At 36.3% G+C, this 72089-nt stretch overlaps 3 protein-coding genes across 8 annotated transcripts in view; 1 reads left to right on the top strand and 2 right to left on the bottom strand.

Moving 5' to 3' along the window:
* The window catches only part of LOC129275881 (segment polarity protein dishevelled homolog DVL-3-like), a 22646-nt gene extending 1750 nt beyond the window's left edge, over positions 1-20896 (bottom strand). Inside the window, exons 1-5 of one of the 3 annotated variants that reach the window (XM_064109467.1) lie at positions 20533-20896; positions 17085-17154; positions 11953-12105; positions 9868-11836; positions 7082-9302 (exon numbers count right to left, since the gene is read on the bottom strand). In XM_064109467.1, coding sequence (XP_063965537.1) covers positions 11974-12105; positions 17085-17154; positions 20533-20693 — 363 coding nt within the window. In that variant the 5' untranslated portion in view covers positions 20694-20896 and the 3' untranslated portion in view covers positions 7082-9302; positions 9868-11836; positions 11953-11973. Of the gene's footprint in view, positions 4344-7081; positions 9303-9867; positions 12106-17084; positions 17155-20532 lie in introns of those variants that run through there. The other 2 variants (XM_054912350.2, XM_064109466.1) reach the window with 2 other exon arrangements.
* A 6537-nt stretch (positions 20897-27433) lies between these two features.
* LOC129276640 (E3 ubiquitin-protein ligase MIB2-like) lies at positions 27434-53983 on the top strand. Of its 2 annotated transcripts, none has more exons than XM_064109408.1 (18): positions 27434-27918; positions 30042-30342; positions 30983-31154; positions 31908-32014; positions 32520-32714; positions 34807-34934; positions 35334-35444; positions 36205-36340; positions 38486-38649; positions 39712-39860; positions 42200-42356; positions 43307-43461; positions 45493-45619; positions 48539-48748; positions 49277-49452; positions 49894-50860; positions 51541-51634; positions 53403-53983. In XM_064109408.1, the coding sequence occupies exons 2-18, from the start codon at positions 30123-30125 to the stop codon at positions 53660-53662; spliced, it is 3528 nt and encodes a 1175-aa protein (XP_063965478.1). In that variant the 5' UTR covers positions 27434-27918; positions 30042-30122; the 3' UTR covers positions 53663-53983. The 2 variants fall into 2 exon arrangements, with proteins under 2 accessions (XP_063965478.1, XP_063965477.1); XM_064109407.1 differs by having other exon boundaries at positions 53400-53759.
* Positions 53984-61418: 7435 nt separating this feature from the next.
* LOC129276254 (cationic amino acid transporter 3-like) lies at positions 61419-71484 on the bottom strand. Of its 3 annotated transcripts, XR_010295683.1 has the most exons (6): positions 71207-71484; positions 66933-67127; positions 64733-66259; positions 63856-63964; positions 62455-63205; positions 62064-62282 (listed from the first exon to the last, which is right to left on the bottom strand). XR_010295683.1 is itself a non-coding variant. In XM_064109409.1 (5 exons), the coding sequence occupies exons 2-5, from the start codon at positions 67101-67103 to the stop codon at positions 62967-62969; spliced, it is 2046 nt and encodes a 681-aa protein (XP_063965479.1). In that variant the 5' UTR covers positions 67104-67127; positions 71207-71484; the 3' UTR covers positions 61419-62966. The 3 variants fall into 3 exon arrangements, 2 of the variants coding, with proteins under 2 accessions (XP_063965479.1, XP_063965480.1); XM_064109409.1 differs by having other exon boundaries at positions 61419-63205; XM_064109410.1 differs by having other exon boundaries at positions 61419-63205; positions 71219-71300.
* Between the last annotated feature and the right edge of the window lie 605 nt (positions 71485-72089).

The following is a 72089-nucleotide window of genomic DNA, read 5'->3' as shown; positions in this document are numbered from 1 at the left end:
ATTGCAGGAGAGTACTGCATGGAAAATTTCAACAGTGATTTTCACAGACAAATTTTCCCTCAGCCAATCGGATGCAAGGATTTGCAGTAGCTTATAACATCAGTCAATGAAAATAATTGGTAAATCTTTTCAAGAAACACTCCCCAAGTTTATCATTCAAGTGTGAACGGGGTCTGATCGCGTCACCTTTTCCACAATCTGTATTCTTCAAGAAATGGATGGGATCTATTCTTTAGCTTCATTACAATGATGAAACACACCTGAGCAACGGAGCTTTTCAATCATCAAATTGAAGCCCACTCCCCTTTCTATACCATATTTTTTTCCTCTGCGGTATTTCTTCATTTGATTTTGAACGCAGCTCTGGTTCAAGGAAGATGCCATATTTGACATTCAATGACCTTTCCAAAATTAAACGGGACTGAAAAACAAAAGCAGCGTTCAAGCTAGTGACCGATGTAAATCCTCCCTGGTAATCAAGAAGTCCTATATGAATTTTAATAAAGGAAAGTTCACCCTACAGAAAAGTTTGTTGTAAAAATAGCAGAAAAAATAATAAAAAATATTGGTGAAGGTTTGAGGATAATCCATTGAAGATTGAGTTATTAGAATTTCAAGTTTTTGATTTGTGACATCATAAACAAGCAGCTGCCCCATATGTAATGTAATATATAAAATGCATAAATTTCAAGTTTTTAATCGTTTGTGATGACTTATTTTACTTTTCTTTTTAGGAACGGGTGTGAAATGATTTGTCTATTGATATACTGAAGGTACAGTAAAAATACCATTTTCAATTTTCTGAGAAAATGACATTTCATTGATTTTTTTACCATCCGATATGTAGAAAAGCTGCTCACAATTGACATCACAAATCGAATAATAAAAATTCTAAAAAGAATTATTCTTTGATGGATTTTTCTCAAACCTTCTGCAATATTTTTTTTTTTTTCTGCAATTTTTTACATAAACTTTTTGTCAGGGTAAACTTCCCCTTTAAGTTGTCCAGCATAAAACAATATCACCCTATCTAAAACAGTCTTTTCTACAAACCTAAAGCATATCACAAGGTTCATTCCAATAATTTCCCCCAGGAAAAAAAAGGAAGAGATATGTTTATTTTGGTGAAATTCATATTCTTAATACATCATAACATTGATAATCTGCATCGTTGTTTTCAAATAGACTTAAAAGTAACATTACAGTAGCTTTCGCAACTGCATTTCTTTCTTCAATTTCTGTATTTGGACTAATGAATGTACATCATACTTTCAAATCTAATAACTTTTAAATAAACATTTTTTACTCCGCACTTAGATTCTCCATTTGCATTGCAACCACATCCTTATCTAACATCTTCAATATATCGCAAAATGGATAAAAGGCAGATTCATCAAATGATAATCCAGCTACTCTCAAGTAAAAAACCAATTTCAGGATAATGACTAAATCAGCAATATTGCGCATATTATTAGGAAACACAGGGATAGACTCGCCTTCTATGCACACACACACAAACTCATGACTAAAGCATACATCGTATAGTCTTTGACTGGGCAGACAAGTAGAGGTGAGATCCTTATTTTATGCCATTAAAAACCCAAATATGGGTATTATCAAAAACAAATTTCATACTTCTATTCTATGTTAACTATGTTTACTCATTATTATACAACATCAAACCCTAGTCAATATTTAATATAATTTTATCAAATAATACAGGTTGGAGTCTTGAACTAAAGACTAAATCCTGATGAGTCACTATTGTCGGAAGTCTTCTGGATAAAAGCATACTGCATCTCTCTCTCTCTATCTCTCCTCACATCACCGCCTTGCATGGCGCAAAACCGTTTAAATACCAATACCCCATCTGCAACCTGTACAAATGCATTACCGTTATCCCAGCTTTTCTTCTCCCCTCTCCTACATGCAAACATGCACGTGGGGACTTATGCCCCGACAACAAACGACCGCATTACAAAACACCGCCGGGTTGAATTTCGACCATTTCTTATTCATTTGGGCAAAAATTGCTACAGACGTGGCGACCTGGGGCAAGATTTCTGAACTGGCGGTGGAAGAGCGAGGTAGGGAGGCAAATGGGCTCTTAATGTAGAGATGGAGGAGAAAGAAAATAACTTGAGATGGAGTGTATGGGGAAGGATGTAAGGGAAAGGGGGCAAAAAGAAAGGAAGGAGAAAGGAACGGTGGAGAAAGGAGAGAGGGGAGAAAGAGAGCTGGAGAGGGAATAACACTGGAAGAAATAGAGAAGATCATGACCTGGAAAAGCATTTCAAGAAAGTCAAGGATGACATTAACACAGAAGGAATTGTGACAACTAAAAATTGTCACATTTGGGTTATTAAGAGATAAATGTGAAGAATTATAAAACAGAGAGAGGAGAGCGGATGAGAAGAGAAGGTCGAGAAAGAGAACAATATCGAGAGTCCAAGAGCAAGAGAGAGAGAGAGATCGAGAAGAAACAAAAAGAGAAAAGACAGAGACCTGCCAAGAAACATAGAAATAGAAAATGGCAATAGATGCTCTGGTTCCGGTAACACAAAGTTTAGAGATTGATTACACTCTGGATATTTACAATTGATTTTACACAATGACCAATGCCATCAATCACAGAAATCAACCTTAAGATCAATCACTAGGCTTTCTATCACAGGGTCCTGAAGAAAGATAGAGAAAAAAAGAATAGGGGAAATAAAAAAGAGTGGCGGAAAAAAGAGAGGAAGAAGAAAGAACAAACGAAAGACAGACAGATAGAGAAAAGAAAGGAAATATGGAAGGAAAATAGAAAAAATCAAGCACCAAAAAAGACAGTGAAAAGGATCTGAATGACGTTAAAAATATAAAAAAAAACATAGAATACAAATTCAAGGGAAATGATAGAAAAGATGGATGGACATCAAATGACTGAGTCAGTGCTCAGAGAATAGGCCCTGTGAAGAAGTATCTGCTAGAATGAATATCACGGACAGAGCACTCCCCCGTTTCCGATAAGAAACCTCAATCCACTCCTATTAGGAATCTTGATTTTTAAGAACCAGGGCCAGGGATGTCGCAAATGGAAAGATAATTCTGGAGAATAAACCCGTCTCCAGGGTAGGCACACTCATATTGCACTTTTCTTATGCATTCTCCAGATATTTTCCTTTAGCCTTTTCTTTCAAGCATTGACTGCATATTTATTTCCTCCTTTCAGTTTGAAGATCTATGTACTTGTACTTGATAGCATTCATGCAAACTGATTTGTCCAAATGTCAAATGCCAAAGCTTTCAATATTCTCTGCATTTGATCATCTTGCTTTCTCAACCCACTTGAGAATAGTTTCTTTTGTATTGCAGAGTCTACAATGCTACAATGCAGGGGAAATGAGAGGGGTTTTTTAACAAGAGTACAATACATTTTGCCAAGGAATACCCAAGTTTTTATTCGTTAGTATTACAGGGTTGTGCTGTGGAAATACTACTGGGAATATTAGTTTTTGCATCAAATATTAAAGTGATACACCATGCAAATAAAATTGTGATACAAAAAAATATAATGCTTTTACACCGATGTATGTACACAATTAATTATTGCAACAAGCAGAAATCCCACATTTTTCTCCAAAAACGTGTGCTAAGAGCAAAACTGTATTGTTTGCATTTCCCAAAAAATATAAAATTTCTTATTTGGGAGGTGCTTTTTCAATCTCTTCACTGAACTGGACTAGAGTGGATTATCCCAATACATTTTAAATTCAAAAGACAATAAGTTCATTAAGATTACTATTATAGTCAAGAAATAAATCATACAATTCATGCCAAAGACATATGAAAGAGAGACAAGTTTAAGGGGCAAACAAATATTTAAAAAAAGGGGGGGCAAGCAAAAAAAGGTGTTCATCATTTGATTTAAATAAAGTGCTGATTTAGGGAGAGAAGGGAATGATTCCAAATGAATAAATTTGAATACATACCCTTTTGCCCATAGAAAATAAAAGAAAATGTAAACAAATATGTACTTTTTTCATCAAAAGTTTTGTTCAAACAATTACCATTCATCACTTTCAGTTTCATGGTTTGCCATACCATATCTGAACGACACCTGTCAGATGCCCCTATGGATAGCATGCACTGGAGCAGCTTAGTGGTTATATGTGAAATGGGCAAAGCAACAATCAACATGTATATATGACCAAAGTAATTTATTTCTCAAAAAATAAAATGTGGGTAAAATGAAAAAAAAGAAAGAGAAACATGCAAACCAACCTCTTCTTGAGCTTCTTTCTGATTCTGTACATGTGTCTGTGTCGTCAAATTTATCTTGAACACCTCCTCCACTTGAACTGTAGAAAAAAAATAGCATGAACACCGAATTGGTACGTTTCATTATAAAAGATGATACTTTGTGACATCTGCAGTACAAGTATGATTGAATTATTAATGTTAATAACAAGCTAAAACCATTAAAAAATTAGATGCGGAATATGACAATATTAGAAAGAGTCTTGACGTTTTGAAAGTGATTACAGAATGTAGGAAACTATTTTGTGGCTCAACATGACAACAAGACATAATCCCTTTAATAATCAAAATGGTCAACTCTACCCGAGTAAAATCAGCAAATACAACAAAAATAGACACACATTAAATAAATGTAACTTCACATTTTTATATCTTAATAGTTTACCTTATTAAAATATTTTGTATTTAATTATAAGTTTGTATCATGCACAATGCACATATATCCACAAATATTTCTCAATGGTGCTCCAGTAATAGTGCTCGCAGCATTCATAGTAGGAATGCATTCCTGCCAGTATTCATCTTCTCCTGGGTGGAGGGTGGTTTTCAAGCTTACATATCTCTCACACACAATCATCAACACCAAAGTAGTATTTCTGACCCCAACATATGAAATACATGAGGGCGATGGGCGATTTTGCCCTCACAAAAGCCCAAATCGCCCCTAAAATTCCCCCAAAATGCATGCTTTGGGGCAACCATTCTTTCTACAGTTGCCCGAAGATCTGTCACAAAAAATATTCAAGATTATGCTGACTATGGCATAAATAATTTTGATATTTGCTTCTAATACCTGTAATTGTTGATACCAAAAAAAAATTGCAATCACCCAAATATAGAAAAAAATAGCCCCTAAAGAATCAAAATTATTTCCTGCCCTGTCTGACCCCAACATGGAAGTACATCGAACCCGAAATTTTTATAAAGTCAAGTGGTGCCTGAGCACAGGCCTGTACATCAACTACAAATTAGAAAATTGAATTAAGAAAGAAAGTGGGTTAAGTGCAGCATCTTGCATTCTGAGTGCATGGATACCTCGCAGGTAATTGACAATGAGGGGTATGTCATAATGTAATTAACTTTCCACATGCATAACTCTTATTGTATACTTTGCCGTGTGTGTTGATGACATTAATAAGCCTTCTGGTATAAATATTGATCCATGCTGCATTTGTGTTGGGAAGAAAATACTCAAGTGTTATATCTGACATTCATAATGCAAAGTGATATGTGATGATGTTGTGTATAAATGTACTTATAAAGGTATGATATATTTTCCTTATTATTTCATAATTTTTGAGTAAATTTGTATTTGTTGTTTATGTTGATACTACATTTGCACAATTCTAATCGTTTCCACTTGGCCTACTTCAAGATATAAAGATATTTTTGAAAAGCACATTTCATATTAATAATATCATGAGCACAAAAATTGTTTTATAATTAATCATACAGTAATATTAATAATCAAAATCTACATGTATATTGTGCTAAAATATAAATGGTAAAATCAAATTAATCAGTCATTATTAAAATTGACATTGATTAGAATAATCAATATTCATTATACTTGTATGTATCTACTGTGTGTAGACTGTACATGTGACATATTTTCTGCATTAGAAGGACGTCAAGAAGTTTTATGCACTTCAGAATGCACGCCATATCTGTACAGTGCACATGTACATACACATTCGAGCTGTTAAATATGGATCTCAACCTGATGACAGAATAGCATTGTGGTTGATCTTATTCAAATGGATCATTAAATAGGGGCAGGTTTCACACCTCCTTTTCAGAGATATGTATTCAGTTCTTTGTTCAAGGAATAACAAAAGGTTCAAGGTCAGTTTGTGAATACTGTGTAGAAAATAGTCTTGATTTAAGACTTAAGGAAGATGCACATTTCATGTTCAGAAATTTTTAATTTGGATGGATGGATGGACGGACGAACGGACGGATGGATGGATGGATGGATGGATGGATGGACAGATAAATGGATGAATGAATGAATGGGTTACATGTAAATGATGAAAGGATGAAAGATTCAATGATTCAATCATATGAATTAATTAAAAGAGAGAGTATTCGTCCCACATCTCAAGCTACATGATTTGGTCTAACACAAGCTGTACATGTACATGTAGGTCATTGGGCCAACTGCATCAGCGCATTAGTTCTGTCACAATGTAAAGAATGCATACATATTTACACAAAGCCATCCACAAATGATAGCAGTCATAAAAGTATTACTACAGGGCCTCTCTGAGAACCTGATCAGACAAGTAATTTTGAATGCATATTATGGCATCATTATCCTATCACATGTATGTAATTTTCAAAATGTGTACATTGTAGGAGCCTACACGAGGAAATAAATAATAATAATAATATATGTTTCTAAAGCGCCAAATCCACATTGATTATGTGCTCAAGGCGCTGAAATATACTTGGTATATTATTACCCCGGCTGTAGCTGAGCGGCCATATAGGCGCTAAAGCATTCAAGGAATAAATCACACCGGGTACCCATTCACCTCACCTGGGTCGAGTGCAGCACAATGTGGATAAATTTCTTGCCGAAGGAAATTACGCCATGGCTGGGATTCAAACCCACGACCCTCTGTTTCAAAGTCCGAAGACTAATCCACTGGGCCACAACGCTCCACAAATAAGTGCAACACGCGTACACATGTAACTCGGTAGTACTACTAAACTTGTGATATTTAGATATACCTAAATTTAGGTAAATTATGACCAAACCACAGATAAATTTGCTAAAACGAATTCATTTCAATTACATACATGTACATTGTACACGAATCTGATCATAGTACTTAAATAAATATATTACCCACTATAACAATCACATTTTCAACCCAATCAAACCGCTTTGTTTCCTCTGGTGTAAACAGGCCCCAAGGGAGTGCAGCGTTACAGATGCTTCCCATGAATGTCATAAATACATCAAGACTTATTGCAAGATGCAACTAAATCTAAACAAGGGGCAATACTAAATAGGAACAACAAAATCCAGAGCTATCTCTCAAATTGAGACTCAATTGATAAGTGTTCAAATGCACAGTAAGTCATGAACACACTTCAAACACTCATCTTATTTTTTTAATCATCTGCAGCCTCTAATGGGGGTTTTCAATTATTTTGGTTATTTCCTTGGCTATCATAAAACCCCTCGAGCAATTCTATTTCTAAATACTCATAAATATTGCTGGTGAAAGATACTGAAATGATCAGACACAGGTCTGTGCGTTGAGGTCCAAAAAGGGGTCAGCATAAAAAAGTACTTAAAATCTATGGATTAAAGTATGCAAAGTAGTAATAGATATTGTATAATTGATCCTCAATGTCAGGGACCGAAAAACCGAGGGAAGGGTGGCTGGAGGGGACTTCAGCATTTCTGCGCTCTTTTCAATAAATGTGTAGAAAACCGTCTAAGTTCATAATTAGATACCATCTGATTTCTAAATTCCATTTCAAAGTTCTAGAAAAGATGGTGATGGTATTATGTCACAGCTTCTAATATCAGTCTGTTTTGACATTAACCTGCATTAACATGCTGATGCAATCAATCAATTAATTAGTGAGCAATATCAATTTGGCATCAGAATGAACACGTGAATTTACAATGTACAGTTAATAGGCCAGGCTACATAATAACATTCACATATGAACCAAATGTATCCAATACACTCTATTAAAAAGGCCATACATGTACATGTATACTGACTGGACAGGGATCAATGTTGGCATGTTTTGTTTACATGTTTATGTTTGGATCTCCTGATTTAATACAGATTACCATGTGATTGACGTTGAATATTTTTTTCACACACAACACTAGTGACAGCTGTTACAGGGTAAAGTCCATTGGCAAGAAAGCTTAAAAATCTATACAAAATCTATTTTTTTAATGAGTATAATAAAATATAGGACGTGACAAGTTAAATCCAAACGACACTTCTCGTTATTAGCAATGATGAATCTTCTGAAGATAATTAAATTTGAATACAACTGTACTATGAACAACAAATATTGTCTTATGCAAAAAAAAATTTATAGTACACGAGTGTCTTTTTTCTTAATACAAGAAGGGCTTGTCACTTGTAGTGAATTAAAGGGTATTCAATCATGTATTTATTCATTTCTTTGATTGTGCTTTATTTACTTTTCAGTATTCCTTGACCATTACCAATAAAAGTTTAATGTCATTATTTGGGGGCATTTCTTAAAAACCAATATTACATGTATCATGACAAAATACAGTGTTGTCCAAACACATTGAATCTTTATTAGAACCAATCTAATACATGTAGTAAATTAATGATCAACATCCTATCTCAAGATATTTAATTGGTAAACAAACTAAACATTATAATTTGGTTTGATTTGTTTAAAAAAATAATAATGTGGGGGGAATCAAATTTTCAATTCAATGCATACTGCATTTGATTTCTTTTAACTATGATTAGGGAATTGAATTGTGAAAAACTACATACACATGTACATTGTACATGTACGAAAATGAAATTCTTGCCTTCATCTATACTAGATGTATAAGTTTTTACAAACAGTTGGTATAAAGATGCATTTGAAACGACATGTACACCTTGTGGCCACGGTTGCATTCTGCTTTTAACCATTCTTTTTCCATTTAAGATTTGTGTTGTTTTTTTTTCTTTAATAGGTTGATATTAAGGTTGTTTATTCCCTTTAAACGGACAATCCATCTTATTTTCTACACCTGTGCACAGCTTGATGCATTCCAAGTGAAAGTGATGCTGCCTCATCTCAAAGTTCATAGCACTTCATGGGAAGGCAATTTCTCATGAAAAACAACATCACAGAAACCTTTCCCATCCCTCCTTTCTATTTCCCAAAAGAATTCAACTTGAAGATGACATCTGACATTTTCTTGAGATATGATTTGTAAGGGGGGAATAAAAGGCAATTGGCATCTACAAGACAGGTATCTTATACCCCTTTCATAAACCCAATTATGCGGCTAATAGCAGCATAATTTGGTTGTAAAATCGGAGGAGGACCAGAGTTATCCGCATTATTTTGATGCTGCAATTATCTGCATAATAGCGGCATCGGGACTAGATTTTGACTTTATGAACGCAATCCAAAGTAATGCAGATAATTGCCATGGTGCGGTCACAAGGTCACCCTTTTCCAACACAACCGCATCGGAGGGGGTGTGTGCGGTTGCCATGACGATTATCTGCCTTTTTCAGGACGGGCACTTGTAAAAATAGTGCGGATTATTTTCGGAGTTTGTGAACGCAATTTTTATTGAATTATTCGCGTTACTCTTAGGCGGCTAATTGGAGGATGGGTTTATAAAAGGGGTATTATTTGAAGGTCTGGAATTGAGTCTAATACATGTACCTCGGTCACATTTGCTCTAAGGCGGCCGTACAGCAAGTCGAAATAAGCCGTTTGAACATTTTTTTTAACCAGCTACACTACGGAGGCTTGAATTAAATTCAATAAAACAACTGTTTTCGACTCGCCGTACGGCCGCCGTAGAGCAAATGTGACCGAGGTATAAGGACTAACTCCCCAGAGTAATTTGTTCTCCAAAGTCTCTATATTTTTTTTCCTTAACAAGTTGTTTTGCTTTACATACATGTACGTTCTCTCTATCTTTTTTTGTTCTTTTGTTGCTTTTAAACATATTTTGAGTGAGTGAAGCTGACCTTGATGACATGGCTAAATTGCTTCAATTAACAATAGAAATGAATTACACATAGAAAATTACAATAAACTTTGCATACATTGTACATACACATTATACAAATAACAAAGATGCTATTACTCTGATTTAAAATGGAAAAGTGAAGGGTATCTTGGGATGGATGGGGGGGGGGGGATTCTGAGCAAGGGCATAATACATGTATGTACAGTATGTATTCCTATTATCATTCATCCTAATGACACTTTGAATTTAACCCACTAGCAATTAACAGGGGTTCTCTTAAAACTTGAAAAACAATTTTGGGGCGGTCATTTGGGGTGGATCTCATTTTGGCACTTAATAATTTTGTATAGCTGGAGGCTAAGGTCCATAATTTGAATTCAAACCCAACTTTTAATCACAAGCCTTGCAAGAAATCGCACCAACATGAGTTTAAAACATGAAGACTAATCCATGAAAAGCTCTTTGGCATTGTCAAGTCTATGACTGGGGCCGGACCTTCGTTCCCCCTTCATCAATACCCATCTGCGACCTCCACGACAACGTTGAGTTTGTCACATGTCACCATGAATTACGAATGTCATGCATTCCTTGGGGCTTCGTCTTCTTTCAAGTGCTGTCTGTGCTGTTGCATTTAGCCTTGCTGAAAGTTTGTTTGAGATATTCCCTCAACTCCACATACATGTATTAACTGCAGAGTGATAGGGGATGAGTTTACGGGGGCAGCACAAGTTCCAAAATTGTGTACAAAAACATAGAAATGACCACTTGATTGTGATTTTTTACATGGTCAGCCCCCTCCCCCGCTGCCCCCTTCAAAACCATTCTGCAGCCCGAGTCACATTTGCATTTCTGATCCTGGAGTTAATACTCCCGATGGCCCTGTACATGCAACATAAAGTTTTGTGATTAATTATGAGGCTCATTTTTATGATTGATCATACACAATGATAATCAATGCGATCAATCGCAGAAAACAGCCCTATGATCAATTCCCAAGCTCTATGTTACAGGCCCTTTTAGATGAAGCTTTAAACTTTAATAGGCATACCTAATATACCCTGTCATTGTGGAGTGTGGAATGAAACTTGTTACTGGAGAACTCTCATGCTCTTTTTTTCATACCCATTCATTTTTAAGTCAATGGCATTATTGTGCTATTCCTTCATTTTCAATTTTTACTCACATTCTTTATTTGGTAAAAATATTATATATTAAAAAACAGGCACCTACATGTACATGTAATCCTTGTAAACAATGTCAAAAATCATTACTGATTTGAAGTACATGGTTTATTATATTTACATGTAGTTGCAACCAATCTTATAACAATACCGAAATCTGGTATCATTCTGTCTTCATACTAACCCCAGGGGAGCGTTTCATCAACATTTTTGTCCAACAATTTGTCAGACCCGACAACTTTCCTTGATTGTGATTGGCTTAGAAGCACTGTTACTATGGTAACTGTCGGATACAGTGGGACTTGTCGGATAAAACGTCCAACAAGTCCTTTCATGAAACGGTCCCCAGAATTACTCAATATGACAACATCTGTAGCATTAAAAGTTACTCTTAGCGAACATTTGCCATCTAATTGTAACTACCATGGTGACAATGATACTCATCAGCAAATTTAAGACAGATTCCATGAAAATGATCATAGGATGGCATACATGTACATTTTATGTAGTTGTTACTTGGTTGTCACGATAGTAACTTTTATAGAATGGGGCCCTGGTTTAAAAAAGGGTGCAAAACCCAATTATGTAGACTGGGTCCAAGTCTAGTGGGACCTAGTCCAGATTGGACCTTGGTGAGGAGGGAAGATGAGTGAATTGGCGCTGGATTAAAGATTGGGAGACATGTGCCCTCTATGTTAGCTTTGGGAAAGGGAACTTCCATATATACCAAGGTCCAATTTGGACCAAATGGGACCTAGTCCAGACTTACTGAAATGAAGGTGGCCTAGAATCTCCTATACCGCCTGTCCTCTCTGGCGGGAGTTGCGAGTCCCCTCTTGTATCTGTTGTGACCGACGCTGTGTCTGACCCGTTAGTGCTGCCCTCTGCTGGCACCAGCTGTACAATGAAATACAAGAAAAAAACATGTAGTCACAAGGTTAGATTGAATTCAAAATCAAATTGCACGATGGATAATCTAAATTTTACATTATGTAATTTCGGACGAATTTGAAGATTTGTTAATATACATGTAAGGTAGCTATTTACAAAAGAATCGTTGCTGGGCTAGTGCCACAAGCATCTCTGGACAATGTGAGTGCGCTCTGCAAACTTGTAAAGCCCAGCGCATACTACACAATCTGTTGTGATCTGCTTTTCAAAGAAATTAAAAGAGCATTTAATATCAAGAGTTCAACCTTTAAAATCTGAATGATCAAAGTTCTGAATAGTAGGATATAAAAATTGAAATTCAAGTCTAATTCGAGCCTCCCTGTTGAAATTTAAAGCAACTTCAATTCTTATCGCAATGACGTCATCATCTGCTGCGACTTGAAGCCAATTTCGACTTAACTCTGACTCTTCTGTGAATTCATTATCATGGAACATGTCAATAAATCTTGACAAAGACATGGACACTACAAATAATATATAACTACTGAAAATGAGGAAAATCAATTTATGATATCCACCCCCCCCCCCCAATAAATATGTGTGTTGCAGGTAATCGTAATGGTACAGGTATGAACATGTACATGTTAGGCCTAATTTACCGTGTTTACATGTGATCGGCTTTTGGTTCAGAACCGCGAGCCATCGGCTTTTGGGTTTATCTTGCAACGCGTTTACACGCTGCATCGGCGCGCGGTTCAGAATCGGCTTTTGGGGCAAAAATCTGAAATGATCCGCGCACCAACAATATACGTCATGATAAAGACAACGCTGGATCCGTGCGCTTACAAGTACGTCATAATGGTAAAGTAAATGAAATACGCGCCAATTACCGATGCAGAATCGGCTTTCTGTTTACACGATGTTTAACACATAACATTCACACAGTTTTTGTAAATGTGCGTACATGTACATGTAGCTACATGCTTGCAAATTTTACACAAAGAAGAACCCCTTCCAACCATGCATCCCCCTACCTCCCTTGTTGTTGTCTGAAGACTTCTCATTAGTAGCCCACCAAATCCCAAGGATCAACAGTCCCACTAATCCCCTTTACTGTTGGGACTGACCAAAAAGAATACAGCCTCATTACAATGAGACATTACAGGTGAGCACTCATGGATCCATCTCCTTTGTTAATCCTTCATCCTTAAAGAGGGGGTGCTTAGTCTTTCTGTATGCACCTGTTTATCCTCTTTTTTAGGAACTGACATTGAATGTAAAGTGTTTGGCTATTCATGTTATAATGGAGATTATAGTGGTGATGATTGACCCACAGAGAGGATATTGCCGCTCAGAGGACATACATGTAGTCATGTATGTACATGTACCTCACAGACTACACAGAACATTGGATACGGGGAGCATTACAATTGTACATGTACATGTTATTGTACATGTATGCACAGTACATGTTCATGTAATGTAACATCATGGTGGACGTGATGTACATGTACAGGCGCATGTATAATCATGAGCTATCAAAGATCTACCATGTAGACCCTACTTGTACATGTATGTATTATTTATAAAGTAGATCTATGATAACATGGTCTCCTTTAACCAGGTTGATTTCCAAGACTTTCTCATGAAATAATCGTTTGCTGCAGCTACTTTCTTTTACCTTTAAAAAAAACAGAGGTACAGTGTAAACAAAGAAAAAAAAAGAAAGACAAGTCAAACCCTCTTTCTTGACCAACCTTGTGTTGTTTTCGTCTATAATCTACTTTTTCTCTGAATTCAAAATGAACCCCCCCCCCCCACCATTCTCCCCTGTGTAAACTACACTTCTATTTTCCATAGTAATTTTCCTGACCAGTGTGTTTTGATGATCCCAATGAGACAGTAATCGAAGTATGATGTCCCCTTTCAGAGACAAGCAACCCAATACACACACATAAATAATGAATTTTATAGAAGTGGTAAAAGTCATCTTTATGCTATGAAATATGCAATATATCCCTATCCATCAACAGGCAATAAAAGCACCATAGCGCAGTTTAAATCACTAGCACCTCATAGAAGTGAGAGGTAAATTGCTTGCTACATCATTTATGCAAGCAATATGGAGAAGCTTAATGACAAAAATGTATTCTATCATGACTTGTATGCCTTGCAATTAAGGCTCGATTGGGAGCTAAAACTCAGCCCTCGGGGCAAAGCCTACTTTCTATCACTTCTATGTTGCCGCTTTCCAAACACCGCTGGTCACTCCACCGTGATATGGGGGCCATGTTGTTTCTTGCCATATACGGGCATTCAAAGGGATTGCCGACATCACAGAATACTTTTCGTCACCTCAGGATGGAATCATTCGCTGGAGAAATGTCAGGCCTTTTTGCCTGGCTTGTAATAACGGATTGGGCTCAAGTGGGCATGTAATCAAAATCACAAACACTTTAGTAGCAGCACCACTTATGGCACCATATTTTTCCACTTCACTTAACAATTGATTTGGGATCAATAAACATAAGCCAGAACATTATTCAATGTAAAATATGCAAATGTACATGCACAGTTGTAGCTACATGTAATATTTCATTTGACTGGGTTTAAAAGATTATAGATGAAGGGGGTTTTAAAGTATGGCATTACACTTCTACATGTACAGTGGACATGATTAGAATATATGCGTATGTACATGAAAGAAAATCAAAATGACATTTCCAGTACTTAAAATTAACAAGTGGAACGCCTCTGGCAGTCTCGCCTGCATTACGCGATTCGATATAGCAGCAGTGCTGACTTTGAAAACAGCTATTAAATAATTATTCACAAAAGAATACTAAGTCCATTGACCCAACATGACCTTTGACCATGATCATGTGACCTACATGTAAGACATGTGCAAAACAATCATTCATACTTGATTACCCTTGATGTCTATGTTTCATGAACTACATGTGTAGATCCATACACTTTTTAAGTTATGATGCAAATTCAACAAATACCCCAATCATGAGCAGTTCATTGACCCTACCTTTGATTTTGGTCATGTGACCAGAAACAAGCACAAGATATTCAGGGATACATGGTTAATCTTATGTCCCAAGTTTCATGAACTAGATCTATAAACTTTAAAGTTATGATAATTCCACCAATACCCCCAACATTATCAAAGTTCGTTGACCCTAAATGACCTTTGACCTAGATCATGTGACATGAAACTTGCACAAGATGTTCAGGGATACTTAATTGCTCTTACGTCTGAGTTTCATGAACTAGATCCATAAAATGTCAAATTATGATGACAATTCCACAAATAACCCCAACATGGTCAAAGTTCGTTGACCCTAAGTGACCTTTGACCGTGGTCATATGACCTGAAACTCAGGCAGGATCCTCAGTGATACACTATCACCCTTATGTCCAAGTTTCATGAACTAGGTCCATATACTTTTTTTAGAAGTTGTGATGATGACATTTCAAAAACTTAACCTTGGTTAAGATTTCGATATTGATTTCCCCAACATGGTCTAAGTTCATTGACCCTAAATGACCTTTGACCTTGGTCATGTGACCTGAAACTAAGGCAGGATGTTCAGTAATACTTGATTACCCTTATGCTTAAGTTTCATGAACTAGGTCCATATACTTTCTAAGTTATGATGACATTTCAAAACTTTAACCTTGGTTAAGATTTCAATGTTGATGACGCCGCCGCCGTCGGAAAAGCGGCGCCTATAGTCTCGCTCTGCTATGCAGGCGAGACAAAAACGTTAATCAAATAATAATTAGGTTTTGTTGCCTGACATTGTGAATTTACATACACAAGCATGCATCAATTAAATCTTTAGTAAAAGTACTTACATGTACATGTAGTTTCAATCTTCCAAGCAATAACTAAAGACAATATTGTATTTTTTCTCTGTAAATTGTGATTATTTGCCTCCAGTTCATTTTCATAGCTCAAGACAATATCTGGCACTACAATGTGATCATGTGATGTACATTAAAACTGTAACTTTTATTATGTATCAGCACACTGTGCATTAACATACACAGAGTAAATTATATACAAAGTTCATATTATTGGCTGTCAAACATTTCTGTCCTGTCTGTCTGAGACACTCTAAGGCCCTAACTTGATCATTCCTTTGTGAGGAAGATGGAAAATCAATTTCTGAAAGTTTGAAAGCCACCAACTTGGCATCAATTTGATTTCTGACGTGCCTTATGCCACCCCATACCTCATTAAAATGCACTCACGGTGGCAGGGGAAGAGTGTTTTGAATGGCAATTTGAGTGGTGAATTGTGTCCTGCAATTGAGAATGACTAGTTGGTAATTTAGCAAATTACTTTCTTCGGATCCAGTCATCTGGATTTGTGACTCGGATGACGTCAAGAAGCCACTATCTCCTCAGTGGTTTCTTTAGAACTTAAGTTCAAGCACTAACTTAAAGGAAAAGGTCAAGAGTTCAGGTGCAATATTCATATGTCATCCAAATAATGAAATTTGCAAACTCTTATTGGTACATTTGGTGATTTCATGCCTCACTAGTTTTCATACATGTATCATTACCTGTTTGACCTTTCATTCAACAAGGATTTGTATTTGCAATATATATATGTATGTGTAATGTTTAATGTTAAAGTTCAACCCATATTCCTGCTTACAATACTTGTAGAGCTACATGTACATTTAAGGTGATAAATCTTGTATTTTTTAACTTAAATTCACAAATTCCTTTATAACTTGGTATGTAATATATGTACATGTACCATACACAGATGTGTGTAGTCAATGTGGATTTAAGAGGGATCTAGCCCCCCTCCCAAAAAAAAAAAATAATAATAATGATGGATAAATAAATAAATAAAATAAAAATAAAAATAAAATTAATATATTTATAAATATTAAAATAAGTAAATAATAATAATTTGGAGTTATTTGAAAGCTGTATATCATTATCAATTACATACTCACCCATGACACAACACGGCCATTAAAACAAGGTAATTTGGCTTCATCATCAACTATTTCTTCTTTTACAACTCTGCAGAAAGAAAAGATAAGAAAATGAATCAATGAAATACTACATACTGTATTACATTCAACAATCATTCAAACTTTTCTAACCTTTTTTTATAGTATAACTGTACATGATATTTTGTAGTTGTTGGAAAATTCAATGTGCATTCATGTGCACATGTGTCATTCATTTAAGAATGTTCACTCATTACAGGATAAATCATGAGGCATTTAAATGTCTGAAGAAAAAAAATGCACTCCATGAATACTTTAAACAACCATCTCTATAAAATTCAATAATACTAGCAGGCTTATACTTTCATGATTCTAAAATATTATTCAATAACACTGCTTCAAATTTTAATTTGTACATGAATAAAGCTTTTTTAATAATTTTATTATAACATTGTATGGATACATGTACTAAAGTAATAGAGCTCAAATACATGACCTCCTTATTAAACACAACATTAAGGCAGTTTTATCTAGACCTTTATAAACATTTACAGACTGGAGAACTGGACATGACTGTACATGTACATGCATGTACACAACATGTACATGTACATGTATGTATACATCTGTGTTTACAAATCAACTTTACATGTAATTAAGACTGTTTGCATCTACATGTAAATATGTACATTAGGCAACAATACTCAACTCTTCAACACAGATGAATTGTGAAAATAATATGAAATCATCTCATTTCACAGTGAATCAGTCATATATCCCAATTCATTTGCAAAGTGTACACTACTCTTAATAGTGGGCATCCATGACTCATCATCGTGTCAAATAAGGGTCAAGTGTAGTGGTCTATTACAGATGTCTGCATCAAGTCTAAACACACTACATGTACACAGACAAATCAACATTTCCTCTATACTGTGGGTGCAATTAAACTATTATTATTAATCCATTTGTAATCCATTAGGATAAAAATCAGCAATCATGTAATCCACATTGTATTTCATACACATCCACAATGGGATGCTGCCCTCTACATGTACTAAGTGATATCTTAGCCCTTTTCGCGTACAATTCATAGCAACTTTACCATTTATGTAATGAACAGTACCGACATGGTATCAAATACACATACATGTACTTTTTTTTTTCATCATGCACAAAATATTTTTTCTTCCTCTTTTTTATTTTCACGGTAATGCCACAACCTACTGCCTATCAATATGAAATATTGGACAAGCTTTAAACATTGTACAGTAATTTTTTCAGGGCCCCTATGTAATTTCTCCTTGTTTCCATGGCAACAGAACTGTAATCAACGGGTTATATGCAGCAGATTATGTATGGATTGCATCATTGCATATACAAACTAGGGATTGAAAACAAATCTTTGGATAAAATGCATGTAACAAAGAAAGACCAAAGTCAAGATTGCCATCTTTTTTATAATCAATGCAATTTGATTTCAGATCTCGGTGCTAAGTTTGTACTGTACAATGTACACTTTATTATATTTATACATGAAGATGTTTGCAACTGGTAATGACTTGCAAAAAACATACATTTTCACAATGCAAATTTTGAACAGGTTACTTTAAAACTAAATCTCTGAGGGTTACCATTCAATACACATACTGTGCGGCAAATGTACTCCATTTAATACTGCTTCTGGTTTTATCAATGAAACTGATCTTCAAATTGGCCACGATATTGAAATAAATACAGTAGACTGAGTAGAGCTATCTATAAAGTGGAGTTATAGAATTTCTACAGAGTTATGACATTTTAAAGATTTTGATTATTTTGGTGAAACAATTCTGTCTTCATGAATATTCCTGAGCAATCATCGTCACATCCCCACGTCTTCTTTTGTATTTTATTATAATATGAAATTATGTTTATTCAAATTTTGTAATCCAATAATTAAAAATATTGGACTGAAAACTGATTCAATGGATTTGATATATTCATTTCTACAAATTATTTTATTATAGGGAGATATATCAAAGACACATGTATGAAAATGTGAAATAATTACATGTACCTATTAAAAGTAAAGCTGACATCATCAGCCCACCTGATGAATATTCATACAAAGTACATACATGTACAAGTACTGTTTCACAAATATTTGTTATTTGTTACTTCCTGTTTATGTTTGTTCATGTCTTATCTGCTACTGTACCTCACCCAGGCCAGAGCAAGGAGAAGGAAAGGTAAATGTAGCCAACTCCGAGTATTCTCTGTCAGAATGAGAGGAACTAATGCAGTTTTTTTGAACAGCCGACTTCGAGGAAACTTCCCCACCAAGAATTGTTCGCAAATGTCATAGGAAGTCTCTCAGTCACATTTCAAGGTCAATATGCCCACCGCATTTCCAAACATTGTGACCAGGAACGGCTGTATTTCGGCTTCGCTTCAATCTAGACATCATTGTTCAAATTCTAAGTCAGACATCACGCTTCGCTTCGCTTTGCCAGAATTTTTATAGAGACTGAAGTTAGCGACCAAAATCATGCGAGGAAATGAGTGAGAAGCCTCAGGCAAATCTTTTGGTCGCTAACTTTTAGTCAATATCAAAATTAGCCAAAAGCGAAGCGATGTCTGACTGACCATTTGAACGATAACGTCAAGATCAGAGCCGAAATCGGCCGTTCCCAATCGCGATATTTGGGAAAGTGGTTGGCAGTTTGACCTCGAAATGTGACCGAGAGACTTGCCATGACATTTGTGAACAATTTCTGCTGGGGAAATTTGCTCGAAGTCTGCCGGTGCGAAACTGCATTAGCGCCAGAATGAGATGGCGAACAGGAGACATTAAACATTATGTTCTGTATAAAGAGGACGCTAAATGTACCTCCTCCCAAGCCCCCCCCCCAAAAAAAAAAAAAAAAAAAAATCTCTCCTGGATAGTGATCCACAATTCTGAAAATCATTCACCCAAAGGCCAAAAAATAAATTTCTTTATCAATATCTCATTGTTTTGAATTTGATAAGCCAATGAATTTTATCTCCAGGCAAATGACAATGTCAACGCTGTACTCAAGAAACTTTAGTTTAAAGTTACATGGTCCATTGATGAGCTCTGATGTGATGGGTAAATGAGGTTGCACAAGTTGCACTGGCAACACTGTCTAACTTCGTTACAGCCATGGCATAACGTTGACGGGATTGCAGCACAGCTGATTATACACAGATACTGCACACTGAAGTCACGCCGCCACGAGTTACCCGGTGATGCGGAGACAGGGTATGGCTTCATGTCCGTACACATTCGCATAATATCAACGGATGACCGCCTAAAATCTTATATATCTTCGCAGATTTCCAGGAAAAATATACACAAATTTACATCATGCTAGAAGAGAAAATAGGGTATCATATTTTTGCCTCTACAGCCGAATGATTGCTTGAATTCATCAAAATAACTCACCCAAAATCATCGTCCATCGATTTGAAGAAGAATTTATAGTTTGGCCGATTGAGGACATTCTTGAAATCTCCGAGTGTTACATCGGCGGCAGGAATTGGTAATTTTACGAGATATGGAGTATCTTCATCGTCTATATGATATATAATCTTAGTCTCCTCCATTGTTGGAGGGACCTCTTGCACAATATTTTGAATCCAAGGAAGAAAAATATAGTCCTTTTGAAGATAATTCCCGTAAAATCACGTTCGATTCGGCAGAGATTCGCCGACTTCGCTGCTCACTGCATAGACAATACACGTTAACGCACACAAACACCATAGGCCTAGCGCCTACGTTCAAAAGCTATGTGATTTGTCGACACACTGATGTGTGTATGTACAGTACGGCCATTGATAAACAAGAGGCTCTTCCAATATCTGAATCCCCTCCCTGTTCTCAATGTCGGTCCCAATCGACAGGCCATGGTTTCAAGATTATTTATAAATTCTTGACATAATAATTAGTTCCGTATTAATTAATTCCGTCGACATGCAGTTTTCAATGGTTCTGCAATCAATTCAAAATGCACTAACCCCTTTAAAATAAAATCACCTGAGATTTAAAAAAAAAAGTGTGGCAAATAGAAAGCGAAAGAATCGGTAAGATTAACTTGGGGGCTTGGGGCTACTGAAAAGGAATAAAACGAAGTTCATGATTGCATGGACATGGATATTTTTTCCCAAATGGGCATTAACCCCACAAAAGTATAACTTCTTTGAAAAGACATACTTTGTAAACGAAAACTAAAATGAAGGGGAACCCCCCCCCCCCTTCACGCATCCACGAGCTCACAAACACAAAGAATTTGCACCCACCCCCCTCAAAAAAAAAAGAATGGAAAGGCATTAAATGTGATGTTATTTTCCAAATATTCATTGTATCAAATTCTATAGCACAAAATTAGATTTTCATTTGTTTTTTCGCTCTCTCGTAACTCTTCAGAAAATGTTTGCCCCATGTAGGCCATATACGATTCCCTAAAAAAAATCGGCTCATAACCCAACCAAAAAAAAAAAAGCTTTTCATAAAAGGTCTTGTCGGATGTTTTATCCGACAACAAGGTTTTTTCATCCAATAGTTACCATGGGAATCATGCTTCTCAGCCTGACAACTTGGACGGTCCAGGCTGGAGATATCCCAATAAATAAAGTAAAGCTCACATAGCAAAATGCTGAAAATTTGATCAAAATCAGATAACAAATAACGAAGTTATTGAATTTTAAAGATTTGCATTATTCCTTGAATATTTATTAGGTGGGCTGATGATGTCATATCCCCACTTGTTCTTTTGTGTTTTATTATATGAAATTATGTTTATTTAAATTTTTCTACCAAGAACTAAAACAATTGGATTGACACTTGATTAAGTGCATTAGTTATTTATTGCCGCAACTTATTTCATCATAATGGAGACACATCATTTGCACATGTATGAAAAAATGAAACAATTATGATTTCATGTAATAACATAAGAAAAAGGAAAGTGGGCATATGACATGATCAGCCCACCTAATGAATATTCATGACGATGTGCATATAACTGTTTTCACAAAATATTGATAAACTTTAGAAATCAATAACTTCGTTATTTTGTTATCCGATTTTGATGAAATTTTCAGCATTTTGCTTTGTGAAATTTACTCTATTTATTTAGATATAAATATTTTCAGCCCGGACCATAATAATTTGAGGAAAAAAATAGAAATACATCTTAAAGATTTAGATCTAAATCCGACTGGTCACTATATAGCGACAGCCGATCGGGATTTGTTTTTAGATCCATGAAATTTAGAGTGGTAACTTTAAACGCGTTTAGTTTTTTTTTGTGGGATTTCAATGTGAAAAATGATGTGAAAAGGACCCATGCGTGTAACAGTTGTAATATCCCGCAACTTAACAAGTTATCAAACGAAATTCTGTTGAATATGAATAGGGTCGTTACTAATAACCACAACTTAATCAATTAGCTGTAAAATTATACATACATAACAGGTACTTCTATAGCGCTTAACCAAAAATAATATGATCAAAGCGCTTTACAATGAACAACTAATAATAATAATGATAATGAAATTGCATTGAACAGCACTTAAAAATGTATCTACGGGGACAGCAGTGGCGTAACAGGCGGGGGGAAGGGGGGGCAAGCTGCCCCCCCCCCCCCCCCCCCCTTGGCGGAGCTCACCGGGAAAAAAAAAAACGGGAAAAAGAAAAAAAAAAGGGGGAGAAAGGGAAAGGGAAAGGAAAGAAAAAAGGGGAAAGGGAAAGGAAAAGGGAAAAGAAAACTAAGAAAAAACATAAAAAAGGGAAAACGGAAAGATAACGGGAAAAGGAAGGAAAGAAGAAAAAGTGAGAAAGAACAAATCTCCCCGATATACAAATACATTAGCATGATTAGTAAGATAGGGAAATAAATTAAAGATGACAAAAAGGCAAACAAAAGCGGGAAATAAAGGCAGAATGGAATTAGCCAAAATATAACTTGGAAAATAAAGAATAGGGACAAGATAACGTACACTACCGAGCTGCCGAAGATTGAGATAACGAGCGGGAAGAAAAATGGATGGTATATAGCATAATGTCGTATGAAAGTCTATCATAAACTTGCTAAATCTCCAAAGGCTCTGTCCAAGAGTCAAGACCCCGTGCAGTGGGGGCAGTGGCGTAACTACGGGGGGGGGGGGGGCATGGGGGGCACGTGCCCAGTGGCGTACCTAGGATTTTCCACAGGGGGGGCAAAATCGGCCGCCAAAAAATTTGACAAGCAAAAAAAAAAAAAAAAAAAAAAAAAGGGTCTTCAATAAAAAAATTTAGGTTCTCGTACCAGAAAATAATTTGACAAGCAAAAAAAAAAAAAAAAAAAAAAAAAGGTCTTCAGGCTCTTCAGGGGGGCATTAAAGGTCTTCAAGTTCGTCAGGGGGGCAAAAAAGGTCTTTTAAGCTCGTCAGGGGGGGCAGGTATATGTCTTTTGTATGGGTTGTGGCTCGTCAGGGGGGCAGAGTGCCCCCCTGCCCCCCCCCGTAGGTACGCTAGTGCACGTGCCCCTCCCCCAATCGGCTGGCCCAAAAAAAATGGGAAAAGGAGAAAAAGAGGGAGAAAGGAAGAGAAACGTAGTGGGGAAAGAAGAAATTCCTGTTCATTTTTTATAATGTTATATTTTGTTGGATTACATAAGAAGCATTTTTTCATAACTTTATGAAACATTATTTGCTCAGGGCCTATGTATTCATTGTTCCTGGTGCTCGCACAGACTGATTAACGAGATATATTATGGTGTTGTACTAAAACCTCCCGTTTTCAAATCAATATATACTGTACACCAAATGTATTTCCTCGCAATTCGAGTTATTACTGTTTTATGCAATGACATTCGCTTCTTTTTCATGACTACTTAAAGTGATTGCCCTATTTTAAGGTCTTAATATAAATCATTTCCTGTCCGTGCTAACGTTCGCATTAGTTTATTGGTGAAGTGTCTGCTCTTCATTAATTCCTAAAATCAGTCTTTAAAATGTCAATTTTTCTGATCTCAATATCAAAAATTTTCAGCTCGTGCTTCGCGCTCATCATTTGGTTAGTGAAACAGGTACGTTCTTTGTGAATTCCTGCAAACAGGCCTTAAAATGCACCTCTTCAGGTCTGAATTTCCTAAATTTTCAGCTCGCGCTTCGCGCTCGCATTATTTAATTAGTTAGATACATATCCGTTTAATGGCACTGCATGTCCTTAAAATGTCTCTATTAGGTCAGTATACCTGGCAACTGAGCGCGCTCCCTAAGTGACTCGAAATTTTTGCTGGTGCCCCCCCCCCAATGCCGTGACTCACGGTACGCCACTGAGTGGGGGCTCTTCATCTGTAACCTTTAATGGGTTCTATAACGGGCCCCTATATGGACCCTTCCTGCATTAAGCTTTACGTTGAAGCACTGGCGTACCGGGGGGTGGTTCCACAGCCAAGGGGAAATAAAAGAAAATAAAGGAGGCAGCGAAATGAGATGAATGAAAAAAAAATATGACATGATATGTGCTATAATGATGTAAAAATCTATCACATAATTAGAATTTCATTTTAACATGCCATTTTTTTCTGGCTCGCTTCGCTCGCTGGCGACTTTTTACGATACACAACTGCATTGAATTTATGTGTTGTGTGAAAGCTATATAAATATACACGCAATTTGATTAAAATAAGTGGCTATCTGTGAGGTCTAAAATGGCTTTGATATCAAGAGGTTCCGGGGCTCTGCCCTGGACCCCACCCATAAAGCACTGTCATATGGATGAGTTTGGACCATGGCCCCCAAAAGTTCTACAATCAAACGAAAAAATGAGGAAAGAAAGGAAAGTGTATTATATTTTTCTGTATATCACGTAAAAATCTTTCTTCATTTTAGATTCTCATGAAAAGGTGATTTTTTTATCTCGCTCGCTTCGCTCGCTCGGGACTTATATTAAGCTACTTCTTGCCACAAGCGTCATACTCGCCCCCTCGAGCATATAGAGCTTCGCCCTGATACTCACAATCATAGCAAAAATCGTGTTCACCGTGGCGTACAAAAAAGAGAGAAAAAAGGAAAGAGAGGAGGGTGAAATATGATATCATCTTTTCAACATTATGTCAAAATCTATCACAAAATTTTATTTTTGCAATAAAAACGTTAACAATTTTTGCTCGCTCGCTTCGCTCTATTTTATATATATCTATATATATTTGCCCGATACGCCATATCGCCCCCTCAAAATTTTTGCCTTATGACGCCATTGCCTGTTCCATGATATGACCGGGAAATTTTTGGCTCTTGCCCCCCCCCCCCTGGCCACCGACCCCTATTACGCCGCTGGGGGACAGGTGCCTGAAACAATCCGGCAGGCTCATAACTCACAAGGGCTCTAAAAACACCAGGCCTATATAGGCTTCCCTAATACAAAACCGACTCACAAAAACATCCCATACTCACAAAAAAGAACTAAACATGAATAGTTAAACCACTAGTTAAACCAAAAATTAGAAAAAGTTTCGATTCAATTAATTTATTTCCTCTTTCAATCTTTTTACATTTATAATGATAGTTCATACATATTTACAAAATATAACATTTAAATAATTGTTATAATACAATAATACCATGAAATCGAAAGGGAAAGAGACCAACCAAAAAGCAGAGCTTGTAGGGTCAAGGCCCCCTTTTATAATTACATTTTATGAATTAAAATAACATAAAATAAAGAAATAAACAAACAAAAAATATGTAATGATTACAAAATTAATAGAAATAAAAATGAAAAAATAATAATTAAAATAAATTATTAATTATACAGAAATCATAAAACGATTAAACATGTATACAAAGATAAATTAATAAACACGTTTACATATTAAGTTCTGAATTACATTACTTTGAAAAGCGATAATCTAATATGAGCAAATAAATGCGTTTAAAGCAAAGATTTAAACATTTTAAACTTTTCAGCAGATCTTAGTGTTACAGGCAGTTTTTTCCATAAATTGTCCACAAAATTAGCAAATGCTTTATCACCTAAAACTTCTGTGTTTAAGCAGGGACGTGAGAGGGAGATTGGTCAGCATGTGATCTAAGGAATTATGCGACGATTTGCATCTCAGATTTTGTGAGAAAATGATCGAATGATAAAAATATAAAGATCTGTGTGTATTTCACTCAAAATCAAGAAATAAGTAGAATTTTAATGCGATATGATAAAAACAAATAGTCCCATGGCCTGTCTCTTTTTGAATGTCATAAGAATGATTCAATACCCTCCCCCCAAAGAAAAAAAATGAATAAAAAAAAAGAAAAAAAGCTCTGCCTTGGTTGTTTCTCTCCCTCGTTTTTACTTACCCCAATATTAACCTACACAAATTTTTTCATTATGAGTTTGTTTAAATTTTAACAGACGTGAATCAATAATTAGATATGATTATTTACGTGTGAGACCGACATCTAACGTCACTATCCGAAAGACGATTCGAACCTCAAACATCTGCATCAATTTGTAACTTCCCCACATTATAGCGTGGATTACAGGCGCACTCCACGAATTCCAGTTTTGGGTTCATAAGGTTTATCATCCTTTACAGTTATGTTTGTCATAATCTATGGCATTTTGCTTACAATGATAATCCTCCTTCCGCAAAGTTCAACGTTCAATACTTTTAGGAAATCTGATTCGTTGTGCAAAATTCTTTTTTTTTTTCAAAATAATTTGGGGCACCATATTATATTGTTATGCAGAGGAAAAATCAATCAATCAATCAATCAATCAAATAAGAGAAGGTTGATTCACTCAATGCGTGTATGATGGTTATAGTTATTTTAAAAGTGCAATTCTACAAATTACTTGAGCTATAAACCTGACAAATATTATTTTATTTTTTTGCATACAAACAAATTGCCCTGTAGCAAAAGTCCTCAACACGAGCACTCATCATCGTTATCCTCACCGTCATCATCATCATCATCATCAACTCCATCATCATCATTCATATCATCATCATCAGCAGCAGCAGCAGCAGCATCATCATCGTCATTATGATCATCATGATCATCATTCATATCATCATCATCATCATCATCATCGTCGTGGTCGTCATCATCATTATTGTTTTTGTTGTTATTACCATCATCATAATTTCTTGTTGTCTTATTTGATTCAGCTGTGTTTTTTTTTCATTATTACTAATATTTCTATTAAATAAATATTTATTTCGCAGACTATAATTCCGATTGCGATTGTCGAAGTGGCGACTCTCCATAGAGCTAGAGATCTCTATGCGACTCTCCTAATTTTTATTAGAGGGCGCTATCATTGTAAAATTTTATTTTCGCGATTTGGGGAATTCCCCGAGACAACCCCAACACTTCGACTTCGAACTTCCAAGTTAGTCAGTGCAAAACGTTCGCGGTAAAGGGAAAAATGGTACATCTGCATTTGTAATTTCAATCGTTTGGATCTGATTTTGATGCATGGAAGACTTTGTAAAGGGATAAAAACGTGACAGCGATTTATCAAACAGATTGAGGTGAATCAATAACGCCGTGTACATTTTCTTGAATTGGTCTCCGCCCACCGGCCATGTTGTAAAATTAATTCCCCATATCGACGCATGACATCCTTTTGCACACGTACACGTATCCAATGGGGATATCACAGTTCTATGATTTAGTCATTCGAACTGCATCGTAGCTAAATAGCTAAATGATGTGTAAGGACATACAGACATAACCTTGCTGCAGTGTGATTGTGATTGTGACCAGACTCTACGGCTTTCTTTTTGCTGCTACTGTGCTAGCTGCTATAGTGCTACATGCTGGTATCTTTCTTGGATTGGTAAGTTGTTTTCAGCCTGGCACCAAGATTCAGGAATCAGGGTCCTGTTTCATAAAAACTTATAGTAACATTAACAAATGCACGATTTCTGTAACAAATTTGCTATCACTGTATCACTATCAGCCAATCAGATTGAAGAATTTTAGTAGCTTTTAACTGCTGTTGCAAATTTGTTATTATAACAAGCTTTATGAAACAGGCCCCTGATCAGTTATCTTTTTTTTTTTTAAGTTTTGGTCACCATTGTTGGGGAAATCTCCCCAAACTAATAACAACAGAAGTGCATTTCACTATTCAAATACTGGATTTGTTTAAGAGAGAGAAAGACGATCCCACTTCATCATTCTGGTGATTGCTAATTGCTTTGCTTTTGTGTATTTAAGTTAACATTTTTTTTTTTCAAGATCTGAAGTACCAGATTAGTTGGGAAGGAGAAAAGGATTCAGGAAGATTTCTACCTGTCTTCTGATGTCTGAAGGCTCCTTCGGAAATCTTGCACAAGGACATCCCTATCTCTGCCAGAATTTTCTTTTTACAAGTATTAATTTAATTATATGGAGATAGAGAACCATCCCAGACTGGAACCCTGAAAAGCATCCTCACCCATTGACCCATTGAAATTAAGCACACCAAAAACTTCAAAAGAATCATACCTTAACCTAGCCTTGAGGACACCGTAATGATATTTTTTAATATTTTGACATATACTTTTCATCACGGAGCCTTGAAACCTTTGCCATACACCCGGATGGATTTCCCTAGGAAATCCATATTTAGAGGGTGAAAAATCAGTTTGTTTTTCTTTATTTAATTTATCTATGACCTTTCATACGCCTAATGCGTATGAAAGGAAACAAATTATTTTAGTATAAATATGTAAAAAATAAGAGGTTTCTTATCAGACCGATCTCGTGTAGATCCCTAAATCCATTTGTAAACACCATGTATACAATACATATACAATAGGCTTGACCCTTGAACCGCTTTGATAAGCGATGTTACAAAATGCCGCTTTGAAGAACAATTTATAGATAAAAATTATTAGTAAACAAATATTAAAATTTAAAATGTGATTATAAATAATTATTTATGATCAAGTTTTAAATTTTATTTTTTTGTTAAATGATAATTTTTATCTATAAATTGTTCTTTAAGACGGCATTTTGTAACATCGCTTATCGAAGGTATGTCATAACGAAGCGGTTCAAGGGTCAAGCCTATTGTATATGCAGTGTTTACAAATGGATCAAGAGATCTACACGAGATCGGTCTGGTAAGAAACCTCAAATTTTTCATATTTATACTAAAATGATTTTAATCCCTTCATACGCCTAATGCGTATAGATAAATGAAATAAAGAAAAACAAACTGATTTCACCCTTGAAATATTGATTTCCTAAGGAAATCCATCCGGGTGTATAGGTCTCGCTTATGCATGTATGGCAAGGGTTTCAAGGCTCCGTGATGAAAAAGAATATGTCAAAATATTTTAAAATATCATCACGGAGTCCTCAAGGCTAACCTTAACCTCATTTGAAGCAAAGCAAAAACTGAAACACAGTTTTCTTGGGTGATTAGGGGTTCACATTACTCCTAACATACCCCCTCCCCCTTCCCACTTGCCCTCTGCCTTGGAAAATAGTTATGAATAAACAAAAGCCAAATGATTAAGACCTTAGGTTGGCAGTCCCTGGAGCAACGAAGGAAAATATCATTCACGTCTTGTCAATCCTGTATAAGATCGACAAAAGCTTAGCTCACTGTCCCACTATAGAGTCAAAACTCATCTCGCCCAAGACGTTCTCACTGCAGGCAACACCAGCTGATCAACTGCAGAACACAGTACAGGGAGTCATCGTTTCTGCCGCGCACCATAAAGGACTGGAACCGACTCCCAGAGGATGCTGTGATGGCAACAATTCTTGACACATTTGTGTCAAGAGTTAGCAAGTAGTGGTGACAGACAAAAAATATTAAAAAATGAAAAAAATATTTTAAAAAAGAGAAGAAAGCAAGCAAATAAAAGGGAGTGATACTAGATCTCTAGCTTGAGACATTGCAGGACAGGTGCCTTCTTCACTGGCCTTATTCAACTTGGCTCATAACCTTTTTATCTTCCTCAGATAATTTTATTTTCAACGTAAAACAAATTTTGGATAAAGAGAACACCTTTTCCTCAAAATTTGTAGTGCTTGACTTTGATCATGCTACTGGAGCCAGGACTTCGAGTGGTTCGAGGACCAGACTGGAAATGGGCTGAGCAAGATGGAGGATGCGGCCATCTTGGTACGGTTGTCCCCTCACAGCCAATAGTTCCAGACAAGCCCTCTATTGAAGTTAGATGGGATCGAGGTCTGAGAGGTGACTACAGGGTCGGGTATCAGGATGCATATGACTTGCGTCTCTATGACAACGGTACAGTTGGTAAGTTACTAGATTTTATTTGTTAATTAAAAGAAAAAGTATAAGATAATTTAGTCTTCAGAGCTGAGTCATCATCATCATAACATGCGTTTAAAGTTTTGTTTATGATGGAGTCACATAGTTAACAAGATATGAATATTATGAATATTATATTTTGTTATGATTCCATTTGTACATGTATGTAAACAGTTGCACATTTCAGTCCTTGACTGCTTGTGATTGTATTTTGATAGTTTTATTGCAATAAAATCCAATATATATAAAGGAAGTCAGACATAAGGCAATAATTCTCGAGTTTGGACCAAATTTCAAATTTCTAACAATTGTCAAAAAATATTCCACAGAGTATGACTGTGCCACCGCAGTGCTTTCCCGCTATTAAGAGTCCCACTAACAGTCCCTTCTGGAACTTCAATGACATTAGAAATTGCCAAATAGGCGATATTGCCCTGTACATGTATTTAAAGTTAAGTTAATGATGGAGTCACATAAAAGTCCTTTCTCAAAATCCAGTGACCTGAGTGAGGAATGGCTAAATAGGCAACAATGTCCCTTTTCCAAAGCTGTTTTAAAGATGAAGTCGCATTGACAAATAAAATCTGAGATGAAAATTGATTTATTTGTCCATCTTCTGATCCAGGTGTGAACCACATTGATGTCAAATGTGATGTCTGCCAGAAATACCCAATCTACGGCATCCGCTGGAAATGCGAGAACATTGAAAAGTACAACCTCTGCTCTGCCTGCTACCATGGGGGCAAAGCCAACCTCTCACATAGTTATCACAGGATTGTCGTTCCAGGAGCAGTAGGGTAGGTTTTCTTGCCATTTTGACTTATCTTGTGGAAGTGAATGTTTTTTTTATTTTTGCATAGTCACCAGGAGAAAAAGATCACAAACGACCTTTAGACCAAGGCCCTGTTGAACAAAAGTCAATTTAGCTCTGCTATAAGTTGAAACTAACTACTATGGTAACTCTGCTCAAAAGTCTATCAAAATGAAACAATCTGTGGCAGTTAAGATTTGATGGCTTAGTTAATATAATAGTATCTTTTATATCCTACATAAACAAAATCTTGTTGCTTCAAATAGCATCACGTGACCAAACATGTTCTACCTATTCTTTTGAAACAAAATGCACATGAAGAAAATTTGCTATTCTGTGACGTCAGTGTTGGAATAGTGCACTGTTCCATCATTGATGTTACAGATCAGGCACTCTCTCGGATGCCAGTCGGCGAGCTGTCTCTCCGCAAGGACTTTCAAGCAGCAAGTCCCATGATGCATCCGCACAGGCACTTGTCTGGTTTCGTTGAGCGTGGTGCTTAGGGATAAGTAAGTCAGTGACCGCAAGTAACCGGACTCTGCAAGCTCAGCGCACAGATTTTAGTTCTAATTTATAAAAAGTATGATATAAAACAAATATACCAGGCATTTCTTTCGAAAGTATAGAGGGAATTATTCATCCTCGGTTGAACTGGTAATATTACTATTTTTCCTACTCTCATCTTTTGAATGAATAATTTATGTACAGTTTGATATTTTTTGGTTATTTTTCAAATCAGGGTCCAGATGGAGAAAAGAAGTTTGAGTGTTCCGGTCGAGGTCAAAGGTCTATTTCCAGGAGCAAAGGTCAGAGTCGGCTCAGATCTTCAGATTCCCAAAGATGATGGTAAATATGAAAATAGTAATAATCAAAATAGGTTGATTTATACAGTGCATTTACTATATGCATATACTGCATTTGATACTTGGTATCATATTATAAAACCCCGTCTGTGACTGAGCTGTTGTATGGGAGTTAAATAAAGCATTCAAGGAATAATTCCTACCGGGTGTCCATTCTACTCACTTGGGTCATTATCATCATCATCATCATCATCATCATCATCATCATCATCATCATCATCATCATCATCATCATCATCATCATCACCACCACTACCACCATCATCACCACCATCATCACATCATCACCATCATCATCATTTTCACCATCATCATCATCATCACCATCATCATCATCATGATCATCATGGTCATGATCATGGTCATCATCACCATCATCATCTTCATCATTATTATCATTATCATCATAATTATCGTCGTCATAATTTTTTGTCATTATCATTATCATTATTATTACTATCATTATAACTTTTATTTTCCATTCCCAGAGAGGTATCGCTACAAGGGCACCCTGAAGAGGCTTGAACACTGGGTTGATGGCTTCCCAAACACCGGAGCCGTAGTGAACTGGCCCCCTGTCCGTCAGGATAGATACAGAGTGGGATATAAAGGGTTTATGGACATCAAGACAAAAGAACCAACAACTGGAGGCATGTGCTACCTTACTCATCTTCCTGTACTTGGTGAGCTTAAGACCCCTATCATTTTTTTTTTTTGGGGGGGGAGGTAGGGTTTACATGTGCAAGTTACAACCAAGCTACAGGTAAACTTGTATCAGTCTGCCTTCCATCAGTTGAAAATGCACCAAAGTCAAAGCAATATTTTGACAAGATTATGAAAAAAGGGTTTATATATCTGTTCTGAATAAAATTTCTCTTAAGTTGAACCGACCTCTCTGGTCCCAAAATATTTGACTTAGACAAAGTTACTTGTAATTATATAGAGGAAAGGGTTAAGACAGTTTGCTTCATGACGAGCTTCCATTATTATAACTTTGCCATTATGTAATTACCATGGTAACATAGCTCAGCAGCCAATCACAAACAAGTTGTCAATGGTAGTTACCATGGGTCTATAAGAAATAGTGGCCTGGAGATTGGTGTATTTGTATTAACAGTGGATGATTATTTTCACTGCCGTTTGCTCTTTGAAAAAGGTTAGCGCGAATATCTTAAGTGTTCAGTTAAGGATTTATGATTTTCCTTTGTGACCAACATGAGTCTCATGATTTTTACAGCCTTTGATTTGTTTAATGATGCAACATCTCATGTCTCCTGTGGTTGATTGCTTACCTCAAGAGTCAATTAATGAATTCCTTTGTATCTGAAAGGTGATTGTTTTTTGTCTCACCTGCAGCAGATTGAGACTATAGGTGCCGCATTTCCTATGCAGCAACGGCAGCGTCAACATGAAATCTTAACCAAGGTTAAGTTTTTGAAATGTCATCATAAATTAGAAAGTATATGAACCTAGTTCATGAAACTTGGACGTAAGGGTAATCAAGTATTACTGAGCATACTGCTTGAGATTCAGGTCACATGACCAAAGTCAAAGGTTTTTCAGGGTCGACAAACTTTGGTCATGTTGGCGGTAATTGTTGAATTGCCATCATAACTTTGAAAGTTTATGGATATAGTTCATGAAACTTGGACATAAGGGTAATGGCATATCACTGAACATCCTGCCTGAGTTTCAGGTCACACGATCAAGGTCAAAGGTCATTTAGGATAAATGAATATAGTGTTTTATTATCATATGAATGCTGTTTTTGTCTCACCTGCATAGCAGAGTGAGACTATAGGCGCTGTTTTTCCGACAGCGGTGATGACGGCGGCGTCAACACCAAATCTTAACCAAAGGTTAAGTTTTTTAAATGATAGCATAACTTAAAAAGTATTTGGACCTAGTTCATAAAACTTGGACATAAGGCCAATGAAGTATTACTGAACATCCTACATGAGTTTCAATTCAAATGATCTAGGTCAAAGGTCATTTAGGGTCAATGAACTTAGACCATGTTGGAGGAATCAACATCAAAATCTTCACCTAAGGTTAAGTTTTTGAAATGTCATCATGACTTAGAAAATATATGGACTGAAACTTGGCCATAAGGGTAATCAAATATTACTGAACATCCTGCTTGAGTTTCAAGTCACATGACCAAGGTCAAAGGTCATTTAGGTCAATGAACTTTGGCCAAGTTGAGGGTATCTGTTGAATTACCATCATAACTTTGACAGTTTATGGATCTGATTCATGAATCTTGGCCATAAGAGTAATCAATTATCACTGGACATCCTGTGCGAGTTTCAGGTCACATGACCCAGCTCAAAGGTCACTTAAGGTAAATGAACTTTGGCCATGTTGGGGGTATTTGTTGAATTGCCATCATAACTATGTAAGTGTATTGGTCTAGTTCATAAAACTTGGACATAAGAGTAATCAAGTATCACTGAACATCTCTTTCAAGTTTCAGGTCACATGATCAAAGTCAAAGGTCATTTAAGGTCAATGAACTTTGGCCATTTGACGGTCTGATAAATTTGACTATTGCCCTTCAGCTGAGAATGTTATATTCTCCTGTTGAGATGGAGTGTGTTGAAGGTCTTGACTGTCACCTTCAACTTTAAATGGTTAAATGGTCGATATTTATACTATTCACTGTTTTTTTTCTATAGGGCATCCTGTTGAGATGGAGTGTCCTGAGTTCTGATGGTTATCACCCTTCAGCTGAGCTGGTTAATATTTATACTATTCACTGGTTCTATCTTATAGGGTATCCTGTTGGGATGGAGTGTGTCGAAGGTCATAGGGTAGGTGATCATGTGACCGTCAACATGGAAGAGGGTCTTCTACGTGAGCTGCAGCAGGGACATGGAGATTGGCAGCCGGGGATGGCCGATGTAAGTTTGTAGTCATTACACCTGGGTAGAGGAAGGCTTGGAGATAAGAAAACATCTTTACAATATGAATGACATGATTTTATGTATACTGAAAAATTGACACAAGTTGGTGTACCATAGCTTGTGTATAACACAGAATCACTCATGTAATTTTTAAAGTATCATCCATGCAGGTATTCTATCTTTTGGGTGAATGGTCACGGCTCAATATTGGAAGAATGCACATTTTGCTTATTTTATAAAAAAAAGTAAAGAATAACATCTTATTTGAGGTTCAATGATTGTAAGAATACTGATATCAAGATTTTAGATAATTGCAAGCCAAAAATTGGTCACAGATCATCGTAAGATGTGCGATGGCCTTCAGACAACAGATTACACCTTTTTATTTTCAAACAGGAGATAGGGCAGACAGGGATCATCCGAGATATTACAAGTAACCAGGACATCAAGGTCTGGTATCAAGATAGAAACAGAATGTGGATATTCCATCCAGCTGCTTTAACAAAGGTATAGATAGTTGTGATGAGGATGGTTGTGATGGTGGTTGTGATGGTGATGAGGACGAGGAGGATGATAGTGACGATGATGATGATGATGGTGGTGGTGGTGGTGATGGTGATGAGGACAAAGAGGATGATAGTGATGGTGATGATGGTGGTGGTGGTGGTGGTGGTGATGATGATGATGATGATGATTACAATAATGATGAGGCCAAAGATGATGATGATGATGATATGATAATGATTATGATGATAATGATGATGATGAAGATGGTGATTACAATAATAATGAAGAGGCCAAAGATGATGATGATGATGGTGGTGGTGGTGATGGTGATGAGGACGAGGAGGATGATAATGATGATGATGATGATGGTGATGGTGATAATGATGGTAATGACAATGATGGTAATGACAATGATGATGAAGATGATTACAATAATGACGAGGCCAAAGATGATGATGATGATTATGATGATGATGATGATCATAATGATAATGATGATGAAGATGATGATTACAATAATAATGAAGAGGCCAAATATGATGATGATCATGAGGATGATGATGGTGATGAGGGTGATGATGATGATGATGATGATCGTGATAATAGTAGTTATGGTAGTGATGATGGAGAAGAAAAAGAAGTTAGATGAGGAGAAAGAAAAGAAAGAGAAAAGTAGAAGTCAATTATCAATTAAGTATATTAATGTTAAGTACACAAAATGCACACTCTTCAATTAATTTCTAATTCTTATTACATTTAGGTTTATCGTAGACCTTCGAGTTTGGTGGAAGTTGATGAATCTGGTGACTTTCGGATTGAGCTCGATAAAAGTGGACAGCGACCCACCGCTCCAAAGGATAGCATCCCCAGTCAAAGAAGAAATGGTGGATCATCAGGTAGGGTCTTAGAATTTGGCCATCCTCGTATGGTATATTGCCATTTGGTCTACACTCACTTTCCATTTGGTCTAGTCCCACATGGTCTAATCCTAGTTCATCTACAACCAGTGCGCCTCTAATCATTTGTTCTAATTGCCATTTATCAATTTTACAATTTTTTTATAATTTCCAGTTAGGCTGTAAACATTCTAGCCTCTTGTTGAGGCCCTGGCGGCTGCTTCCCGAGTGAAGCAAGGGATTTCCTAATTCGCAAAGCGAATTGGGCCTGGTGAGCGCAGCAAGCCAGGGCCTCTTGACATCTGAGCTGAATTATATATTCAGGAGGAATGTCTTCCTAATGAATATACATGAGTCATGAATATTACCGGTCACCTAGTAAACCAATGAAATATCAAAGCTTTTTCATCCGGGGTTCGGAATAATAGTAGTCAACTATTCTGCAGGGGATTCATTTAATTGCGGGACACTAAAGGGGATATAACCAGCAAAATGCTACAAGTAGTGGTACTAGTACTAGCTGTAGCCGTACCAGACCCATCACCTCCCCGAAACTTCCTGGGAGATCGGCCTGGTCAGACTCGAGTCAAGGGGAAGCACCTACTGAACAACTCAACTCCAGCATCCCCTCACTGCACCGCAGAGATCGATAATCGACACATAGTGGAATTGCATGAAAGATTACATTTTCTATATCCTGTGGGTAGATTTACAAAAACATATCGTCCTTTCAGTGCAGATTTAATTTCATCTACTTGCAAATCCTTAAATTGGTCAATATTCAGCATTTTGAGGCATATTCAATGCTCTTTGATATTTCGTTGTCACTCTTCGCCAAGAATCCACGGGTCGCCATTCAAGATTAGCTCATGAATATTCAATATGACGTCAAAGCAGCTCGTGCTCTCATTGGATGATTTTCACCGACCAGTCTTTGGTCGGAATATTGGTAAAAACAATAAAAAACTAAAGAAAGTCGGTGAAATTCGGCTCAGATGTCAAGAGGCCCTGGTTCGCTGCGCTCTGCTTCGCTATATCCCTCGCTTCGCTCGGGAAGCAGCCGCCAGGACCTCGACAAGAGGCTATAAACATTCCATCTCATAGCCTCTTGGGCGAACACCACTTAGTCTATAAGATTAGATAAACTGATTATAAACCACATTTTTCATTTAACAAAGTGCAAAATATAAAGAAGACAAAGTGGAAGTTACACTGTCTGGTTATTAGACTAAAGGACAGTTAGACTAAGGGATGTTTAGAATAAATGGTAATTAGACCAAAATTGGAAGTGGGTCACATAGGGTTAGCCATGATGGTGTTAGACGATCTGAGAATTAGACCATCATAAACCAAGTGGAAATAAACCCTTCAACATATATCAATCTAGTGTATTTGCAAGTCTTAACCCAATGTTTACTGGAACCAGAATCTCCTTATGTAAAGCCTATGAGAATTACAGAATTTGGTAGCCAAAAGGGTAGGATAGCCCTCTTAGTATAATCGTAATTCTCGTAATCTCAGTAATCTCGTAATTCAAAGGTTTAACCGCTGGATTATGGAATGACACCTCTTTCGTCGTTACTGAAACCAAGTCTTGCATAACTTCCGTTGGTAATGAATCAATCTTCATCGCCTGAAAGCCAAGTCTTGTATAACTTTCATTGGCAATGAACCAATCTGTGTCACCTGATTCATCAGAGAGGAAAGTAAAGCTGTCAGTCCTTTTCTGTTGCTTTAACTCACAAGCATACAAAGCAGCTGAATTTTTGTTCTATTAGAGGGAAATCAAGCAGCATCATGTTCAGATAGCGCATGATGGCAGTACACAATATAGTTAATCATTTTGTCTGACTTCATACTTAGTTCACTTCGTGAACATCTCAAACCATCATAATTTGACAGCATTACCCCATTTTATATGAAGTAAAGAATGGTGACATATATTATATTGGAAGGTACATGTACCAAATATATGGGGTTGGACATACATGCTAAATGGAATTACCTATCTACATGTGATATATTAGAGATGTACTGCTGACTCTTTCAAATTTGTATCCTAGGCTATATGAAACATAATTGTCACTTGGGTAATAAACTGCAATATTGTCCTTTCTACTTCTCATGTTTGTGCATGGTGGTCAGATTCCTCCAAGTTCACTGACCAGAGGAGTAATGTCAAGATCCATGAGGTCAGTATGCGGGTCGGTCTGGAGAAGAGTAAGGACCAGTCTGAGGACATAGCCATTGCTGCAGCTCAAGGCAACGAAAAGAATGTCCGAGAGATCCTCAGACGCCGTCCAGAATGGGTATGCCTTAGACACCTTTTTTTTGCTTGTTGGTGAAAGTGAGTGTTGGATAGGGTGAGTAGAGTAAGGTCCAATTTGACGTCATAGCGATTGCTGCAGCACAAGACAACAAAAGGAATGTCTGAGATATTCTCAGAAAGCATCCAGAATGGGTAAGATTAAGATACCTGTTAATTTCTTATTGGTGAAGGTGAGTGCTGAATAGGGCGTGGAGTATAGATCTGGGGAGCGTTTCATCAACATTTTTGTCCGACAAGTTGTCAGATCTGATATCTTTCCTTAATTTTGATTGGCTGAGAGTCACTGTTTCTATGGCAACTGTCGGATAAAAGGGGACTTGTCGGATAAAACGTCCGACAAGTCCTTTCATGAAACGCTCCCCAGTTTGAGGTTAAAGCCATTGCTTCAGCTCAAGGCAACAAAAAGAATGTTCGAGAGATCCTCCGAGGCCATCCAGGATGGGTAAGCTCAAGATACCTGTAAATTTCTTGGTGGTAACGGTGACTGCTGGATAAGGTGTGGAGATACGACAGTAGTTGCTTCTTGATTATTTCCAGTGGCAGTGCTCATTGGAAAACTGGTGATAATTGTATAGGAATTAATGTTTGAAAATTTGAACTAAATACAGCTTTCTGGACAAGATAAGATAGTAGATCAATTGTTAATTGTTCTAATGGTGATTGCTCCTACCTTGAAATCTATGATTAGCATCAGTCATAGAGAATAACAAAGAACAAAAATGGTTGCAGAAGGCTGCGGAATACTGAATAATCACTCCTCTGTTTATGTTTCTGTTACAGTAACTCCTGTAGGAGCTCTGTAGGACAATTTGGCTGGCCGATATAAACAGTTGCATAGAAAAATTTAAGGAATATTTTACGTCCAAGTTAATCAGTCACAGTGGCTGACCTTACGGATGACAGAGATTGCTTTCAGGTCTTTTTGGTGAAAGTGGGGACAGTGGCCAACCAGGGATTCAAACCAACAATCTTGTGATCGTGAGTCGAATGCTCTAACCTCTACACCACAAGGCCCTAATATCATTGTTGTCTCTCCATGCAGGTTAATTCAACGTGTGATGACAAGAGCCCTCTTCAGCTGGCCGTGTATGGAGGTTTCTTGGATGTTGCCAAGCTGTTGATAGCAGCAGGAGCTGATCTAGATGCTACTGATGATGATGGAGACACGGCTCTGATGTTTTCTGTATATGGGTACGTTTCTCTTCGTGATGATTATAGAAGAAAGGAGTGAATCTGTTTTCTCAAAGATGCCAACCCTCCCGATTTCATTTAAGGACTTCCGAAAAAGTCCCCAAACTCGCTCTTACTATAGCCACCCCACCTTAATCCTCTTGAAAACATTTTCAAAGAAAAAAAAAATCATGTAAAAATGCATATTCATTAATGCGTATTCATGTGAACACAGTGGGAACTGTTTTATTTCTTTAAAAATCTCAACTACTGTAAAAAAAAAAGTTCAGATTGCACCAGAGAGCATCTTGCAACCCTGGTCACAAGGGTCTTGCACTCCACATGTAAGTCCTCCCTAATTCTTATTTCCAAAAATTTGCATTGCTGCTTTCTTAAAGTCAGTCAGTAGTCCAAAGTTTTTATCCAGTTTTATATATAGCCCCTGTTGGCTGTAGTAGGCCTTTCGAAATTTAATTATGTATTTGATATTTAATCAGGTTATCAAAGGCATATTTATTTTGAAATCCAATTTTAATTTGTTTTCAATTTCGAGCGAAGAAAATCGGCCCCGAAATAAGAAAACTATTAGAGAGAAATAGAAATTACTGCATGCGATGGCGAGTTAGAATCGGCATGCTGCGTATGTAATTACGGTTTAGTTTTTTTCGGACCCATCGAGGTCAAGAAACAAAAGTCATGTTTAGATACTTAAATAACTGGCCCAGGTTTTGCCTCATGCATGAAGTAAACTTGATATACTGCAACTCAATAATGGAAATAAACTATCTTAAGATTTCAGTGGTTTTAAACAGACAATTCACATCTTGTAACTTAAAGGACAAGTCCACCCCAACAAAAAGTTGATTTGAATAAAAAGAGAAAAATCCAACAAGCATAACACTGAAAATTTCATCAAAATCGGATGTAAAATAAGAAAGTTATGACTTTCTAAATTTTCACTTAATTTCACAAAACAGTTATGTGCACATCCTGGTCGGTATGCAAATGAAAAAAATGATGATGTCATCCACTCACTATTTCTTTTGTATTTTATTATATGAAATATGAAATATTATAATTTTCTCCTCATTGTCAAGTGATACAACAATTAATTCCTCCCTGAACATGTGGAATTAGCATTGTTTAATACTATATGGTTCAGTCAAGTTGGTCCTTATTGTCAAATCTATAATAAAAGAAATATTGTATAATTCAAATAATAAAAAACAAAAGAAATAGTGAGTGATGGACGTCATCGACTGAGTCACCAAGTTGTGCATATCTCTGTTTTGTGAAATATAAGCGAAACTTTAAAATGTCATAACTTTCTTATTTTACATCCGATTTTGATGAAATTTTCAGCACTATGCTAGTTTGATTTTTCTCTAATAATTCAAGTCAGCATTTTCCTGGGGTGGACTTGACCTTTAAATTCCTCTAGACTTTATAGACCACCTCTTTTCCATAGGCAACTGGTTTACAAAGTATATAAGTATGACATATTGCAAACTTTTTACTTCCTGATACTATTTCTTCAGCACTTTGGCCCATATAAATCAATTTCAATCTTTGACACACTGAGAAAACAAATTTCAAACCCTCATTGTTGTTATCAGAAAGATATTCAGTTATTATTGATGTGTCTCAATTTTTTTCCTTCAAAATGCTTGTCAACTTTATTTAGTTTATCTGCTTTACCGTATTCTCTATATCTTTAGACAAACTTTCTAGTAAATGTAACTCTTACCTCCCTTCTCTTTGTTCTTAGTTTTTTCTTTTCAATTTTCTTTCTTTAAAGGGGAAGTTCATCCTGACAGAAATTATATTGTAAAAAAATATATTAAAATTATTGCCTAAGGTTTGAGAAAAATCCATCAAAGATTTGAAAAGTTATTGGAATTTTAATTATTTGATTTGTGATGTCATATGCGAGCAGGTTTACTACATATCATATGGTAAAAATTCAATGAAATGTTATTTTCTCAGAAAATCTCAGAAAATTATTTTTACTGAACCTTTAGTATATCAATAGATAAAATCATTTCACACCCATTCTTATAAAGAAAACAAAAATAAATCATCACGAATCATTATAAAATTGAAATTTATACATTTTATATCACATAACATTTATGACGTCACAAATCCAAAATTTGAAATTCTGAAAACTTAATGTTTAATGGATTTTTCTCAAACCTTCACCAATACTTTTTCTGATTTTTTTTCTGCTAATTTTACAACAAACTTTTCTTCAGGGTTAACTTCCCCTTTAATGCACCATGAGCATCTACTCCTGATGGACACTGATGTACAACAAATGTTCATATTTTTTATCATTATTATTATTTTTATCTTTTCAGTAACCATCCAGAGATCGTCAAGTTTCTTCTTCAGAAAGAAGCAAATGTGAATATTGTAAACAACGAGAGGCGCTCAGCCCTACACCAGGCGGTTACGAGAAGCTACATAGAATGTATTAAAATCCTCTTGGATTACAATATCAATTTGAATATACAGGTATGTTTTTTTTTACTGTCCTATAATATAAAAAAAAGTGACATGGTACATTCTGTCATCCCCATCAGTGTTGAGTCCTAATAGAATTATTATCGCAGTTTCAAATTACATTGCAAATAGCTGTCAATGATATCATGAACTTCAAAATTCTGAAAATATGTATATAATTTTCTTTATTATCAATATTTTTTAAATTCACTCTAATACTTTTTATAATTTTCTGATTCAATACATGATAATATATTCCCTGTTATATTTATTTCACGTCATGAATAGACCAAGCTCCAAATAATTCCTGGAATAATTGAAATGAAAATATTTTCATTCGAACGGGCCAACCCAGCTTTAAGAAATATCTTGGGGCCATTTCATAAAGTCTTTCGTAAGTTAAGAGCGACTTTAAGAACAACTGGTGACCCTTTTTTGTGGTAAATGATATTGACCATTAAATGTTCATTGGTGATTATTTAGAGCGTAAGAAAGGTTCACCAGTCGCTCTTAACTTACGAACACCTTTATGAAACACCCACCTGAATCGCTAATAAAGAGAACAGGTCAAATCGTTCCTGGTCTTGGGTCTTGACTTGTATCGTTTTAATTTTCATGGATTCAAAATTGTTGATGAATAACAAATATTGATAGGAAGTAGGAAATTGTGGTTATTTTCATATACATTGTCATGAAGATATGAGAATACTGGGGGGAGGGGGAGCGGTTGGGGGGGTTGGGATGACTCTCTGAATTACCTTCGATGCAAACACATCCAGAATCAAAAGGGTCAACTAAAAGTGTTACAAACGTATTCCTTAAAGAAGCAGTGTTTTTGAAATAATAATAGTGAAATTCTGCTTTTATGTGAAAGCGTTTTACAGAGATATTATTACCCTAGTCATTGGACTCTTGCTTTAGAGCATTAATCAGCATTAGGTTATGATTTGTAAATCATGCAGGATAACTTTGGTGATACAGCTCTTCACGATGCTATCAGCGGTCAAAGCAAGTCGATTCTATCTCTTCTCTTGACCAAAGGGGGCATAAACTTCAGACTGAGTAACAAGCGAGAGTTTAACACTCTTCAATGGGCAGCCATGAAAGGGAATATCAAGTGAGTATGTTTGCTAGTTGGTCAGTTGAGTTGGTTTGTGAAAATTGGTTTCAGAATGACAGGTCGAGAGAGAGCAAATTTTGATTCCACTCTCTTTCTTTCCTGAAAGATTTTTGATCCATGCATTCTATTTGCTGTTGGATGTGTGGGGCTTTTCATGCTACACCTGATTCATCCATGAGATGAATTTGCTGGTAGTTTTTGTCTCGCCTGCATAGCAGAGCGAGACTATAGGCGCCGCTTTTCCGACGGCGGCGGCGTCAACATCAAATCTTAACCTAAGGTTAAGTTTTTAAAATGACATCATAACTTAGAAAGTATATGGACCTAGTTCATGAAACTTGGACATAAGGTTTATCAAGTATTACTGAACATCCTGCCTGAGTTTCAGGTCACATGACTAAGGTCAAAGGTCATTTAGGGTCAATGAACTTAGACCATGTTGGGAGAATTATTTTCAAAATCTTAACCGAAGGTTAAGTTTTTGAAATGACATCATAACTTAGAAAGTATATGGACCTAGTTCATGAAACTTGGGCATAAGGTTAATCAAGTATTAGTGAACATCCTGCTCGAGTTTCAGGTCACATGACCAAAGTCAAAGGTCATTTAGGGTCAATGAACTTTGGTTAAGTTGGGGGTATTTGTTGAATTACTATCATAACTTTGAAAACGTATGGATCTAGTTCATGAAACTTGGACATAAGGTTAATCAAGTATTAGTGAATATCCTTCCTGAGTTTCAGGTCACATGATCAAGGTCAATGGTCATTTAGGGTCAATGAACTTTGGCCAAGTTGGGGGTATTTGTTGAATTACCTTCATAACTTTCAAAATTTATGGATCTAGTTCATGAAAATTTGACATTAGGTTAATCAAGTACCACTGAATATCCTGTGCGAGTTTCAGGTCACATGACCATGGTCAATGGTCATTTAAGGTCAATGAACTTTGGCCGTGTTGGGGGTCTTTGTTAAATTACCATCCTAACTCTGAAGTTTGTGGATCTATTTCATAAAACTTGGGATATAAGAGTAATCAAGTATCACTGAACATCCCCTGTGAGTTTCAGGTCACAAAACCAAGGTCAAAGGTCAGTTAAGGTCAATAAACTTAGGCCATTTTGGGATAATTGTTGAATTGCCATCATACACGTAACTTTGAAAGCTTATGGATAGAGTGAATGAAATGTGGACATGGGTGTAGTTGACAAGTCTTAAGTCACCGTTCAAATGTCATCTATGGTCAATGAACGTGGTATTATGTCATTATATGAATGGTGTTTTTGTGAATGATTATCTTACAGTAGTTTTCAAAGTTAGCACTGCTGCTATATTAAATCGCGTAATGCAGGCGAGACTGCCAGAGGCGTTCCACTTGTTATGATGATAATATTGTAGAGAATGATAATGATGATGATGGTTATAATGATTGTCATGATGATGATAATGATGATGATAGTTGATGTAATAATTGTTATAATAATGATGACGATGATGATGTTGAGGGTGATGATGGTAATTGTGGTGGTTATGATGATGATGATGATCCATAAAATATGTACGTCTGACCCCATGTTTGTGGGACCATCATGAAATTATCTGTCTCTGATTTCTTGTTCTTTTGACATTTTGTAATGCTCTCAAATGATCATGACTTGGTCAGTTTATGAAGTGAATTAAAACTTGAAAAAAATGGGTGTCGGATGCACAAAAATGTTGATTATTTTACGGAATTGCCCTTATGCTGATGAAGATGGAGTAATCATAAACATGTTTTACGTATCACAGCCACAGATTAAAAAGAATAGAACAATGTTTTAGATAAACACACAATGAGCCATGTAAATAAGCCATACAAGTCTACTCGTCTACTTCTATACTGATTCTTGGTAATGTCATTTTTGGTGAAGGGTGAGCATTCATCGCATCATGCTCCATCGGTTTGCAATTTTTCTAATATCTGAAAAAATAAGAAGTAATAAGTAATAATAATGAGTAAGAAATGATTTTTCATTCTTTTTAATTACAGTGCCGTCACAAAGATTTTAGCCATAGAGAAAGAACTGGCAGGTATCCGTAACATCGATGGACAAACCGCCCTTCACATTGCCGCAAGAAATAATTTTGAGGATATTGTTAGAATATTGATTGTCCAGGTTTGTATTCAGATGAAAATTTTTATAGTTCTTTCAGTTTGTGTCCTCTTGATCGACTGGCAGAGGATTTGATTTTCAGATAGTCCTAACACTAACCAAGGGATCGATGATTTCCAAGCATACCGTACATGCACTAGTACTGCACTGTGGAGCGTTGTGGCCCAGTGGATTAGTCTTCGGACTTTGAAACAGAGGGTCATGGGTTCGAATCCCAGCCATGGCGTAATTTCCTTCGGCAAGAAACTGATCCACAATGTGCTGCACTCAACCCAGGTGAGGTAAATGGGTACCGGTAGGAAGTAATTCCTTAAAAATCTGTGTGCGCTACGCCTAGCTTAGCCGGGTAATATAGGAGCGCCTTGAGCACCTAACAAGGTGGATATGTGCGCAGTATAAATACCCTATATTATTATTATTAGTATTCAATCTATTTGGAGAACTTTCCAAAGTATTAAGAAATAGGGAATTTATCTTCATTTCAGACCTTTCTTATTTCCAGGGCTTGTCTGTTGTCAGTATTTTTTTAAATCAATCTGTTGACTATATGCGACAATGGATGGACTAGTATTCAACCTAGTGATGATGATAGATAGCGAATCTCTCAAATGGTGTAGAGTGCTCAACTAGTTCTAGATCCCTCGGCGTGATTCTACAGAGAATCGTTAAACACAGTTTATCTTTTCTGGAATCGAAAAACCGTATCGCCCTTAAACCAACCTGTTTCTGCACACTGAATAATCCAACTAACTCACATTCTGCGTTGCAAATAAACGGATTAACACGGCAATAACCATCTCCTAGAGGTGGTTATTCCTAGAGGTGGTTATGAGAAACCGTATTTTGCGCGATGCGGTTTATCAATAAACCACATATCTCGTCTGTTTCTACAGGGAAGTTTTCCAGAATTCTGGATACTTACTCGATTCTCCGTCAAAACACGCCGAAGTCATTCAGTCTCTGGCTTTGACTAATTCTCTGTTCGGTCTCATCCCAAATGGTCTAGTTCATAGTCGGATAGGGCAAAGGCAGAGATAGTGCCATCTTTCATCACTCGGTTGAGTACTATTGTTGGCAGGTTGAACACTAGTGCAAAAAGCCATTGCCACAAAATTCGATCGCCCGCGCATACAGTCGACAGATTAATAACGACAATACTGACAACATGCAGACAACTCTGAATTTTCTCTTGGAAATATGAAATGTTTGAAATTAGGGTCCCTATTTTTATATATTTGAGGATGTTTTTCATATGGGTTGAGTACTACTGCATGTGCAGTAGCTTTACAGTTGACCTCTCCATGTCCAACATTAATATCTTATTTTCAGCTACAAATAATTTATGATTCATCTAAATTTCAAATGTATGATTAAGATATATACACGTTGTATTTACTTTATCTTTGTTTCTTACTTTGATTGTTTATCATGATTGTATTTCTATGGATTTTTTTATTGTTCTATTGGAAATGAGAAAAAATATAAACTGAAACCATGATGGCTAAACCCAATTGATAAAATAAGTTAACATGAATTGATATCATTTTCAAGAAATTACTCAGATTGTTCACTATTCAATCATTTTTCCTGTGGATATCACTACAACTCATACTTTCATACAACTTTCATGTATTAGAATGGAAATGATGTGAATCTGAAAATGTTTCCTAATCACTTTTTGATATAAATGTAAACTCAAAACTATAGTACTGAAATGACCACTTTTTTTCCCATTATTTTGGGGGTATTCTGATATAACCCAAGACTAAACAAACAATTTAGTCTAGGTTTAATCTAAATTCTTCAATATTCATGGCAAAGATAATTTACCAGATGATTTATTGTATTTCATTCTGTACCCCTTTAACCATATTCTCAATTTACAATGCAATCAATTTTGGACAACTCTTTGTCAGAGCATTAATATGATTTTTACCTGGTGAATGAGTTGACAACTTGCAATAAATAGCAGTGTGGTCTGTTGAAACTTGGAATCGATTACAAGTCAAATTGAGGTTGCCAAGTCAATCATAATCCTTGCAATTAATTATCAATTTACTATTGATTGCTGGTGTGCTTGTTGCATCATCAACAAGTATAAATTGATTTGTTTTATTTAAAATTGATCTGTAACTTTTAAATATGCAACTGAAATTTGCAATTGATTGCAAATATTTTCTGTAATGATTTCAATTCGTCTTTAGAATCATCAGACCTTTCACACGCTTACTGTAAAACTATATATTTTTTTCTCTCTCTCTCTTACTCTTTCTTTTCTTGTAACATATTGATATTAAAACAAGTTGACAAATACTTATAACTTTATTAATAGGGAAACTATAAATTACAAGCTCTGCTTTTTAAATAGTTTGCCCTTCATATTCTCATCTTATTGATATATCTGTCTCCAATCCAAACGTTCAATTGTATAACATTTGTCTGATTTATTATGAATTATGGTGATGTATTGTATTATTTTATTATCAATGATTTACAGTCTTTCGATGGACGTTACATTGTATTTGATATTTTATGAGATATGAAAATAAACCAAACTGAACTGAAAAAAACAACTGTGATTTGAATTCAAATTCCCGAGCAAAGGCGATATGTGTCCTTGGTGACTTGTCAATCTTAGCACTGCATTGCAAATGCAAACTACAATGAGTGCATGACAATCGTCAAATCGTGAAACTTAACTCGAATTCACCTCCAGAGTAGACTTTGAATTTGTGATTGTGATTTGCGTTCGTGATTCTAATCATGTTCTAGTTTGATTTCACACGTGCTAAAAATTTGTCATTAGCCTTATTTTTCAGTGGAATCATTCAAATTACGATTTTTTTTTACCGTGTGAAAGGGTGACTAGTATAACTAAATTATGGTTATAAGAATAGAACCCAATCCATTTTCTCCATCCAGGGGGAGTGCAGTGTAGATGAATACACCGTGGACAAGCAAACTCCTCTCCTATTGGCTGTGGGGGCGGGTCATGTCGAAACCGTCGAGGTGCTTCTGAAGCTTTGGGCTGACGTCAACTTACCTGATGCCGACGGAGACACCAGCTTGCACGTCGCTCTCTTGAGGCAGGTCATATTCCAGGATGTCACAGAAACCATACTCATACAAAAGGTCAGTAAACTTATTTAGGAGATAATGGAGTAGAAATTAAATGTGAATTTTATGCTTTGATATCTGATTCAAATCAGCAACAAAGTGGGCATATACAATATCATATATATTTCAATCAAAGTTAGCATTTATGATTTTGTCAATTAGTTTTAATCATGTATATCTACTTTACCTTCTCTTTGGGCATTATCATTTTTATCTACTCAGTAAGAAGAATCTGATAATTATTGGCAAAATGAACAAATTTTGTGTGGTAAAAATAAAGCTAAATTTGTTTATGTCAGTGAGCATTACCTTTGATTTTTTTTTTTGTTCATTATGAAAGACAAACATGTATTACTTCCAACCCCTGTATGTGGGATCATTCTTGAAATATTAAATGCTTTAAAATATCATGATCTTGATTTGGGCAGTTCATGAAGTAAAATAATAATGGGGAAAAATGAGGGTCGAATATACGAAAAAAGTTATTTCATAGAATTGTCCTTCAGAGTTTTTCTCTGTTTCTCTTATTTTTCTTTCTTTTAGATCAAAGACAGGATTCCCGATCAGTCCGTGGCGACATCTGGCCTTGCTTTGGCCTGTCTTCTAGTTGAATACAGAGCTGACCTTGGTCACGTGAACAACAAAGGTCAAACTCCCCTTGACATAGTCCCAGATACCAAGATTCATGCGGTGCTCAAGAGCTTTGTCACAGATGGAGGGTGGGTCAGAGAAGTATCAGAGTAGTTCTTTCTTTATCAAGAAAATAAGGATCATTGTACAACAGTCATATGATATGCACTTCCAGGAAGGGTTTATTTCTGATGGTGAATTCAGCAAGTCAGCCATGTTTCATTGAGAAATGTGCACCTTTTTCTGTTTCTAAGCAAATAATCATTTTTGGTTTATGAAGATGAGAATTTCAGCTTCAGGAAGATAGGTACATACATGTCGGAACAGATAATTTTTCCTATCAATGTCACCGATTAAATTGTTTTAGCTTACCACGCATTTAGAGTAAATGGGAAGTCATGTTACATCATAGAGTTGCCAATTTGTTGTTTGAGCAATCAGTTCGTCAAACATTCATAAATTTATGACATGTTTTCTGCTTTGTTAGCGTGTGTTGGTGTCATTTTTCTAAATTTCTGATTTCTTCAAAGGAGTCCTGGTCAGCAAATTGCCACAGTCTTTCCTGCTTCTGTGTCGCCTCATCATCCAAAAGATGGCTCGGGTGAAACACAGCGAGAGCGAGAACAACGAGAAAAAATAGAGTATTATGAACTTCAGCATAGATCACGCCTAGGTGAGGAGGGTCGAGATAACCGGCTTGTGGATACGGGGACCAGTGGACTTGGAGAGAATCTGGATCGGGGTTCCGGAGTTGTAGATCACCAGGAACTCCTACAGAAGGGTGATGATGGTGAAGCAAGCGGGAGGCAGGACCATGTCCAGATGCAGCGGGATAAAGAGAGGCAGTTCCGTCTTGCTCCATCCTGGAGTATGCCTGGGAGTGAAGATGTTGGCAAATCTACTGTTGCTCCTGAACATCGTCCAAGCGATGAGGTTGGCAGTGAGACTCCAGTACATATTGCCAAGCAGCAGATGGAAGAGATGCTGATTTGGGGGGATCATGAAGCAGACCGACATCGCAAGGATAACCGAGGACATAGACCGGAGCATATCCTCAAGCAAGAGAAGCAGCTTTTGGCCGATCGTCAAGCACTTCCTGACCCTGATAGAGTAACTCCAGGGCAGTTTCATGCTCCTAATCGCATCCCAGAACAGGATCTAGATCACATCGAAATGCAAGCGAGAAAAGAATGTCAGTTCGAAGCCATAGCACAGGCTCCGTCCCGAGTAGGTCAAGACAGACCAATCCATCGTCCCATCCCACGTCTTGACCTAACTCCTCAACGATCACCTCGTCAGGATCCATCCTCGGATGCCTCACCTTCACCCATAACATACCGGTCAACCCCTACTCCTACCACCATGACTCCCAATCTACAACAATGTCGGCTGGGCTGTGGTAACATCGCCGATGGTCAGTTCAAACCTTGCGACCATACCATCGTCTGTGAGAACTGCGCTATGTGCTTCCAGCTATGCCCTGAAGCCAAGTGCAGGGTAAGCAAATATATCGCTAAAATATCCAATCTTCAAAGGGTTAATTGGAGTTTGTTTTTATGTCATACGGTATTACCTCTAAAGTGAATGTGATATGTATCCCCCGAATAACATCATATTGCCTGATGCTAACCAAAAAGTGATATAAACACAATGATGGAAAATAATCAGATTATTTGAAATAAATATCATATCTTTGATCAACAGTAATCGACTCCAGGCAGGGTAAACCCTAAATAAGTGAAATCATTCAATTCTCTAATAAATGACTTGCACATTTAAAAAAAGAGCTATTGTAGTGATGGAGTTGAGTTTATGAATCCAAGGCCCAAAAATACAAAGATCTGAGATGGATTGAAAATATGAAATATCTATACTGATTGGGTCTTGAGAGGGGTCTGAACTACAGTAACTGCACATTCAACAATTGTCTCGTTTGGCCATTGCCCCATAGATATCAATTGCAAATTTTTTTGTTACAGAGACCTCATGGCTGCATAGAATCCTATTCATTTATATTTTATTTCAAAATGATAGATTTTGTAAATCGAATGTGCAACCATAGGCATTTAAGACTGCAAATAACTTAATTTTATGTCGTTTTTATTTTCTGTTACAAAAGCCCTTCCTTTGGTTTATATACTCTGTACCTTCTCTATTTTACCTTTCATCAAAATTAGCAAAAAGTGGAGTCTGTTTTGAAGCTGAGCCGGCAATTTCCAGTATTTTCCAATACTGATCCTGGTATGGGCCAACAAACACCGAAAACTGGAGGTAATTTTTTTTTATTTGACATGTTTTTTTTTTTCCAAGGCACCAAGGCATCCCTTCCCAGACCTCCCTATCCCTTCTGACCCTCCCAAACTGATTAATGTACAAGTATCAGACTCAGTACTAATCTTAAATTGTAGCTAAGTAATCTTAGACTCCACCTTGCCCTTTATCTTTTGGTCTACAGAGATTTTTGTTTTAAATGTCTTCCCCTTTTCAAGGCAAATCACAGAAGATTATTTTCAAACTGGGTTATTACCCAGGGAGCGGAAGGGGTGTAGTAGTTGTCTCAAGGGCTAATTGTTCCTGGGGAATAGTCATCTCAGGATGGCCATTGCCTTTGGGGTTCCCTGGAGTATTTCAAATCCATCATGAAAGTGTCATTTTGGGGATGTTAGTTGTTAGGGGTAAATATTTTGAGGGGTGGAAGTCACATGCAGGGTTTATTTTCTTGGGGTGATTGTCCTGGTGCCCATGATAATTATCCCAAGAGGATGGCTTTCAAGGGGGTATGTAAACAGGGTGTAATTTCAGGAGAGTAATTCTGAAAACTATAATGAAATTGTCATTTTGAGGATGATAGTTGTCGGGGGTAAATATCTTGAGGGATGGGAGTCGTATAGAGGGTTTATTTTCTTGGGGTGTTTGTCCAGTGTTGATTGTCCTGGTGCCCATGATGATTATCCCAAGAGGATGGTTGTCCAAGGGGTATTTACACAGGGTGAATTGTCCAGAGATTATTTCTGAGAACTATAATGAAATTGTAATTTCGGGGATGATAGTTACCAGGTTTAGATATCTTAAGGGGTGGTAGTCATATAGAGAGTTTATTTTCTGGAGGTGATTGTCCTGAGGCTAATTGTCTTGGTTGGACAAATAGTTGTCAGGGGTAAATATCTGGAAGGATGGTAGTTGTCCAGAGGCTGAAATTCCTTCGGGTGATTGTCTAAGGGGTAGTTTTCCTGGGGACAATTGTCCAGGTGCCCCGGATACTTATCCCAAAACTGTTGCCCAGGGGTTACTTTTACATGTGTAGTTGTTTGAGGTTTTGATTGTCATCAGTTGTAAAAAACCACAATATGGCAATGTACCATACTCCATGGATAATTATGAAACATTCTCAAGCAATGTTCACATCCTACTTTTTAAGCTATCAAGACTAACAAATTTGAAGATGAGGTATAAAATATTGTTTAGAAATGACATTCTTTGACTCTTTCACTGAGACCTTTATGAGTTGGATCATAAGGGTAATGCCTAAAGGATGTGTTTTTATAGCATTTAAAGGCAGATTTAAAAAAAATATTATGAAACACTTTAATCTTCCAATCGTTTACAATATTGTGATCTAGGCAGAATGTCACGAACCCAATTTCCTCTATTCATTGAAGTTTAATGTCATGATATTCCAATAGTATCACATGGTTTAGTCTCTGGACTTTAAAACAGAGGGTCGTGGGTTCGATTCCAAGCCATGTCATAATTTCCTTCAGCAAGAATTTGATCCTGTGCTGCACTCAACCCAGGTGAGGTTAATGAGTACCAGGAGGAAGTAATTCCTCAAAAAGCTATGAGCACCAGAATTGGTAAACTAGCTTAGCCTTGGTAATACAAGAGCACCTTGAGCAAATAAAAATGTAGATTTGTGTGCTATACAAAAACCCTATATTTTTTATTATTATTTTGATTATAATATCATGCAGCCCTAGTTCTTTAGTCTTGAGTGTGAGCGCCATTTAATGCCTGTATTCTCTATTTCGCTCTACAGCAGTTGCTGCAAAGGGCGCAACGGGAGATCATCCATCGGGGGCAAGGAGAAAAATCTTTGAGCCAGACAGCGAGCTTACCAAGTCTATTCTTATCCAGAAGAATCAGAAGTTGGAGGATGAGATGCTGTGTCCAGTCTGCATCGATCGGAGGAGGGAACTTGTCTTCTTGTGTGGACATTCGCTCTGTGAAGATTGCTCCGACTCCATTGATGATTGTCCATTATGTAGACTTCCCATCACAAAGAGAATTAAGATGTATTGATGGAACTATTGCTCTGCGAATAATATGTTATATAATGTCCTTACTGGGTGTTTTTTGTGATGATTATCTTCCATATTGTGCTTGCTCATTTCACACTGGTCAATAATTGTTCCAGGTTTTCTAGTTTACTTTGATGATAAATATAGTCACTGGCATTACTCATGAAATGTGGGCCCCCATTTCATAAAGACTTACCATTATGGTGACTACTGCAGAAACCCTGGTATTATACAATACTGCATCATCAACTACTACGTCATCTATGACGATGCAGCTTGTAGCCTCGAAGTGAATAGTTACCAAAAACAAGTAAAATTTCACAATTGAGATAATAATAATAATGATATAAGATTTGTATAGCGCACATATCCACCTTGCTAGATGCTCAAGGCGCTCCTATATTACCCCGGCTAAGCTAGTCTACCGATTCCGGAGAAAGAAAATAAGTTCTCTCAAACTGTGATATGGATTGGCTGCTTAGCCCTGTTGCCATGGTAATTACCGTAGTTGTCAGTCTTTGTGAAATGAGGCCTTGGTCGAGACTAGTTGGTGAAGCACTGCAGTGCATTCCAACTAGAAACAACAACACATGTATATTAGGAATAGCAATACTGGCTTCAATGAGTCACAATTCAGCCTTAACTGGGTTCCAAAAGAAACTGATCAAACTTTTACAAGGGCACTGCGAAAATTCCATTCAGTCAAAATGAACAGTATTTCTACACAGGCTTGCTCCAGTAATCTTTTTGAAGCACATAGCAGTAATTAAGAGATTGGCTCAATCACAGAGAGGCTATAGCCCCTCACATCAAGTGGTTTCTATATCCAAAGTCACAAAATGGCAAAAGGAAAACCATTGAAAATGAGATGGGATTATGCAATCTTCCTGGTTTATTACACATGTCCTTCACTGGCATCTTTAAGTGATTGGCTCAATCACATAGAAGCAACAGGAAGTTAACATTAGAATTTTAAATGACTGGAACAATCACACAGCTTCATACAGATCCCCTGTTGATGCCCCGGTTAGCGGGAGATAATCTGAACACAATGAGTATCTGTGTGTGACTTATATTCAGAACAAATTGATGTGAGGTGCTATAGCCTCTCTGTGATTGAACCAATCTCTTAAATATTGACATGTGCTTAGTAAAGATTATTGAGGCTAGCCTGGGTAAAAATATTGTTCATCTTGACTAATTTGAATTTGGACAGAGCCCTTGTAAAATTTCATCGGTTTCTTTTGGAACTGGGTTTATATTGTCCTTTCTAAAGCCAACATTTTCCACATCTTGACTGTATAGTTTGGACCAAATCCTGTTTATTCGCCTCTCAAATGCATCCAAGATCCCAGGCGTTATGTCTGCATAGTGGAAAGCACTATTGCTGCAAAGTTGAATGACTTTCTTTCTCATCTCATATGCATTGTGGGACCAAACTTTTCTGATATCCAGCTATGCTTCTTTTTCACTAACCTTTTGGATCAGAATCAGAGTAAAGAAAGAAAGATATTTGATCCCTTTTTACAGATTATGATTGAATTATTTCAATCAAACTCTGACAAGTAAGCATTTTGAGGTATGATCAACACTTTAGGGTTGTTTCTTACCATTTCCTATCGAAATTAGATTTCTGTACCAGAACTGAACCTTAGCTTTAAGAAATAGTGTTAAACACTTTAATTCTAAACTGAAAGGAAATTTTTTTCATTGAATGCATTATCAAGAATTACAAATAGTATCTATACTTGAGTATAATTATTTGGAGCATCAAAGTGACTCCCATTGGGCGCAACAAAGTCTGACGTCTTACATGAGTTAGTAAAATGAATGAATTATTTTTTCTGTACAGTTGCCAAAATGGGAATCATACATTTGATTATGCCTTATCTAACCAGGAGGAATGTGCCTTCTGATTTTATCTTGCCAATATTAATTTCTAAAAAGATTTCATTTAATATCAAATATTTATTTGAATATTATATATTGGCATAAAATGTAGGATAGATTATGTAAAACCAAGGAATGTATATTTGAAAATATATCTGTTTATAAGGAAATAGTGTGGTGTAGATCTTAAAAGTCCATCTATATTTTAATCTTTTTCAGAATCATTTTGCTGCATTTTTATTGTGGGTTATGTGCTATTAATATATGATGTACTAGTAAATAAAATTTATATCATCCTATATACAGTGGTGCTCAAAAGTTAGTGAACCCCACCAGAAAATGAATATATTTAAAGTGTTCAAGTTCTGCCATGTTTTAGATATTTAATTGAGAAGTCAGGTGATAAAATATTACATTTAGTAAAGTTTGTATCTCTGGGCTTGCCGAACATTGTAGTGTTGTTGTTTATGTTCAAAACTCAGCATAAAGGAGTGCATTATCTGGTGGGGTTCACTAGCTTTTGAGTACAACTGTATTATTGAACATTTTATGGCCTTTATCTTTAATAATCTTAATCCTTGATATAATACATGTATTTTCGAACTACTGGATTTTTAAAACTAAAATTGTATGGTTGACATGTTAAGAATGCATTTTATAATAACATTTGTATTTCTTTCAAGAAGCATAATGAGTGATATGAAATTATTCAATAATTGAGGAAGATGATTTTGCATAGATATTTAATTAATGTCAAAGTTTCCAGTATTGAGGGAGTCCGTCAATATTCTCTGGCTTGTTGAAAAATCATAGCAATAATTTTCACTTTGTAATAAAAAACATCATTTGCAATTCTTTTTGTAGTGGAGAATAACTTCACTTTTTTCAAATTTCGTATTTTGATGTAAATATTAAGTGTACATTTTAACTACTGCTCTTGGTCGATATGTAGTTTGGCTTTCAATGTGTAAATCCGTCATAAAGTTGTGCATATTTTAATGAACATTTTTTAATGACACAGTCTTCAGGTTGTCTTACTTTTTACTGTGTATATTCTGATATTTTCAATAATTACCTATGACTCCATGTGGTTAATCATATTGGAACGACGGTGTAATGAAATGGATCTGAATAACTTGGATTTAAAGAAATTCAGTACTATTGTGAATTTATACCTATGCTTTTGGAATGCATCTTGAATTTTGAATTGTGCTTCTTAAAGACTATCCAACAGGTTCTCATTAAATGCAACTACAATTTTGAATATAGCTGCACCTTAAATGTCATTTTGTAAATATGTTGGTATACAACTCTTTTACAGATATATTTTTTCATCAAATCATGAACAAAATAAAATTTCACATCACAAAACGGTCAGAGGTTCTTGTAAGAAATGGCATAAAGTTTGATTTAATGTCAAAGTTTAGCACAAAGGTTAGGAATGATTATTTGAAGCTTTATTTGATCAGCTTCAAATCCTCAAATTGGCAACAGTGGTATTTTACTGTAATTGCTGCATTTTGTTTACAAAAAAGGTTAAGTACTTGAAAAAAAAATTGATAAGGAACATTCCTTTGAAAATGTTTTTTTTTTAATTTGCAATATAAAACGGATAACGGTTCTGTCACATTGCTATTCAAAGCATTTCAGTTGATAGTGATTCGGAATTACATTGGAACTGATGAACTGTTTGTATACTTTTTATACACTCTTTTTCTTGTGTGATTTCAGTGTTTGGCAGCCAAATTCTGTTTTAGAATAGGCAATCAAAGGTTTGGCTGTATCCCAAACTTCATCACATTCACATTATTTTTAAATTTATTTATGCTGCCCATGTCATTTCATTGTTCAAGAATTACTCATTGAATCTGGAATTATAACTTATATATATCTACATCTCATTCTTTTTCAATGTATGAAATGCATTTTCATGGGAATTGTTGTCAGCATACATGTATGTAAAGGTCAGGGGAGCATTTCATGAAAGGACTTGTCAGACGTTTTATCTGAGAAGTCCTGTTTTTTCTGACAGTTACCATAAGACCTGTGCTTCTCAGCCAATTAAATTAAAGAAAAGATCTGACAACTTGGTGGACAAAAATATTGATGAAAAACTTCCAAGGTCTGTTGATATTGATCATTTAAGAGTTATTCATAGGGAACTTGAAATGATGAAATATAATATTTCTACTTCTCATTTTTCTAAAATGTATGAAATGTGTCTTCGTGGAAATGATTGCGTGTGTTACAATGCTGGATTGTGAAAGAAATAGTATATTTATTTTTTTCAAGTGGTTCTTTGAAGGCAACATAATTATGTAAGTACAGGTGAATATGTCTAAGTCAAATCTCTTTGACTTCAGAAATCTGTTTGACTAAGGTGAAATTCAATTCAACTAAGATGAAATTTGACTCTGAAGAGGTCATTAATGTTTTGCACAATCTGGTCAGAATAGGGTGGTTTTTTAATGTAATCTATAGAATTATTATTATGCATACATGATTGTATTGCATTATGGGATACTTCTTCACAAATAAGAATAACAGACTGGTACTATGATATGTTGAAAGTACTATGAAATGTTTACCTCAATCAAAAATATGTATTCTGCCAAGGCTTTGTTAATTCTAATCTGGCATTTATAAGTGACTATGTTTAAAGAAATGCTTCTGAACTTATTTACAATTTTAGAAGAAAATCATGTTGGTATATACAGTTTAGGCCAGAAGTTTACATACACCCAGGAAATTCAAAGTAAAGCAGACACTTGCCAAACATCATAAAATTTACTGTATCTTATAAAATATTTGTGCTATCATGACAAATTTGATATCAAACAAATGAGTATGTCATGCCCCTTCATCACATTGTTTTGTCACCAGGAGCTGAAAAATATTTAGGTGTCATTTTTTCCCCAAAAATCTTAATATTTTAGACGAATTAAAAATAAAAACTTGACAAAAACATTTCATATTTTTGCTAGTTACTTCTCAACACAAACATTTCAGAGTACACTTTTTTGTTCAGTGGTGATATATCATGATATAAAATGTAATATAAATCATAGATTTGACATTTATATATTTTTATGAAATGATGTTTGAAAATATAATAACTAACAATAGAATACATTTGGCACGAATATTACTTTTTTTCTTCAAAGAAAATTCCACCTGAAATATACTTTAATGCTAATGCCACCCCAATCATGTGAAAGAACTTAATTCCCCTTTTTCGTCTGATACCAAATTTGTCATGGTAGTATATATATTTCTGAAGATATAGTCAATTTTACGACATTTGGCAAGCAAACAAATTTTACTGAATTCCATGGGTGTATGTTAACTTTTGGCCTCAATTGTATCTGTTTTGTGTATGTCAACTCGGTCTAAGGCCTAATACCCATTGATCTGTTTGAATGGATAAACTTAGATCAATGGACCACATTATCATTTGAGGAATTTAAAATTCCTATAGACAGTGGCAACTTTACCATGCAATTATGTAATCAAAATCCTTATAGATGAACTTAGATAAATCAACCAAATTTTCATTTGAAGAAAAATAGGAAATTCAGTATAACAGGTGGCAATTTGACCATGCAATTATTGAGACAAAAGGTATTGTCAGTTTTTTTACCAAGTGGTGATTGACCAATTTGGTAGTTGATTAACTGAATAGTAGACCAATGGGCTAAATCATATTGGTATTAGACGACTTTGTTCCTAGACCAACTGGTAATAGACCAAATGGCTTTATCCTGATATCACATTGGTTGCTAGTGCAATCAACGAGTCTTAGGGTTTTTTTTAGGTGGGATCTCTTTTTAGGACTATGAATACTTTGGCTATACAGTGCGTATCAGAAAAAGTTTACACTTTGAAAAAGCCCTGGGAATTAAAAAATATACAACATGTGGGTATTTTTTTCACATGTATTCTTGGGTTTGGGTCTCATCTATCCAATGAAATTAAAAGTTTTGACAGAATGTTACACTTGAGTGAGCACTGTTCATTTTTGTAAAATTAGCAGAAATTTGTTTGCGCAGAAATGCTCGTTTTCACGCTGTGTCAAGGGGAAAGGGCGAAATCAAACTTACCCTGCGAAACATTTCTCATACATTCCCCTCGCACTTTTAGTCAATTGAAATAAAATGGATACATTCAAACATTTTGTAACAATTTTGCCACCAAAATTGAAATTTCAACACTTAGTCAGCACAACCTTTACCCTTTTTGTGCCAGCTGGATCTGAGGACATAACTGAATCTGAACAAAACTTTATATCAGACATCTCCATCATTTTTCATTAAGTTTTTATCATTTAAAGTGGGTTTACATTTCATTTTTTATTTAATACTTGTCTCTCCAGACTTCTTAGTTGGCAATGATAAAAAAAAATCAAGCCTAAGCCATTTCATGTAAATCACAGCTCAGTGTAAAGTTAATATCGTCACAATGGCCTCGGTGTGTGTGTGGGGCGCAATGCACTATTCGAAGTGTTTTGGGCAAGAAAACAAATGTAAAAAGGTAAAAGATATCTTCACATTAATTTTACTAGCTAAATTCCACGTGTTCTTCATGATTAAAGTCTACTCTTATTTGCATAACTATTTCAACATTCTGCGCAAATCATTTTTCACTAACTTTTCAAAAGTAAGTGGTGCTCACTCAAGCGGAAATATTTTTCGACAGTTATATCGTCATTGGCTTAAATGGATCTGTACCGATGTTAAAATGTGGAAAAATTTTCAAGATATTACAAATGTATAATCATACAGGATTTTTTCTAAGTGTAAACTTTTTTTGATACGCACTGTAGAGTGTTAAACTCGACTTAGAACAAGAACCCTTAATCACCAAGCATTAGATTTGATTTTGAGTTCTATTTGCTCAAAGAGAATCATAATTTGTGTGTGAATATCTTTTCCAGATAGTGATACTCGTTCTTTCTTATCAGTGTATTTACACTTATCTGTGTATGATCATTTTGTATAATGCATTCTTTTGAGGTTCAGAATCTTTGTGCTTTAGAAATCTTCCTTTGCAAAAGGAAAATGTTTTTATATTTTTTATTTGTTTTATCAATAATTGATGTGAAGTCATTATATTCATGTATATTTGATAATGTGTAATGAAAAAGTATTATATTCTCATATTTTTAAGAGAATTGCCCAAATAAAAGAGAGGAGAAAGAGATGGAGGTTGGGAGAGAGTAGAAGAAGAGAGAGAGATCATTAACAGTGAATCAATTTCAATAACAATAAAATATGAATTTTCTTCTCAGAACACGATCGTGTGAACTTTTTTTATATTTCATTCCCGCTATAAATGGATGAGGATGAAAAAATAGAAAGGTAAAACGTTAAAAGAGGGGGACGGGGCATGAACAGTCCACCCCCCATTTCCCTGAAATATATCAAGAATTAAAAGAGAGGTACAATGGATTGAAATCAAACTCGAATTGCGATTGATCTAAAATTTGATATCTCTTGAATATACAAATTTAAATAAATCGCAACTCAGTAAAAAAAAAAAAAAAAGTTGCAACAGAAGATGTGGAAGGGAAGTGATGAAAAATAGAAAGACTGAGACAATAGATCATCAGTTGCCCTTCAAACTCTAAAGAATGGTTATAAATTGATAAGTTAAAATGAGAAGATGGGGAACGCAAAATCGAGAGGGATAGCGAGATTTCAAACAATATTGAAAGAGATGACAGAGAAAGGAAAAGATGCCAAGATGTTTTAGAGGAAACGGGAAGAAACAGAAAAAAGAAATTTTGTAATAAATGGGATAAATGGTGTCAATGTTAATTACACAAATACACAAGTTCTGACAAAGCGCATTGAGCCGTATAAACAAGCTTTGAAATGTATGTGGAGTATTTATTTTGCCTTGTTTGCACATCTACTTTTGTGAAGCAGATGTACTACATGATAACGTCATTGTATATGCCAGCAAAAATCCCACGGTAAATGGAAGATGGACTATTTCAGCTTAAGTATTCTACGCATTGCACTTATTCAGAATAAAATCCACATATAGCGATAGTAATATTGGGATAAAGTGAGGGGAAGAAATGAAAGTAAAGGTAAGTGAAAGAGAGAGAGAGGGGAGGGGGGGCATGGAGAGACAGATAGCGATAGGGGTTGGTAATGCAAAATTTAATGCGAATTCTGAGCTACTATGCCAACTTGAAAATCAGACTGAGCATTCGTGCTTGATAAAATCAAAGTCAGCTGGGTGCAACTGATATGTCTAGTCACATTTTTGACATATAGTCAGAAATAACTCTGTTCTAGTAAAATACGACTGGAAAATAATCAAATATGACTAGAATAACAGTTGCACCCAGCTGACCCTATTAACTAGTCATTATTGATTGATTTATTTTCACAGTGTACTATATACACTTCTTCACGTACTCATTAAATTCTATGTAAAACGAAATCAACTAAGCAATTAATGGTACCAATCTGACATGAAAATAGAAACGAGGAATATAAAATACATTCTACTGCTTTTGGTTAATATTCATTCCCAGTTGACCAAATTCATCAAAATGGCGTATATAATGAATTGTACATATTAAAACATGTTTAAATTTAACACAATTTATGGTATAAAACAAGAGTGTCTATTATCATCTCTCTTTTATGATCCTGACATTGATAACAAACAATCACAGGCAATGTTGGAATAGGCAACAATGGTTTAATATGATACAACTGGTGGGTGTTTCATAAAGCTGTTCGTAAGATAAGAGCGACTTTAAGAACGACTGGTGATCCTTTCTTGTGGTAAATGGTATATTGAATTGACGATTGTTTAGCGCGTAAGAAGGGTTCACCAGTCGTTCTTAAAGTCGCTCTTAACTTACGAACAGCTTTATGAAACGGCCCCCTGGTTACTCATAATCATTCTTTTAAACAGGAGTATGGATGAAAATATGTTTTAAAGGAAAATATAGATTCAAAACATTATGAATGTACGCATTTGCATAATCATGGGCATTTTTATCTGCATTTACACTAAAGTTGGCCAACCAATGTTAAAGTAATTCTTAATCGTATATGATTTTCAGAAATCATATGCAATTCGGATTTATTTCTGAAATTTTCTTTCCTCCAGGTGTTTTAGAGGTATTTCATCGATATTTAAAAGTGAATACCAATAATACCAATAAGAAACAATCCTTATTAACGAAATATATATATCCTTTTTCAACTTTTGGTCCCACATTGGGTTACAGTCTTGTATAAAATGATGAAAATATCTTAACACTTTTCATTGATAAGACGGATGTTACATACATGACACAACTGTAATGATCATTGAAACAACCAGGCATTCTCAGAAATAATCAGAAACTCAATATTTCGTCATCTCTCGTCAAATCTCGTCACTTCTCGTCAACAACCGGCAAAGCTCGTTTCTGACGACGTCATCAGACTATCGCCGGCCCAGTATGCGTTGTTATCGGCGCTCGATCGTCGTGAACCGCGATCCGAGGTCTCGAAGTCCCTTGTTATCGGTATCGATTCCGTAACAGCACCATTCGGTTGTACGTCTACGTGTCTTGATATCCGATGTTTGTAATTGTCGGATTCGTGACTGTGCCTGACACCATAGATGAAATAGACCACTAGTCCTGTGGTAACAAAAATGATGCAAAATAGAGCTTTAGGAGACATAATACGTCGGAAATAAGTCAATTAAAACGTCATTTACTTTAAAAGCTTCAATTGCAACAATAATAGGCAACGAAAAATATTAAGCCGATTGGATGACGAATTAAAAAAAAAAATCCTCCAGCATAGTAAATACTAAGAAGTTTAGAAATGTTCAGACCTGAATCACTACAAACATTTAACCAACCAATCAATCAATCAACCAACCATCCAATCAATTAAATCAATCAACTAGCCAATGAATCAATCAACCAATCAATCAATCAATCAATCAATCAATCAACCAATAAATCAATAATCAATCAACCAATCAATCAACCAACAATCAATCAATCAATCAACCTACCAATTAATCAATCATTCGATCAATCAATCAATCAATCAATCAATCAACCGATCAATCAATCAATCAACCAATAAATCAATAATCAATCAACCAATCAATCAACCAACAATCAATCAATCAATCAACCTACCAATTAATCAATCGATCAATCAATCAATCAACCGATCAATCAATCAATCAATCAATCAAGTTATCAAGCCATTCGTAGAATAATCTTTCGCACCTATGTCATCTACATTTACTAATAGTAGACTTATCACTTACCAATGGCTGTCCAGATACCAAATTCCATGAAAGCAATGGCGCTGAACTGAACCATTAAGAAAACATTCGCAAGGAGACTAACAAGGGGGAAATATGGCATTAGAGGTACCTGTAATATGAAAAAAATATACATTCATTTATATACCATCATGCTAAAGGCCCCGCACACATCGCAACTGATATAACCGATTTTGGAAGAAGCGATGTTTGCATATCTCGTAAAAAAACAAATATAACAATCTTATTTCAGAATAACTATGAGAATACGAATCCTTAAATATATACTTTCAAGCCTTTAATTCGCAGTAATTTTACAATTAAACAAGTAGAGCGCCTCTGGCAGTCTCGCCTGCATTACGCGATTCAATATAGCAGCATTGCTGACTTTGAAAACTACTATAAAATGATTATTCACAAAAAGCACCATTCATATAATGATACAATGCTACGTTCATTTACCCTAAATGACATTTGACCTTGATCATGAGACCTAAGACTTGTCAGTGATACTTGATTACCCCTATGTCCACATTTCATAAACTATATCCATAAACTTTGAAAGTTATGACAGCAATTTAATAATTACCTCTTACAGAAATGTTCAGTGATACTTGATTACTCTTATGTCCAAGTTTTATTAACTAGATCCATACACTTTCAGATTGTATACCCCCAACATGGCCAAAGTTCATTGACCTTAAATGACCTTTGACCTTGATCATGTGACCTAAAACTCGCACAGGATGTTCGATGATACTTGATTACTCTTATGTCCAAGTTTTTGTATCATGTTGTCATTACGATTCTGAATTGATGAGTAAAGAAACGTAGTTGGAATATGTAAAAGAAATGAAATCGATTGGAAATTGTTGCTTACCTTGAAAGGCACATTTTCCCCATACTGAGGCAGCCTGACTAAGGGTATGCAGGCGATGACTGCCAGGAGAAGAAACGCGATGAGGACGCAGATGTATGGCACACTCCCCGAACTGATCTCCTCTAAAAAATAGGACAGGAGCACCATAGCGCCGCAGGAGAACCCAACAAAACCGATTATGGATAGAGCGACAGTTGGACCAGGGTTGGCGGCACCCATCCTCTTCAAACTGCTGTCCTGGTAACACCTTTTCGGATGCGGTTTCCCGTTTGTGCTGAGCAAAGGTGTGGTCTCGGCGCTGTTGCGATGGTGACGATGATGGTTGTGACCTTTCCCGTTGGGGGTGCCGCCATTCGGTGCACTTCCATTCTGAATGTTGCCGTTTGGGACGTGACTGACTTCCGTTACGTGAGTGTTGCTACCACCTAAGGAAGCATAGCCACTAACATCTTGGTCGGGACGGTACCGCAGCATGATCGACGAGGCGATTACGATGATGAACTCTATGAAGGCAACAAGAGACAGGAACTGGATCAAGGAGACGAAGTCGATGAAGATGGTGATGACGACGGACAAGCTTCCACCGAAGAGGGTCGAAGTTACGGGTGTCTTTGACACCGGATGAGTGTAGCCTAGGAACTTTGGTAGGAGCCCATCGCGGGCAAGAGCGTAGATGCATCGAGCGACACAGAAGACGCAGTTGATGATGCATCCAGTCATGCTGCAAAGTGCTCCTACCGCAACAACATACTGCATCCAGTTTGCCCCTACCGCTCCGAAGGCAGATACGAAGGGAGATTCGACGTTGATATCTGTATACGGTACCATTGCTGTCAGGGAAAAGAGAACACCTGAGTAGCACAGTATGGATACCAGGAAACCTATGATGACACCGATGGGAAGTCCTCGACTTGGATCCTTGGCCTCCTCGGCGCTGAATGCAACCGCTTCGAAACCGCAATAGCCGGTAAAACAAGCCGCAGCACCTGTCAAGATGCCGTTGAAACCAAACGGGAAGTACCCATCAGGATGGGTGAGATTATCAAAGTCGGCGTAGACGAATCCTGTGACGAGCACGAGTGCGACGGTGATGACATTGATGGTGACGAAGAAACCATTGGCGCGGGCGGAGATAGACGTCCCAACCGCGACTAGGATGCACACCAGAAATGCGATTCCTGCAGCCAAGAAGTCCGGGTAGTTCCCCAGCAGAGGCGAGTCCCAAGGTTCTCCATCGAGGATTACCTCGACTGTCCAGTTTCCCACCACGCCATTGATGACATTGTCGAAGTAAGCACTCCAGCCTCGCGAGACTAGCGCCACCGACATGACTCTGAGAATGATGGCATTCCACCCGATCATGAAGGCGAAGATCTCGCCGAAGCTGACGTAGGCGTAGAGGTAGGAGGCACCCGTCTCCGGAAGGCGTGTAGCACATTCCATGTAGCACATTGCTGCCATCAGGGCTACGAGACCAGATATCAAGAATGAGACGGTGCCTGCAGGCCCGGCCATTTCACCAGCAATCTAGAGGCAAAGATAATGTTGATATGATTAATGTAGATCAATATTTTTTGATAACGCTAATGATGATATTGTTCTCTTTTTTTACCAGAGGAAAGAAGCTATAAAGGATGACGAAATTTAAAAACATTAGGCTATCAAACTCATCGCGGCACGAAAACACGCTTGTCTTTACAATTTTAGAAGTCTAAGTTCCTATTGTGTATTGTATTCTTTTAGAAAATTTCATCATAGTCGTGAGATAGATTGTAAATTAAAAGGAAAAAACTGAAATGTATGATGCATTTAGTGATGGAATTAATGGTTTTGTCTGAGTTAAAAAAAAAAATTAAAGTACATTGTTTCAGATATAGTTAAAGTTTTTTTTAAATGTGATTCCCCTTTTCAGATGCCCTTGAATTTCGTGTCATCCGCATCAATCGTCGTCACTTGGATTTCCGCCACGGGCATGGAGATATTACACCCGTAGATGTTTTTAACAACAAATACCCATCCAATGCATATTTGGAAAATAGTTAACTTAAAAAAACCCAACAAAACAAATATACATTTGAAGGCCTATGTATTAAATTGAAGAGTAGAAAACAAATTCAATAAAACTCACATATATCTTCATTATGTGTGCAGGTGTGTGTGTTTGTTTTTTGTTTGTTTCGAATCTTGTTGCGTTATTTACCTCTCCGGTCAATACATAAACACCGGATCCCAGCATGCAACCGATAGCAATGAGCGATAGATCGGCCGTGGAGAGACATCGATCGAGAGGTGTCGAACTGAGATCGTATTCAACTTTCTTCTGACGGCAGACGGTACGACCGAGCTGACGAAGTGACGAGCATGACGCCATTGTTGCCGATTTAGAAGCTATTATCTGCATTAAGGGAAAAATTAAAATATTGTATTATTGCGAACTTTGGATTTTGACATTTTGTGGTCATAGTATCTGAACATAAAATAGATTGAAAAGAAATATAATGATGGAGAAATGTGATGTTCATATGAGATAATGATAACAATTTAGAATATCACACAAAAATAAGGAAAATGATATGAATATCCAAACGTAATTGAAGATAGTTTCTGGATTTAAGATGAATCAATTGTTGTATATTTCCATCACTTCACATAATAGGATAACGACATTAAAGTGTCGAATAACGAAAGTCACATTGCAAGCTTGTTTGACAGTTTAGTAAAAAAAAAATAGAGCAAAATGTAAAACCAATTTAATCTGCGAATGCAACGTAAGAAAATGACATTTGAAATTGATTTGTTAAACATGAGTCAAATTTTGAGTTTTTAAATTAATCTTGGCCAGAAGGTTTCGGCCATTCAAGTTTATAAAGAGTATTAATTTACTAAAATAGAAAATACAGGAAACCTGTTTCCGAGATCGCGTCTAGAAACGAATGATATTCTCCCTATGAAACCTGTTTCTATGTCACAAGTTAACGACATTATTTTCTTTGCAAATTTTCTGTACACATTTTGAAAGATAAAATCTGATAAAGGAGTTGTTATGGTTCTAATTTTAGATCAGCAAATACTCTAAGCATAAACATCCAAGTTGAAAGAGTTATTTAAAGAAGCGCAACTCTTTTGGCCACGTGCCAACGTTTACATAACTTAAAACTATAATGTAATTAGTTAATTAGTCAAGTTTGTATTTCAACTTTATCATCATGAATTAAAAATAAATTTTATATACACAGCACGTTTTACGAGATATGAGCTTGTTTTAAACAGATTAATCGATAACTATTATTGTTGTTACGATAACGAATAAAATCACGAGATTTTCTTCCATTTAGCATGTTAAGAATCCAAACACACTTATCAAAGTAATGACACCATATTACAATACCCTACACATTAAGAAATTAAGAACTCAGTTTAGATGTGTAATCTTGCAACCTAGGTTGCCGAAAAGGTGCACAAATTCACCATTTTATTATCATTTGCATCCTAAAAGGTGCAGCTTTTCACCATAAGGTGCATAAAACTTGACGTTAAGAAAAGTTTTGATTTGCACCTTTATTACATGGTTTATCTCTACACCCTATATTAGGGTGCTTAATGTCACTGACTACACCCTTAAAGGTAACTACACTCGTCAGCACCACTTGGGCTGCTGCTATATTGTACTAACCCCTATGTAGGGTTCAAATTTGAACCCCTATTTTTCAGAGTGTAGTTGTAATAGCACACCGATATGCCCTATAAATAAACTGTTAATTGGACTGAATAAGGTTTCTCTTACATTTATGCGTTTTGTTGTGGCCTTACGGGGTATTGTCTTCCAGGGGGCAAGAAATAGAAACTTCAATTAATGCAAACAAATTTGTACACGCGAGACCGTATCAGAAATTGAAATAGATGATCTTGTGCCCATTTGTGGGAATTTTTAAGAAAATGTTTGATATATACTTTTGGTTCAAATTCAAGTACACATTTATTTTGTTTAGCATCATTAACACCGAGTGATTAATAATATTGTGCAAAGTATAATGAAAGCAGAGTATCCTGACTGGAAAGCTTTCCACACTGTCTGAAGCGTGCGGTCACGTTACCAATTGGCCACGTTATCAAATGGCAACAAATTGTTACATATCATACAAAAACAATTATTTTGTAACGGTTGTTATGATAATTACAATAGAGGAGGAATGATTTTACATGCAAATGTATCCAAAATAAAACCATGTTAATATGCATGTACCGTAGTTGCTTTTTCCTTAAATGTAAGAAAAATATGGTTACAAACATAACTGAATTTTGTTCTCTGTTATGGTCGCAGCTTTATGAAAAATATTACCCCTTTGATAACAAAATTGATAAAATGTGCTTCCAAATGTGACAAAAAAATCCTATTATAATTATTGCATTTGGTTTAAAAGGGAATGATAAACCAACACTTCTTTAATTTCGCATTTAGGTGACAAATGCAACCAAAGAACCTTCCAGTAGTCGCATGATTCAAATTACTATTCTTCCGATCCCAAATCACAGACACAATCTCTCATTTGTTTTAAAATCTTTGACCCGGACGATAAGTTTTCTGGCAAGATTTTGCTTGAGAATTCGAGCACAGACAAAAACATTTATATCAACGAGTCCCTGTATAGACTCCGTGTTCATGTTACATGGGTGTTAAAGTGAGCAGTATCGGTTGGATCTGGTACCCTCTGGTACTCTGGTAGTAATAATATATTCACACCTAAAAAGTTCAAGTTTGCACCCTAAATGCAACACTGTAAATGAAAATCCATATTTTATTGTTCGAAATAGACATGAAATAAAATACTCCGAAAATTTGCTTTGCCCCAAATGATCCTGGGCCCGGCAGCCGCTGTGCAGCGCCAGATCGACGAAGCTCTATCCCTTTAATCGTTGAACGCCAAACAGGGTAGCAGCAACTCCCATCTTTTAACGTCTTTTGGTCTGACGCGGCCGGGGTTTGAACCCCTGACCTCCCGGTTGTGAGACGGACGCTCTACCAACTGAGCCAACACACCGGTACTGGTAGCATCATCACTCTTAAAACTGAAATGTTAAATCAACATTAAATAGGTTGTAGGAGTGACAACCTTTTCTTTATGTTGCATGAACCATTTAAAATGATCCAACACTTAACTTGTTGGATTCAGCTTTATGCAATGTAGTTTGTCGCTCCTCCAACCTCTCAATTGCTAATTTAACATTTCAGTTTTTAGAGCGATAATGCTACCATAGTGTTGCATTTAGGGTGCAAACTTGAACTTTTTAGATGTGAATATATTATTAGTTTTTGTTCTTTTTTTATATGTACGTCCAAAAAGATTAAGTAAAAATTCCTGAAAACATAACTTTGCACCTTCTACAGTACATACACTTTGCACCTTCCCTACACGACACAACTCTGCAACCAATACGAGCTCCCATTGTTTCTATAAATTTTTTCTTCTATGGTATTCAGGATTGCTAGCAAGGTTGCCATATGGTTTTATGTTAAGTTTAGGGTAGGGTGTTGTGCTAGACCAAGGGTTGAAGTTGGATTTGATATCGGAGCAATTGCCACCTGAGCATGTGTCGTGGGATCATTGTGACCCCGCCCCTCTCGTAATTTCTCTCTCTTCTGCATCGTTCTCTCTTCCCTGTTCACTCTTCCACCCCTTCCCATCCTTCTACTCATATACACATGTGCGCTCTCTCCCAATACTGCCCTTTCTATTCTCTCTTCTTCCTCCTCGTCATTCTTCTCTTCTCCTCCTCCTTCTTCTTTTCCTTCTCTCACCCTCCTCCTCCTTCTTCTTCTTATTTTTTTTTGTTCTTTATATCTTCTACTACTACTTCTTCCCCTCCTTCTTTTCCTCATCCTTCCATCTTCCTTCCCCTCCTTCGTTTTTTCCTTCTTCTTCTTCTTCTTTTCCCTCTTCTTCTTCTACGACTACTACTACTACTACTACTACTACTACTACTACTACTACTACTACTACTACTACTACTACTACTACTACTACTACTACTACTACTACTACTACTTCTACTTCTACTACTACTACTACTACTACTACTACTATCTACTACTACTTCTATACTACTACTACTACTACTACTTCTACTACTACTACTACTACTACTACTACTACTACTACTACTACTACTACGACTACTACTACTACTATTACTACTACTACTATTACTACTACTACTATTACTACTATACTTCTTCTTCTTCTCTTTTTCTTTCTTCTTTACCTTCTTTCTCCTCCTCCTTAATTTCATACTTGTTCTTCATCTTTCTCCTCTACCGTTTTTTTGTATAAATTATCTTCTTACATTATATAATTTAAAGAAGGTTGACTTCTTACAATTTTTACGATCATATTTATTAAAGATGAACATAATATTTTCGGTTCGGTAGTCGTTTTACACTCGTGCAACACCAAAAAGATGAACGTCAGGACTTACCTAGTATCCCGCCTAGTATTGAATATCCGTCTAAATGAAGACAGTTCCTTCGTTACCCAAATATCGACTTCTTGTTCGATTTCTGATCAATGTAAGCACCAAGTTTTCATCTTCTTATAGATCCGTTTCAGATGAAGATTATTCACATAAACCCAATTAATGAAAATTGCATGGAATTGCAATGCCACACGCCCTTCCCTTCTATTGATGTGATTCTAACAGAATGAAACTCAACGCAAAATGTTAGTCGATTATTTTCCAGTTATCTATCGTGTCATGACCTTCAACACCTTGAAATCACACGCGAAGATATAGTAGTATCCAAGCCCCGCCCATCTTGATCGGGAGCAACCAGTCAGCATTCTCAAGACATGATGTATTTTGACCTGGGGTCATGATTTCGACCAATCCAACCGATGTATTTTCCAGCTAGAGCTGGATACCCAACTTTGTCAGATTGGTTGCCTGCAGTTTGGTGAATATAATTCGTCACCATCCTGAAGCAATAATATGAGTCGATAAGATTAGGATACGATGTACTATTTCTAGAAAAAAACCAAGAATCTTACGAGCGAAGAAAGAAAGCCAAAAAAATCAACATTTAATTAAATTTATGAAACTGTTATAAATCTTGGCATGATAAAAGTATAATTGGGCGCATATTCAAGTTGGTAGAATTCATGAAAATACGACACAATGATTCAAACTAGAATACAATTTTGTGTGGGGGGGGGGGGGGTTCGGTGAGGGCATTCCCTAACCATACCAAGGTGATTGGGGCTTTTTTGTTTTTGTTTTTGATCATATTCAAGAGAAATAGACCCTCTGAACTCTGATTTTATTATGTGTTATATTTGGGATTATATCAACCGGAGTTCGGCGG

Source organism: Lytechinus pictus, chromosome 14, assembly GCF_037042905.1.
Source record: "Lytechinus pictus isolate F3 Inbred chromosome 14, Lp3.0, whole genome shotgun sequence".
NCBI lineage: Eukaryota > Metazoa > Echinodermata > Echinoidea > Temnopleuroida > Toxopneustidae > Lytechinus > Lytechinus pictus.
This window is presented reverse-complemented; position numbering and strand designations above follow the sequence as displayed.

Bases quoted from the DNA above. Each gene is read 5' to 3' on its own strand.
- LOC129276640 (XM_064109407.1), top strand. From the start codon at position 30,123: ATGCTACTGGAGCCAGGACTTCGAGTGGTTCGAGGACCAGACTGGAAA. The intron at 39,861-42,199 runs GTACGTTTCTCT...TTATCTTTTCAG, and splicing joins CTGATGTTTTCTGTATATGG to TAACCATCCAGAGATCGTCA. The intron at 49,453-49,893 runs GTGGGTCAGAGA...ATTTCTTCAAAG, and splicing joins AGCTTTGTCACAGATGGAGG to GAGTCCTGGTCAGCAAATTG.
- LOC129276254 (XM_064109409.1), bottom strand. From the start codon at position 67,103: ATGGCGTCATGCTCGTCACTTCGTCAGCTCGGTCGTACCGTCTGCCGT. The intron at 63,965-64,732 runs GTAAGCAACAAT...TTCATATTACAG, and splicing joins GGGAAAATGTGCCTTTCAAG to GTACCTCTAATGCCATATTT. The intron at 63,206-63,855 runs GTAAGTGATAAG...TTGTTACCACAG, and splicing joins TGGTATCTGGACAGCCATTG to GACTAGTGGTCTATTTCATC.